General features: G+C 44.6%; 12 protein-coding genes and 1 long non-coding RNA gene across 15 annotated transcripts in view; 6 read left to right on the forward strand and 7 right to left on the reverse strand.

The window, feature by feature from the left end:
* Window positions 1-18,891, reverse strand: part of LOC117589916 (protein Skeletor, isoforms B/C) — a 19,245-nt gene extending 354 nt beyond the window's left edge. The window contains exons 1-6 of the mRNA XM_034282194.1: window positions 18,303-18,891; window positions 17,738-17,966; window positions 17,323-17,670; window positions 16,713-17,266; window positions 16,426-16,648; window positions 15,638-16,364 (exon numbers count right to left, since the gene is read on the reverse strand). Coding sequence (XP_034138085.1) covers window positions 15,710-16,364; window positions 16,426-16,648; window positions 16,713-17,266; window positions 17,323-17,670; window positions 17,738-17,966; window positions 18,303-18,468 — 2,175 coding nt within the window. The 5' untranslated portion in view covers window positions 18,469-18,891 and the 3' untranslated portion in view covers window positions 15,638-15,709. The remainder of the gene's footprint in view (window positions 1-15,637; window positions 16,365-16,425; window positions 16,649-16,712; window positions 17,267-17,322; window positions 17,671-17,737; window positions 17,967-18,302) is intronic.
* On the forward strand, window positions 302-2,198 carry LOC117589919 (carbonic anhydrase 15). Its single transcript, XM_034282198.1, has 4 exons — window positions 302-476; window positions 1,239-1,442; window positions 1,492-1,754; window positions 1,822-2,198. The coding sequence occupies exons 1-4, from the start codon at window positions 308-310 to the stop codon at window positions 2,167-2,169; spliced, it is 984 nt and encodes a 327-aa protein (XP_034138089.1). The 5' UTR covers window positions 302-307; the 3' UTR covers window positions 2,170-2,198.
* On the reverse strand, window positions 2,221-6,709 carry LOC117589915 (serine/arginine repetitive matrix protein 1). Of its 2 annotated transcripts, none has more exons than XM_034282192.1 (6): window positions 6,578-6,709; window positions 6,338-6,515; window positions 5,695-6,274; window positions 5,485-5,638; window positions 5,336-5,428; window positions 2,221-5,275 (listed from the first exon to the last, which is right to left on the reverse strand). In XM_034282192.1, exons 1-6 carry the CDS (start codon window positions 6,619-6,621, stop codon window positions 2,251-2,253), a joined length of 4,074 nt encoding a protein of 1,357 aa, XP_034138083.1. In that variant the 5' UTR covers window positions 6,622-6,709; the 3' UTR covers window positions 2,221-2,250. The 2 variants fall into 2 exon arrangements, with proteins under 2 accessions (XP_034138083.1, XP_034138084.1); XM_034282193.1 differs by having other exon boundaries at window positions 2,221-5,272; window positions 6,578-6,621.
* On the reverse strand, window positions 6,728-7,473 carry LOC117589922 (protein suppressor of variegation 3-7). The gene is made up of 2 exons (XM_034282205.1): window positions 7,295-7,473; window positions 6,728-7,238 (listed from the first exon to the last, which is right to left on the reverse strand). Exons 1-2 carry the CDS (start codon window positions 7,391-7,393, stop codon window positions 6,747-6,749), a joined length of 591 nt encoding a protein of 196 aa, XP_034138096.1. The 5' UTR covers window positions 7,394-7,473; the 3' UTR covers window positions 6,728-6,746.
* LOC117589921 (single-strand selective monofunctional uracil-DNA glycosylase) lies at window positions 8,488-9,964 on the reverse strand. The gene is made up of 2 exons (XM_034282204.1): window positions 9,624-9,964; window positions 8,488-9,565 (listed from the first exon to the last, which is right to left on the reverse strand). Exons 1-2 carry the CDS (start codon window positions 9,933-9,935, stop codon window positions 9,038-9,040), a joined length of 840 nt encoding a protein of 279 aa, XP_034138095.1. The 5' UTR covers window positions 9,936-9,964; the 3' UTR covers window positions 8,488-9,037.
* LOC117589924 (baculoviral IAP repeat-containing protein 5) lies at window positions 10,023-10,783 on the reverse strand. Its single transcript, XM_034282206.1, has 3 exons — window positions 10,547-10,783; window positions 10,304-10,483; window positions 10,023-10,238 (listed from the first exon to the last, which is right to left on the reverse strand). The coding sequence occupies exons 1-3, from the start codon at window positions 10,694-10,696 to the stop codon at window positions 10,107-10,109; spliced, it is 462 nt and encodes a 153-aa protein (XP_034138097.1). The 5' UTR covers window positions 10,697-10,783; the 3' UTR covers window positions 10,023-10,106.
* Window positions 11,177-14,385, forward strand: LOC117589917 (protein fem-1 homolog C). Its single transcript, XM_034282195.1, has 5 exons — window positions 11,177-11,746; window positions 11,923-12,245; window positions 12,391-13,565; window positions 13,625-13,753; window positions 13,816-14,385. Exons 1-5 carry the CDS (start codon window positions 11,616-11,618, stop codon window positions 14,038-14,040), a joined length of 1,983 nt encoding a protein of 660 aa, XP_034138086.1. The 5' UTR covers window positions 11,177-11,615; the 3' UTR covers window positions 14,041-14,385.
* A 1,485-nt stretch (window positions 18,892-20,376) lies between the features above and the next one.
* Window positions 20,377-30,252, reverse strand: LOC117589546 (protein phosphatase PP2A 55 kDa regulatory subunit). 2 transcript variants are annotated; one of them, XM_034281552.1, is made up of 6 exons: window positions 28,708-28,863; window positions 27,482-27,795; window positions 27,323-27,441; window positions 22,849-23,000; window positions 21,986-22,789; window positions 20,377-21,916 (listed from the first exon to the last, which is right to left on the reverse strand). In XM_034281552.1, the coding sequence occupies exons 3-6, from the start codon at window positions 27,327-27,329 to the stop codon at window positions 21,548-21,550; spliced, it is 1,332 nt and encodes a 443-aa protein (XP_034137443.1). In that variant the 5' UTR covers window positions 27,330-27,441; window positions 27,482-27,795; window positions 28,708-28,863; the 3' UTR covers window positions 20,377-21,547. The 2 variants fall into 2 exon arrangements, with proteins under 2 accessions (XP_034137443.1, XP_034137441.1); XM_034281550.1 differs by lacking the exons at window positions 27,323-27,441; window positions 27,482-27,795; window positions 28,708-28,863 and adding an exon at window positions 30,066-30,252.
* Window positions 30,253-31,649: 1,397 nt separating this feature from the next.
* Window positions 31,650-32,372, forward strand: LOC117589547. Its single transcript, XR_004574220.1, has 3 exons — window positions 31,650-31,762; window positions 31,883-31,977; window positions 32,032-32,372. It is a non-coding gene; the product is annotated as an uncharacterized LOC117589547 (long non-coding RNA).
* Window positions 32,373-35,544: 3,172 nt separating this feature from the next.
* LOC117589611 (tyrosine-protein phosphatase vhp-1) lies at window positions 35,545-50,001 on the forward strand. The gene is made up of 4 exons (XM_034281687.1): window positions 35,545-36,282; window positions 37,779-37,934; window positions 40,284-40,508; window positions 48,169-50,001. The coding sequence occupies exons 1-4, from the start codon at window positions 36,054-36,056 to the stop codon at window positions 49,032-49,034; spliced, it is 1,476 nt and encodes a 491-aa protein (XP_034137578.1). The 5' UTR covers window positions 35,545-36,053; the 3' UTR covers window positions 49,035-50,001.
* Window positions 50,002-50,487: 486 nt separating this feature from the next.
* LOC117589553 (ATP-dependent RNA helicase DBP2) lies at window positions 50,488-53,444 on the forward strand. The gene is made up of 4 exons (XM_034281564.1): window positions 50,488-51,432; window positions 51,493-52,001; window positions 52,060-52,695; window positions 52,752-53,444. Exons 1-4 carry the CDS (start codon window positions 50,671-50,673, stop codon window positions 53,083-53,085), a joined length of 2,241 nt encoding a protein of 746 aa, XP_034137455.1. The 5' UTR covers window positions 50,488-50,670; the 3' UTR covers window positions 53,086-53,444.
* Window positions 53,434-54,536, reverse strand: LOC117589554 (pre-mRNA-splicing factor ISY1 homolog). The gene is made up of 4 exons (XM_034281565.1): window positions 54,478-54,536; window positions 54,394-54,416; window positions 54,170-54,330; window positions 53,434-54,099 (listed from the first exon to the last, which is right to left on the reverse strand). Exons 1-4 carry the CDS (start codon window positions 54,478-54,480, stop codon window positions 53,465-53,467), a joined length of 822 nt encoding a protein of 273 aa, XP_034137456.1. The 5' UTR covers window positions 54,481-54,536; the 3' UTR covers window positions 53,434-53,464.
* A 1,398-nt stretch (window positions 54,537-55,934) lies between these two features.
* LOC117589555 (ADP-ribosylation factor-like protein 8) lies at window positions 55,935-58,345 on the forward strand. The gene is made up of 4 exons (XM_034281566.1): window positions 55,935-56,141; window positions 57,039-57,193; window positions 57,259-57,420; window positions 57,479-58,345. The coding sequence occupies exons 1-4, from the start codon at window positions 56,019-56,021 to the stop codon at window positions 57,597-57,599; spliced, it is 561 nt and encodes a 186-aa protein (XP_034137457.1). The 5' UTR covers window positions 55,935-56,018; the 3' UTR covers window positions 57,600-58,345.
* Window positions 58,346-64,863: the final 6,518 nt, after the last annotated feature.

The raw sequence follows: 64,863 nt of genomic DNA on the forward strand, positions 1-64,863 counted from the left end.
TATGGATTTTTAAATGGCATTTCTATACCCATTGATTTCTGCAGAATTTGATACTCCCATTTCCATCTTTCTATATTCATAATTATGGATTACATTTGCTGTGTTCCACACTACCCAGCTGTCTCATTATCTCAGTTGAACAAAATCTTTAGGTTACGGCACCAACTACCAGAGGTATATGGTATATGCACGTCGAGACGAGATAACCATCTCCTCGAGCGCTGCTACTGCTGCTCCGTCGAGCGTTTGACAATGTTGCTCTCAGGGGAAGCCCTTTTTGGTATAAAGGTTTTGGCCAACGCTGGCCATGGCTCAGTCTGCAGAGAAACGTGCGTGGATCTCTTTGGAGTGGCACGGATCGTGTCTTTCATCTTGTATTTTTCGGTGTGTGGCGATTGTGCGTGGGTGGAAAATGCATTTTCCTGCTTTTAATGACTTCTATCAGCGACTTTTGTTTCTGCTGCCGTTTGCCACAAGTGAGTATTGATGCATTGGAAATGGAATATGGAATAATCATTACGGATGTGTCTGCAAACCAACCAAGTGGAACCAAAGAATAGATATCTGCAAAAGATTTGCCGATTGTGCAATCGATCTCCTTGATATTGAGACGCCAGACATCGATCGATGCCGATCTACCAACCCCTTCCCCTTGATGGGCGCTGGAGCATAAGAGACATGACCATTTTTAGGCCTAGGCCTAGGCGATTGCGTAGCCCGCAGACAGTCTGGTTCAGTCTGGGAGAGGAATTTATGAGCCATCTCTACACACTCAACGCCCATATAACTGCCGGCGTCTCTGGCATCGTCTAATGGATAGCAAACAGTACAGTGGCTTGTAAATAATAACAATAATTAAATTTGCATGCACAATTGCTCCATGAAAGCCAATGAGCGCGTCAATCGCGGAGGCGGAGTAGATGTCGCAGTCTCAGTCGAACCCACCGTTGGGTTGTCATTGTTATAAGACCCACCGTAAAACAATGTAAAGAAACAACAAGGAATATCCACAGACTGCCCCCAAAATAAGGCAATTAAGCCACACTTAGAGGTAAATCAGAGACTGTTTGGTGAGGAAATGTTGAAGAGAGACTTCCTAATCGTTTGCCAAGTGACCAAGCCTATTGCCACAAGAAAGATTACCTAAATAATGGAAACAGTTGCAGATTACAGTGAAGATAAATGTAAAGATCAGATGATGATTATAATAACTATTACGGGGTCCATTTTCCTTTTAGATTTTGGCATTCAAGAGCGAAGCTTCGACTACAATGCCCCCATCGAATGGAAGGACGCGTTTCCCAATTGTGGCGGGGCAGAGCAGTCACCGATTGCCATCAGTAGGTACAAGGTAATACCCATTGGTCTGCCTCCCTTGCATTTCTATCGCTACGACGAGCCGTTCGATCAGCTCTTGAGCATACACAACAATGGGCATACAGGTAAGCAAATTGGTTATCCCAAAACACACTCTAAGATTGTTAATTTTAGTTCACTTTACCATTCCTACGACTATCTTCGGGGAGCGTCCCTATGTGACTGGCGGCTTGCTGCAGGACTTTTACGAGGCCAGGGACGTGCACTTCCACTGGGGCTCGCAGCAGAGCAAGGGCTCGGAGCATTTGCTAAATGGCCGGCGCTACGATCTGGAAATGCATATTGTGCATCACAACACCAAGTACATCAGCGACGAGGATGCGCGCAATAACAGCGACGGCCTGGCGGTGCTGGCAGTGCTCTTCAAGGTGGAGCGGGTAAGTACAGATCGAGCAGCTCCGTAAGAACACAAAAACCAATGCCAAAAACTTAATTTAACTGCAGACGGGACCCACCTTCTACCAGCCCGGACTCAATGAGATCTTTGCCTCGCTGCTGCACGTAGGAGACTTCAACAGCACTTATGCACCTCCGGTTCTGATGACACTTGGATCGCTGTTGAGCAATCTGGATGTGAGGAACTTTTACAGCTACAAGGGTTCGCTGACAACGCCGCCCTGCTCGCCCTCCGTGCTGTGGCACGTGTTTGCCGAGGTGCTGCCCATCTCCCACCAGGATCTGCCCAAATTCTGGCAGCTGCGGAACCGCCATGGCCGACCATTGCTCAACAATTTCCGGCCACTGCAGTCGCAGGAGTCGCGACAGATCTTCCATCGACGGCCCTGGTTATAGCTAACTAATTAAAGTTAATTTTATTTAAATTTAGACTTTATTTGGGCAGGGTTCGTTGGCATCATTCAGTTCGGTTCTGGTCTATTTATTGCGATTTCTGTAGCGAGCGACGAACGTGGCCAGCAACCCAATCTGTACGGCGCAGATGAGTTTGTTTAGTGCCGGGCAACGAGGGAGCAGCCCTAATGGCACCTGTAACTGTCGAGGATTGTGTACCGCCATGGACAGCTGCTTCACCTGGTTGCCAGTTCTCAGCGTGGTCTGGGTCTGAGTTTGTTTCAGGTTCAGCCAGATCGCTGGCATGGCCAGGGTATGGCACTCGCGATCTCGACCATCGAAGGGCGGGCGTGGTATGCGCACACGAGGATTGAGTGGAGGATTGAAGGGCGGCTTGACCACCACCGTGCGACGCAACTGTTGCCCCGTGGACCTGCGCCTCGCAAGGTCGTGCTCGAGACTGGTATCCATCGGTGGGTGGGACTGCAAGTCTGGCTCCTTGAGGAAGGGATTCTTGCCCTTGTAGCCCACTTTCTTTTCCTGATCTCTGCGCAGCATACTACGCAGCTTCTTGGTCATCTCGCCCGCCTTCAGCTGCTTTTGCTCCTTCGGTGATGCCTGGGCAGAAGGTTTCTCTATCGGTGGAGTGTGGTCTTCTTCAGGAAGTGGTTTATGCTCCTTCGTTGCGGTTCTTGGATCATTCACCAACTCATAAGCGCTCTCGCGTTGATTTTTCACTTCATTTGGTGGAGTCTCCACTTTCTTGGTGGTTTCTGGTTTGTATCTCTTCAAGAAATGCGACATCAACTTTTTCACTTCAAATGCTGGAGCCTCTGCCTTCTTTGTGCCCTGCTGGTCGCTTTGTGAGTGCGCCATTCTGTTTGCTGCTGGCGTATCAATGATTTCTTTCTGGCCACGCGCTGCTTTGAACCTTTCATCCGCTTGATGTGATGCTGGTGGCTGCTCAAGAGCGTCGCTTTGGATGGGCAAGTTCTTGCGGTGTGGCTGCTGTTCCTGGGGGGTCAGCGGCAGTGTCTGCGGCGATGGTGGTGGAATCGTACGCGGTGCAGCCTGAAACTGCGGCGAACCCTCTGCAATCTTCTGGCGTTTGGGCATGGGTGGAGGCGCCTTTGCCGGAGTTGGGTTTGGCCCCGGAACCGGGGTCTGCGGCTGTTGCGCATCACGTCTCTTCTGGGCAGTCACAGGATCGAGGGCCAGTGGCTTAGTCTCGCTGGATTCGTGGCTTTCGACGGAATTGCCAGAAGCCTCGAACCCTAGGTCTGCCTCTTCCGTATGTTTTTTGAATACTTCCTGCAGCTGCTTGTTGAGCTTTTTGAGCTTCTGCTGGTCACGATTCTCGTTCACGTAATACTCCGACAAGCGCTCATCCACTGGTTTGGCTTTGGTCTCCGGAGTTTCTTTGTTGTGCAGCCAATCCCATTCGTGACCCTTGCCATTCTTCTTGTCAAAGCTAAAATAGCGCAGGTTGGCCTCATCGGGGCTCTGGTGCGGTTTCTTCTGGCCACTTATTGCAGGCCGCTGAACATCGTTCTTTCTCTCTTCAGACAGTAACTCTCTTTTGTCCACATCTTTAGGCGCTTCCTCATCTACGGGGACCATCTCCTGTTTGCCTTCTCCCTCGTTCTCCTTCGGTATCCTGGTGGCTTCCGCCTGCTCTGCAAGCTCGTAATTCTCTTTCTGATGGTGCTCCAATTCACGTCTGATGAGCTCTTCAGCACTAAGATACAAATTCTCTTCGGTCTGTGAGTGTTTCGCTGTTCGTTCCTCCGCCTCCACTTGCTTCCACTTCTCAAAGTTTTCTTCCGTGAGGCTGTCTTGTTGCTGTTCCTTGGGTACCGACTTGTTTTCCTCCATGGTCTCTGATATTTCCTCATGCTCTTCCTGTTCCTGCTGTTTATCTTCTGCGTTAACCTGAAGATTCTTTAAAGGTTGAGGGGGCGACATGTACCTCCAGGTCTGCGTATAATCATTCCCACTCTCAGAGCCATCTATTCTGGATGGCCTGTCTTTCTTCGACTTTGACGTTAAAATTGACTCGAAGCGGTGCTTGTCCTCTAGACTGTCAAAAACAAATTGATGCTCGGAGCCAGTTGCTGAGGATTCTTTATGCTTGGGCACTTTCATGTTCACAGGATCCTCTTGCATTTGGTTTTTATCTTCAGGAGTACTGGAAATTGTTTCACTTTTTGGCTTTTCCTGCTGAGCGCTCGAAGTTTCAGCCTTTGTTGCCTTTTCGACATCAGTTTTGGGTCGCTCTCCAGCTGCCTCCGATGCATTTACATTTTTCTCAGACTCTGGTTTGTCATTTCCTTTACTCTTAGACGTTAAGGCCTCGATTTGTTGCCGTATTTGTTGAGTGTGCGAAAACGTTGGCTTCGTTAGTTTCTTAGGAAAACCTTCACTTTTCAGACTTTCGTCTTTGGCTTTGAAGGAAGCTGGCTCTGTATCAGTTTTACTTTGTTTTCCCGTCTTGGGCTTTATGTTCAGTGCCTGAAATTTATTGATGAACGGCCTAGGGTGATTCTCCACGGATTCCTTCGTCCCCGCAGCGTCCACTTTTGGCATATTAGAATCCTTGAATGGTGTTTCGGTGGTAGCTTTGTCGTCGCGCCCAATTATCATTGGTGGTGGCTGATCCCTTAGCCAGGTTTTGTCAACAGGCAACTTCTTCTCGGTTTTATCTGTCAATTTTTCAGCATCCGCATTCTCAGTACATCCGATGCCTTGGCAATCATCTGACCCCGATGTGGAGCCAACAATGCTTTCGTTTTCGCCTGAGCCCTGAGTACCGGAGGCATTTTTGGGTTCGTTGGAATCGTGGGACTCCAGCCAACCACTTATCTGTAGTTCCTTCGCCTCGTTTACTTGCCAGGGATCGATCGATGTCTGCTTTTTGGCTTTGCTTACATCATAAACCAGATGCCAGCTGCCATTCTCTTTCAATTCCCGAAAGCTTTTCTTTTTTTCTGCCTCAGCCAGGGCCTTGTCCAAGGCCGAAATAGGTTCGGGCGGAGTTTCCAATATTTTCTCGAGACTATCTTCCGTGGTGCTCTCATCCGTGAGGAATTGTGAAAAAGATAGGCTGCTGCTTGGGATAAGGAAAGATGAATATGCGTCCAGTCAACAAGTGTGGAGGTGCCTCGCCTACCTCAGGTCTGGGTGAGTCCGCAGGGTCTCCAGTATTGTCTCGGGTTCTACCTCGTTCTGGCAGATTCGGTGTATGGCCGTAAAGAGGGGAAATCTGTGGGTGTACATGATGGTTAGGTGTTCGATTAGGGGCCATTGCGGGCCACTTACTCATCCTGCATGTCCTCCTCCTCCAGAAAGGCGTTCAGCTCAGCGGCCACCAAGGGGCCGAGCAGTTTGCGGCCATTCAAGAGATTCGACTCAATCTCCTGAATGGTCTTTCCAGAAGTGATGAAACTTTTGGCAAAGGTGACATTCTTATCGACTAAAAAGAAGGAATGGATGGATTAGTGCTGGATCACGCTGTTTGGTTGTACCCACCATAGGTGGAGGCCACCGAGTTGGCCACGGCGCAGCTCTCAAAGAATGTGGACATTTTGGCAGTGGGATAGAAAGTCATTGTGAAACGCATCATCTCCTTGACACCCAGATGCAGGGCAGCCACTCGAGCATTTTCACCCAAATTCAGGCCATCAACGAAGCCCGCACCCAGCGCAATGATATCTTTCAGCGTGCCACACAGCTCCACGCCATCAACGTCGTCAATGGTAATCACCCGACAGTTGTCTGTTTGTAGCACCTCAGTCAGCAGTCGCGCATCATTCTCATCATTGCAACCAATTGTCAGCTCACAGAGCTTGCCCTGTGCCATTTCCATGGCGCTGTTGGCAGACATCAGCGAGTAGCACGGCATGTCCAACTGCTGGCTAATCAAATTCGAGTAGAGGTCGATTTCGCCATCGGAAACATGCGCCAGACCCTTGACCATGGACAGGGCGATGGCGTTCTTCTTCACCTTGCCGGCCAATATGTTGCAATACGATTTCACAAAGTGCTGTGGCGTGGCAAATATCATAATGTCGGCATTCTTGGCAGCCTCCAATAAATCATTTACGGCAATCTGCAAAGAAAACATTGATTAGGTTTTCCCTGCCCTGCAGCCACAGTAGCTCTCCTCGCTCACCAAATTCTCTGGCAGCCTAATGCCAGGCAGATACTTGATATTCTCGTGGCAATTGTTCATTACCTCTGACAGATATTTGCTGCGTACCAGCTCGTCATAGACATAGATGTGCGCACGGCTGTCGAAGCCCTCCAGCTGCTTAACATTGTTGCTCACAGTGGCTGCAATTGCCGCGCCCCTGAAATAAGAGTAGTTAAAGATTAGGTGGGTTATAGTTAAAGAATTATGGCCACCACTTACCAGCCCTCCGAGCCAATTATGCACACTTTCAGCTTTCCGACCATCTTCCCTTATGCTCAATAATTTCCGTATTTAAATTATATTTAAATACAATTCGAGACCAAAACGCGAACAAATGGTTGCCAACGGTAGCGAACGATTTTGAATTTATTATTGAATTTTGTAAGTCTTATTCTGAAGTGTGAAACATGGCTGAATGTTCAAGTACGTGTAACTCCCCACCTACTTTACGTGCACGGATGAGAGCTCTGGCTTGTGCCGCCTCGACTTTGGCTTCCTGCTCGGAAATGGCACGGATCTCGAACTCGGTGATTATCTGGGAAATGCGACTCTTGGCCTCGGCAGCCAGTTTTGGCGGCAGGCCCTTGACGCTAACGCAGGCACTTTCAAAGAACAAATCGTAGCTGTTGCGTTGCTCCACAGGAGCAGTAGGTTTACCAATTGAAGGTGGTATCGCTGCAGCAGCATAATCATTCTGTCCGCCATCTGGAGACACTTTCTGAAAGAAGGCCGCCAGTTCCTCACGGTTATGCGTTATGCTCTGTAAGAGTTCCTCGCGATTCTGTGGCCCTGGCTTCATGTACGGCAGCGCTTGGCGTTTCTTGGCCATGGCGAATCGTAAAATACGTGGCTGATGATTTCTTTGATTTGTTAATTCTGTCTGCAAGTAAACGAAGATTAGCTTTGTGGCTTTTTAAGAATTTTCTCTCAACAAACCTTTACATCGGCTTCTGCATCTTCTGAGTGTATGATTTCCTCGTTCTTTATTGTATTTATGTCGTATACATTTCCATGTATCTCGTGGTTATTCCACATTTGTTATGTATGGTTTCTTAGCGCCTTAAGCGGATATTTCCGCCAAGATTGCAATTTTGCTTGGAAGTCGCTCAAATCAGCAATTTGTTTACAAAAAGCCAGTGTGACTGACCTACACAAATATACCGAAATATACCTCTTCAATTTTAAAATATACCGTAGATGTACCGAGATATACCTTAACCACTAATAGGGAGAACAGACAGACAGACGTGGCTTAATCGACTAGGCTATTGATGCTGATCAAGAATATATATATATATATGTATATACTGTATAGTAATAGATCAAGAATATATATATATGTATATACTGTGATATAAATAGAATACATACATATATATATTACTACCACAATATATATATATTCAGATTTCAGTGCCATGCTGGGCATCAAATTTGAGTCAGTTGTCCAAATCTCGATTTGTCGATGGGAGTCGGAGGAAAATGTGCAAGTGTTAATGTGTGTGTACATGTGCAAGGCAGCCGCCTTGTAAGCAAACATGTCTCCATGTCCCGTTCCGTCAAAACTCCATGCTTGTTTACCCGTGAATATACTCTAATGGAAAATAATTGCAACGCAAAGTCAATTGCGGTAATTCATTATTTGTATACATATTCAGATGTTTAAATCCGTTACCCCTTTCATCCTAAATTATATAAAGCATATAAAGGTCACTCAAAATAAATGTATTTTGATATTGAGGGGCAAGCTTCTTCATAAAGTCTTGAGGGTTTTCATTTCGAATGGTATGTGAGATCAGAATAAAAAAAAAATGAGAAAAGAACCGAAGACGAGAACAGAAATTGGAAATTGTATGTATGTACATATATGTTTTTATATTTATCTGAAAAGATTTTTCTGTAAAAGATGGATATGGTAACAATGTTGATAATACGGCAGCAACGAAGTCGAGAAGCGACGGCGTTTCCATAATATATGCATACAATTTTGAATAAAGCAGTATAAAATCTGCATATAAAACAATTACAGCATACAATTACAATAACAACTTTTATTGGTATATTTATTTTTTCCAACCCCAAGGGTCCGGCCACCAATCCCCACCCCTCATTCTGCACATGTTGCGGCAGGTCAGGTTCATACGCCAAGCCCCGAAAACAAAATCAAATCATCAAAAATCATCCTTCGCACTTCAGAAAGTCAGCGCACCAACACATACATTACTTGCAGTGTCTGTGTGAATCAAGACAAAACCGGTTTGAAGCGCTAAACAATCATTGGCTATACGCACTTATACAAATGTACTGGGACTTCTGGCTGCGTGCTCTACACGCAGTTATACAAATGTAGCTGGGACTTCTAGCTGCGTGTTCTACACGGGCGCCTAGTCCTACACGGACTTCTAGCTGCGTGTTCTACACGCACTAATACATGTAGCTGCGACGTTGGCCATCAAATTAACAATGTACTATACTATTTGGTTAGTGCCTTAACCCACTATACTATTTGGTTAGTGGTTTAACACTGTGAGTTAGTATATGATCCTGTTCCTAATTTATTAGATTGTGAATATTTTGTACGGAATGTGCATATTTGTTGATACGAACTATGATATTTTATATCTTACATTTAATCGATGGATAATTGCACAAAATGCACATGCATTTTAAATGCGAAACCTACGCTTCGTTGCGCATGAAATGTACCAAGCCATGCTGCTCCAGAAACTCCTGCGCCTTCTCAGGCCAATTGGTGTTGTTCACAGAACGCGGACTCGGATGCGCCAAGCACAGCATGGACACCGTTTTGCAGTAGTCCGAGCGCTTCAATGCTTGATAGACATAATTGCCCACAGCCACCACAACCTGGGGCTTCACAATCAGCAACTGCTTCTCCAAGGCATCCAAGCATGCGTCACGGATCTTCTGCTTGTACGGACCCTTCAGCTCGGTCGGTGTTATGTTGCGGCCGGCAGCATCGAAGAAGGCCAGTGGACAAAAGTTATGGACAAAACATTGCTGTGAAAATATGTCTAGACCGCCGCCAGCCAACCGCAGAAACAGCTCCCACAAGCGCACCCCACTAATCTCCTCTTTAGTGCACTCTAAGCCCACAACCGGTCGCTTAGGATGGAGAACAGGCGGCCTCCCGACCTCTCCGGATAGCTCCATTAACTGGCTTACCGTACGCACATTGCCAAAGGGTATCTAAAATAGGATTTGGGTAAATTTCTCACGGAGCCAAGCACATCTGACCTGAACCTACTCCTGTTTGCACCATACCAGTGGGACCTGGGTTCATTCCTATGAACATGATGTGCTTCGGTGCATCCAGAAAACTGCGCAAATAAGCGCAGTGCAGGGATGACGCATACTCCACGGGATTGTATGTGCATTCAATTGTCGCAGGCGTATCAATGGTTGAGAGAACTTCATTCAAACTGCGCTCAATATCGTAAAACTTCTGCCACAGGGGTTTGGCAAACAGAGCAGATGTGGTGTCTGCGCCCATAAATGGTCTCTTCGGTTCCCCCTCTGACAGTCCCGCTGTCTGCTGGGCCAGCTTTCGCTTCAACATAACACTTTTTACGTTTTACAGTTTAAACGATGAGAGCGCGAGCTGACAACAAACCGAAATTATTGCCAGGGAGGAACAGATGATTTGTGCTTCAGGGCTGCCAACCTGATTTATTAAGTGATTTCTACATACAAAATTTAAAATTAAAAATACGCGAAGTTAATCCATGTGTTATTTATTTTTATGCGTAAACTCATCCAGCCTGTTCTCGTTATCCCTAATAAAGCTCTTCTTGAACGCTTTACAACTCTTCTCTATGCTGCTCTTGACCACAGTGCCCAGTATATCTAGAAATTGTGTGACCTGCGAAAGACGCCCAATGATCAAATGAGGAAAGGCTGCATGTGCGGCTGCTCCTGCGCACTTACCGTCAAATCCTTTTCCGCACATCCCAGCTTGACAAACTCGCATTGAGGTGCGTGCTTCAGATGCTCCTTCCAGGGATCGTCCTCGGACTCCCAGCCATCCAGGGTTTTGCTGCACACGAAGCATGTGGCCGTGTCATTCTCCCGCTTTGTGCCCGTCCAATAGAAGCCCGCCTCGGCCATCTGCATTGAAATGCGTTTAATTATTATCGCACTTAAAAACAAACCATTTTGTAAGCCGCTTGCCTTGGATATACTGCAGGATGACTGCTCGGGGAAGGGCCAGTCTTTAAAACTCTCCACACGATGTTGCTCCAACAAATTTAGCTGACGGAACATCTCCAGCTTGCCCGCATCCATTGCCCCCGTAGCATCAGTTACCGATGTAGCATCCATTTGCCCTCTTCTTTCACTTTTATGACACAAACAACACAAATACTTTTTTTACAAGCGACGCGCGTCGTTGTTGTTTTCAGTGACGGACTTATCGATAATGTACACCCTCAGAAATATACCGAATTATACTTTCTCATTTTCAAAATGTACCGCAAATATATCGATCGTTCATCGTTCATACCATTATTTTCATCGATTTTGGTATTATACTTACTATTACCAGCTAGTTGGGAGTCTCACAAGTGAATCTATAAATTTACCGGATTGATCAATAAATCTTTTACAAGATTATTTCCAGGATCCTCTTTAAAGAGCTAAGGTAATAATCGATATGTTTGGGCGATAAATTGAAATCGGCTGCGTTATATTTTGAAAATCGTTTCACTGTCAGATAACAGCACAGCCTACTGTTGTGTTAGGCCAGTATGTTAGAACAGCTGTTTCAGTTATTTTATGCTTGAAGTTGGCACACACACAAAAAGAAAAAACAACAATAATTAGTATAAATAATACAACACTAATCTAGTAAAAACAGTTATTAGATATTAACTTAAGACCACACTCAGTGCAATACGTGTCGTGCACTTTTCCAGTGCCAAAAGTGCTACCGCTCTACATTCTCGGAAGGTGCACACAATTGATTAGAAGAAAAAAAAAGAAAGTGCTAAAGCCCAGCCAGGCGAAAATCTACCGCAGTCACGGCCTTCGGTAGACGGGAACGCAACCTAGTTGACGCCAACGCCAACGAACACCGCCCCAGCCCGCCCGCTTCGCACGCGCCCGCTCAGTCCTGAACCAAAGTTAGTAGGTCAGTGTCGCGCCACGGCTGCAAAAGGCTCAAGGACAATCCAGGAAGCAAGTACGCGTACGCACAGAACGAGGGCAGCCACTAACATACCATCGGCGATGAGACGCGTCCATGGCTAACGAACGCAAGCAGTCCAGTCCCAAAGTGGAGCTGATCAAACTAAGCCACGACCTCATCGAAGAGTGCAAGCGCAGCCTAGAGTACTCCATTCTGTCCCGTCACCTTCGGCACGAGCTAGAAAAGTATGTATTGTGTATGTAGAAGTGCCCTGTAATCAATGTTTTGAATGTTGTTTGGCGTCGTTGAACCTGTCCGCCTTATCAACGACAAGCGAATCGTAGCCCCCAAACAATTTATGGCTGCACGTGCTGATCAGACTTCCCGTTCTCACGATTCCCATTTCGAATCTCATTCGCAGGCTTCCGCGCGACTCCCGACGCGAGGTGGTGAGGAGACAACGCAATGGATGCGCTCCTCTGTTCATTGCCAGCAGGCGAGGTGCTGTGGTCATTGCCGAATATCTGATAACCATCTGCGAGGCGGACATAGAGCAGCGTGGCCACTACGAGGTGCTCGAGGACAACAGCTTCCACTATGTGTCGCCCTTGTGGGCGGCCGTCGTCTCCAACAGACTGTCCATGGTCAAGTATCTGGTGCGCATCGGTTCCGACATAAACGCCCCATCCGATTCGGGCTCGACACCTGTTCGGAGCGCATGCTACATGACTCATACGGATATTGGTGAGGACTTGTTAATGGTTCATCTTCGCAGCTGCTTAGCTCCCACAATTCTATTCCATTTAGAGCTACCTTCCACTCATACATTTCCATATAATAACTGCCATCATATTAACTCACATAAAACCTTTGTAATTATTGCTTACAGTCAAGTTCCTGGTGGAGAATGGGGCCGATATCAAGAGGCCAAATGTGAATGGCGGCACCTGTCTCATCAATTCCGTGCAATCTGTCCAGCTCTGTTTGTACTTGGTGCGCAAGGGAGCCGACATTAATGCGAGGGACATACAGGACAAGACGGCGTTACACTATGCCATCCAAGAGCATCGATTGGATACCACCAAAATGTTGATCAAGCAGGGCGCTGATCCCTTTGCGACAAGTCGCTACGGGGACGATGCCTTGCGCACCGCCTGCCTCAAGGGAGCTCATCAGATATTCGACTATCTGAAGAAGGAATTGAATTATTCAGCACAGCGGCTGGCGGAGGCACACGAACTGATGGGCTCGACCTTTCTCGACGAGCACAACGAGTCGCGTGTGTGCATACTGCACTGGCGCATGGCACACCATATACGGGCCGCCTGCACGCCGTATATTGAGAAGAAGCCGGCCGTTCTGTTGCGCAGTGCGTACAACAATGCGGTGGAGTTTACCACACTAGAGGAGCTGGACAACATTGCCACCGACATGGATGCCATGCGCATTCAGAGTCTTTTGATCTGCGAGCGTATCCTGGGCCTGACCCACAAGGATATGCTCTTCCGATTGACTTTCAGGGGTGCCTCGTATGCGGACTCCTTGCAGTTCCAGCGCTGCGTTGATCTCTGGCGCTTTCTGCTCGAAGTGCGCGTCTCCAACTGGTCAATATTGCATTTCGAGACTTGCTTTGCCGCACAGGCGCTGGTCCGCCTTCTGCTCGACCTGCATGTGCAGAACGTCAGCCACATACGCACCGAAGCACGGCCACGTTTCGTCCAGGACGACAAGGTTCTGCCCAGGTTCGATGATGTTCTGGGTGTGTTCCGCACGCTCGCGGAGAGCGCTGTGCTTGTGAAGGCCTTGCTGAAGCAGCGACCAGTGTTTCGCAGGCAGCAGGAGAACTACGATCGCGTGATGCGCTGTCTGGCACATCTCATCTACTTGCTGATCAATACCGTCCCAACCCAGCCACAGAACAAGCTGATCTATCAGGCCATTCACGAAACGGTTGTCGTTGGCAATTTGAGGAGTGCCAGCACCGCGGACACCCTGCTCCACCTGTGCGCCTCGCGCTTGAATGTGATTAAAAGCGGCTACATAACCGACGATAACTTTGCCGATGTATGTATTCAACTCTTTAAGCAATCCACATTAATGCCACCCACTTCTCACCCTTTTAGAAGACTGTGTTTCCCAATGCGGAAGTTATCAAAGTGCTCATCGAGTGCGGCGTTGATGTAAACATTAAAAACGAAGCCAAATCTACACCCCTGCATGTGGCTTGTCAGCCGTACAACTTCAACAATGATGTGAGCCGTGAACTGCAGTTGTTAATTTTAAACTTTCTTACTATGTGAATTTCCCCCCACAGATTGTGAACCTGTTGCTCAAGTACGGGGCGGACATTGATCAGCCGAACCGTGCCGACAAGCGGCCCTACGACTTAATTGCCTCCAATCCCACCAGCACCATTCCACTGCTCAACTTTGTGACCCTGCAGTGCCTGGCGGCTACGACCATTAGCAAGCATAAGGTACCCTATCAGGGTCAGTTGCATCGACAGCTGGAACAGTTTGTGCGTAATCACGAACCATAATCAGAACCATAATCTTTGGCAAGCAATTGATTGTCAAGTTTTCAAGTCAAAATTGTTGTAGTTTCCCCCTCACCCCTCCACATAGTATATTCTTCGGAATGTCCAAATTTCACCAGTGTGTCCGTAAACTTTGTCTCACTCTATATTAAATATTTACAGATATTTACATAAACTTATTACATATATATCTACTGTTAAATCGGCTAAATGTAGACATAAGCAAAACTCTAAAGAAAACCACAAAAAGCAACCAAGAACTACACCAACCACATACAATGTAAAAAGCGAAAGAGCAGTGTTTAAACGATAAAAGTGATATATATATATATACATACATAAATACTATATAGAGATTGTATCTGAATCATTAATATTTTAGAGAACTTACAAGAACTGGTTGGATGGAAATGTTAAGCGATAAACAGATATGCATCAATACTTAACAGAATAATTCTCTGTGGCTGCTGTTTGATTAGATCCTAGAGAATGGGCATGCGAAAGTAACTCTAATAACGCCAATAAAGTTTATATATATATTATCTACATAGACATATGGCTGAGCTGAGACATATACACATACATATATATATATATATATATATATATATATATATACAACTAGAATAACTAATTGAACACTTGTTGAACCACTAAAATCGAAATCAATATATTAAATATTAAAATAATTCTAAGATGGCCAAACCACTCAACTCTTGGCCCGCTTTAGACCTCGTCTATGATATTTCCCTGATCTATTTGCTCGTCCCTTAACCCACTTACATATTTATGTATGTGTTTACACTATGATCCATGATTTTTAGATTTATTTATTATTGTATAGTTCGTGTGTGTTTGTTTGTATGTAAAAGTATTTTTATAACAATTTCTGTGAGATTTTCGTGTCGGGTCGGATCCGGGTCTCGATGTGGTTGAGTTTGGTTTGCACGGTAGTAAAAACGAATAATTATCTACTGAACTTTCGAGTAAAATGCAATTCTAATCAATAAATTGAATAGTTTACAGTTTACTGTCAATAAAATAAATGTGCGATTTTCTTTTTTGGATAAGGATTGGGCTTCAAAGGGAAAGTTAGACAACACAAGCATACTTCGTCCTACGTCCCAACGATTCACATTTATCTGTAGCTAATATTATTATCAGTTCTGGGCCGCTTATTGGAAGATTGCAATTTAATATCGACCTTAGTCATTAATGAGAAATATGTACATATAAAAATGATTTCATTGCCCCAAAACAAACAAATTAAAATTCAATAAAAACACTTTTCCATATTTCAATTATTGTCCCCATATTATTTTCTAAATATATGGAAATGCATCATTTACCAATGCTTCGGCCATTTCTTTCATATTTGTTTCAATTTCATAAATTGGATTAAACTTCTAAACGAATTTCTTTTTTTATTTCCGCTTAAAAATGAATGCAAAAAACAAGTTTGTTATCACATTGAAATAATTGATTTGATTTCGTCTAAAATAAAACACAGATTTGCATTTATTTACGTTTTAAATAGATAATATTATTATACACAAAATGGGTGAAGTGGCCTTCACTCCACAATCTCCAATCCACTCATTGTGGCAGATCAACTTAGAATAAATCCATAAATATGCACTTTAGTGGCCTAAACTACTTGAGAAAACAACAGTCAACATTTAGCCGGATGAGCCAGCAGCACAATTAAAGGCAGCAGCACACAGGCGACGGGCCACGACCACACGGTGAGCCTAGACTGGCCGCTGTGTCGCAGATTTGTGTAGCTGTCCACGATGTGGATCTTCCAGCCCATGTTGCCGTGCGTGAAGGAATTATAGTAGACCGTATCGGGCCAGGTAATGTTCGGAGTAATCTCCAGTAGTGCTGGGGCCTCGTCCACGCACTCGGTTATCAGGGTTCGATTGAACTTTTTAAATGTGGGAAAGTTGTCATCCAAGCGGCGATCGTAGTTGGGTGGATAGCTGGACAGGCAGAGGGGTCCCGCCGCCGTGGGCTTGGGCCGACCTCGACGGGTGAACTCTACACCGGCCAGCACACGGATTTCGCTTTGCTTGGCATCTGACAGCCGATCAAAGCCGCCCTGCGGATCGTCCGTTATCACCAATGGGTGATAGTGCTCCGGCGAGTGGGGATTGTTGCCGCCGCGCACCTTGAACGTGTACGTGAGGCCGCGCTTCAAATAGAGCTCGGGTATCATGTAGCCGTTGATGTACCAGGCCAGGCCGCTGGACACGTGACCGGTTAGCCCCTGATAGCCACGCAGACCGCCCGATGGACCAAGATAAGCATTGAAAGTACGCACAGTGCTGCAAGAAATGCGAATCATACAAGAGGACAATGAATTTCATGGCAAAGCATCCCACTTACGCATCTGTGATCCTTGTGCGCTCCCACAGCTGCACAGGCGTCTCCGTGCGCTTGGTGAAGGCAAAGCAATCGTTGACCGGCTCCGTGGTATTAAAATCAATCACAATGTCACTCTTCGGATAGTGTGTGTGAAAGGCCGGCTCGTTGTTCGAGTCCAACTGGCCAAAGGCCCACACGACATAGTTACTGCGATCCAAAAATATCTCCTTATCACCATCATCGGCTGCAGAGAGTATAAATTAGAAGTTAAATCGATGACAGCAGCAGAAGATCGCGTAGCCACTCACATGACTTGAGGATGCGCCTGAAACTGATGGTGTTGATGCCCTCCTTCCGGCTGTATGTGTTCAACTGGAAGCTGTCCAGACCGCCCACCACATCGTCCCGACACACGCCCTTGTTCTGGCCGAGCACCTGGACACAGGGTGCCAGCGAGGTGATGTTATAGTCCACGGTATAGCCCCGGATCTCATCGATGTAGGCCACTACAACATCGGCGCCAATCATTTTGCTGGAGACATCAGATCCAGAGATGCCAAAGGACATGTAATCGTTGGCAGCCACCTGGCCGGACAGCTGGAAGGTGATCTGCGGCCCAAACACCTCCCAGGACACCTGCAGATCCTTGTGCAGCTGCCGGCAATTGGGTAGCGAGAACTCAAAGGGCGTGACCTTCACCAGAGAGGGCGGCACATTCAGCCCGTCGTTGATGAGCACATGGCCAAAGTTCTCATTGTCGGCCACGTCGTAGATGCTGATCCAATCGATGTCGAAGATGGTTTTGTCGCCCGGCAACTCCAGTTCGATGGTCTCCTTGTTATACCTCCGTATGGGATCAAGACTGAAGCAAGGAATAAAATGAGATTAAGAATAAACAGAACCTTGTGTGGCACTTACTATCCACTCTCGTCGGGCATTTTGCTGCCTCTGCTCGATGGCTGTGCGCCCACTCCCGTCCAGAAGAAAGTCCGCTTGCCGAGGCCATCATAAGTGAAGTCCTTGATGCGTATGGTCTTGGAATCCAGGATCTCCATGCTGCTGCTGCTGACATTGTGGCTGCGCTTCGAGAAGGTTCCGCCCAGCTGCGGTCGTGGTGGCTCAAACTCCTCCGGTATGAAGACATCGCCAAAGTTGTTCTGGTTGTTCAGGTCATAGACGGCAAGCCATTTGATTTCCGTAATCTTCTTGCGATCGGGCAGACTAAGGGTAAAGTCCTTGTTGTGATAGCGATCTAAAATGTTGGTTCTAAGTTGCGAGAGAGTCAATTATAGCAGCAGGAAATATTGAGGGAGAGAACAACAATTTAACTTACTTGCCGTACTCGTCGGGCACTATAAAGCCCTGCGGCCCCGGCCGATTGCTGGCCCCCGACCAGAAGAACGTATCCGCTCCGTTGCCATCGTAATTAAAGCCCACTATGAGGAAGGTGTACTCGTTCACGGCATACACATCGCCGGACACCTGATGATGATACGAGTTCAGTTTTCCCAAGTATTTTCCACGGTACGGGCCATCTTCTTCGTCATCCTCGCTCTGGGCACCTGTGGATGAGATGAGAAGAAAATGTTAGCTAAGAGCCGGCCCTCAACGAAAGACTTTTGTCACAAACTCGTTTGTGGGTCTTTTGCCCCGTCTGACTAATGGGCCAGGCCGGGGGCGATTTGGCTTTTGAATTACTGCCACTAGGGCGGCGATACGGCGGCGCCCTCTCTCGGCCAGAGGCAGACCCAGCCAGACGGTAGACCAGTTTCTCTAGTTTTATACGAAAGTGAATTTGTTTTTGCCATGTCTCGAGCGTAACGCTTGTTGAAATTTCTCTTTCTTTTTGCATTTTTAACGTGATATTGCAATTAATCGTGCCGTTCCCCCCTACTTACGGGCACTGTGCGGACCAGCAGCAGCAAGGAAAAGCAGGAAAAGCGTCACAAAAGCCAGCTGTTGCTTCTGCAGTCGGCGTCCCTGTCCCTGTGTTCTGCTGGTGCAGCAGCGATCACAAAGAACGCCATCGTCGCTGGTGCTGCCGCCTTGGTTTCTCAATGTCATTTTGCTGCGGACTGGACCTCTCGGTCTCTCTCCCACTAGTACTCCCACTTCCTGCGCCACGTACTGCTGTCACTGTCTCGCGTTTATACCAATGTCTCTGTGCTTTCGCTCTTTCAGTCTCTACAGACTCCTAGCACACGCAGCAGCTGCAGCATTTTGCATGTTTTGCAGTTATCCAAGTATTGACCAAATGTTTAATCAATTTCTTTAAAGCCAAGTTATTTGGTTGAATTTGTTCCTGGGTTTATCTTAAGGTCGTTTCGACACTTGCATGCGTTTTCGCTGCTATGCTTTTGTTTTTCGTATTCGATAGGCCAAAACCGGTTTGAGTCGCAGATCCGGCGTCTTTTTGTTCACTTCTCTTCGCTTTTTTCATCTGTTGTTCAAATAAACCAAGCCGCGCCGTGTCTCTCAGTGGACTGAGCCGACTCCGTTGGGTCTGTCTTGGCGTGGCCGTTAATTTCGGATACGTTTTGTTTCTTCGTTTCTTTCGAAGTTCGAAGCTTTCATACGTTAAGAGAGCTTTACGCTCTCGCCGCTGCTCTCTCCCGATCGCTGTGTTGTGAACATGCGTGCCTTGCATTGGAATGGCCCACGCAGTTCATAACGGTACTGGCGGTATGTTGTATGGGAAAAAGCGAGGTGCACTCATAGTTTTCTGACTGGTTGTGAGACTTCCGATAGTAATGCAAGGGTATGCACAGCTTTGCCCACGTATCACTTCCCCGACTCATGCTTAGTATGGAAGATATGATTCTGATAATAGTACCCATTACATTATCCCAAGAAAAAACATACACACTTTTGGATTATTTTTGTCAATTTTCTTGCTTGCAAAACTAAATTGTATTCTTACGTTTCTTTTGTATCTGATCTTTATTTTGTATAGCAATTCAATTAATGTTTTGAAAACTAATCAATTGCATTTTGTTTTTTCTCTGCCGGTTTGCCATTTATTTATTTGTTGGACAGTCTACTAGACTGTTTTTGGATTTTATTTCATTTTATGAATGATTTTTAAGATTATCGTTTTCCTTTTTTATTGCGATTTTATTTACAAAAAGGCATTTATTGAAAGAATGTGCGTTGCATGAAAGAGAGAAAAACAAAATGGTAAAAAATTTGCAAACAAACAAAAAATATGACGTCGAAAAATGAATGTGTATACAAATTCTCAAATTCTGAGTTTTCAACCAATATTCTCACTGACTGTATTTCACAAACAAGTTGGTTGCTGTTTCACTTTTCATCTGATTTCGTACATGTCTATATATCCTAACCGCTCTCTGCTCTCTCTATTCTCTCCGTCCGGCATTTCTATCTCTTTCTCTTTGTCTTTGCTTTGTCCGTATAACTAGTTCATTGAAAATACAATATTACTTTTAAATATATATGTATACGTAATTATTCTCATAAGAAGCACAATTTATGGTTGTTGTTTTAGTTTTTATTTCATAATTTTATGCTTTTACATTCTCAATATTTTTGAACTTGCGCCGCCATTCAGAAAAATCTCGTTTAACATTTTTAGCGCATACTTTCTTCGTTTTATTTTTAACCTTTGCTTTCATTTATTGTTTGTTTATTTAATTGTTAACACTAGACACTAGATAACCTATAAAAAGTGGGTCACTTTATTTGCATTTCGTGATGAAAAAATAAAACTTTACAAAACAATAAACAGGCTGGAAAAAGTCTCGGAAAGAATGGTATATGGGAGATGTATGGGGGACATGGGGTAGGTAGGCAGGAAGGCAGGCTACATGTGAGAATCGGTCTTGGACGCACGCACGCATAGTCGAACTAAAAGTAGCAATACTTAGCTTAAAATGTAGCGTATAAAAATAGTTTTTCTTTTTGTTTTGTTTTTATGATCTTGCTTTCTCTTTTTAGATAGTTTTTTTTTTTAATTAAACGAATTGGTAGCACTAAATTTAGAGGTTAAACTTAGGCTGCCGTTTTGCTTTATAAATGTGTGTTGTATCGTTTATATCAACGCATTTTATTCATACTCTTACTTCTTCCTCACTGCCTCTATTCCTCTGGATTCTTCTTAGTGAATAAAAAGTGTGTTTATAAATGAGCATTTTGAATTGTTTGCTGTGCTTCGTCGCATGAGCGAGGAGCAGGCAATGACTGAGAGACAAACTCCAGAGCTATTCTGATGAGACACAAAACTTTGACATCATCTCTCTGATATTATTGTAGCATGGAATGAACTTGGTCGAAAGCGCATAAACAATCAGATATATATGTGTGGTTGTGTGTGTGTAGTATTTGTATATATGTGTGTGTATAGAAAAGAGCTAACAGGGTTCCTTGACTTGACTTTTTTTCGTTTTCATTTCTCCCTTAAACTTAACAAGCAAACAGAAAGAATATTACAGTATGCATTGCATTTCATCATCATAATCATAATCATCATAATCATTATCATTGTTTTTTTGTTGTTTATGTTTTTGTTGTATATTATTATTAATAATTTGTATTACAAATACTTGGGCGCTGGCTTCTCTAATTATACATAATTTTAGGGAAAATCATCTGTTCTTTTATCAGTAATCATGAAACTTTAGTGGTACCTCTTATTGTTGCCTTTTCAATTGCGCTACAAGAAATCAACTTTACGCTATTTATTTATAAATGTTATGTATAAAAAATTTGTTTCCGCTTCTTTCCTTCTCTCTCGAACTATCTCAACTTCATCATTTCTCTTAAGTTTTCTTTTTGTTCCACATTTGTTGCGGGCGCCTGAACAATGCGCAAAAAATGTACAAATCATTTGCTATGGCATTATGTTTTGTTTTTAAGATTTTGTTGGGGTACAGGTATGGAAGGGTTGGGGGGGGGGGGGGGGGGGGGGGGGGGGGGGCCTGAGAGAGGTATAATTTAACAAACAACAAATCATTTGAATTGAATGGGAAAACAATCGAATTAACATTAGAAATAAAATGAGGCGACTGCTGCAAGGGCAATGGCTCCTGCTGTGGCTGAGGCTCAGGCGTGTTTTTTGTTGTTGTTGTTGCTGCTGTTGTTGTGGGTGTGTGATTCTGGTGTATTCTGGTTCATAGAGTGTTGGCTAAAATTTATCCTGAAATATGAATAGATTGTTGGTCGCAGCCACAGCAATGATATTCTCTTCCGGATGCCAGGCGGTGTGAAGAATTTTCTTGTTAAAGTCGAGACAGTCCACGCTGATCTCGTCCTTCTTCCGTTTGCCGCCAGTGCAAACTTTTCGCGGCTTGAGCACCGTCTTGGGCTTAATAATGTCCCTGGAGGCCTCCAGCGTGACATCCTTTTTCGAGTTGCGATCAAAGACACGGAAAAAGTTATTATAGCTGCCAGTCATGATCGAGCTATCCTTGCCGTTCCAACAGCACTCGAACTTGTCGAAAATGCAATCGTTCTCATACAGCGAGCACAGCTTAGCGCGCAGGTATTCGTGGACCTAAAAAAAGAGAAACACATGGCAATAGTTAAGAGAAAGTCTAATCCGTAGCGCAATCCACACACTCACCGGATAGGTCTCAATCGGCTTCGTTTCCATATGCAAGTCCCACACCTTGATGCTCAGATAATCCCTGGATATCATATACCGCCCTGAATTGCTCAGCTTAACATCGCTGATGGAGCTGATTATCTCGCTGAAGAAACTGCGATTCGTTGGATTCTCGGGCTCCTCGAACTGTTTGCTGTGCCGGTCGCATAACGCCGCCGAACGCATATCACATAAACGTATTGTGCCCTTGGAGCTCGAGTAGACGAACACATTGCACTCCGTCGGATGGAATTCAGCTGCAGTGATCACCTCCGTGAGCTCTTCCATGTTGGTTGGCTTTATGTCGACAATGTTGTAGCTCTGATTGACCACCTCCAAGTGCCAGAGATTGATGCGCAAATCGTCGGCGGAGAGGAACGTCTCTTGATCGGAATTAACGCTAATTGAATTTATGTGATAGGTGTGTGCATTGGCGAAGGTGCGACGCGGCGAGGCCTCCACCATAAGCGGTATCTGCTTCACAGAAGGAACTCGTAAGGCGGTTACATTTTGGGGATCCCTGATCAGACCGTTCTCCTCTTTCGTGTTGTAGCCCTCAAAGGACTTGTCGCGCTCGCTGACCTTCCACAACTTGACCGTCTTGTCGTTGGTGGAAAGCAGAAAGTGCACGGGATTCTTCTGTTGCAGCCATCGGATTTTGTTGATCTTCTCCTCGATCTCCAGCGACTTGAGGTAATCGAATTCGGGCTCGTGCGATTGGAATGTCGAATAGACATTGTATTCGCCGCGTCGCGGATTGGCGGCTTTCGAGGCAGGATCACGCTGCAAATCGAAACAAAGTATCAGTATTTATATACGTAATTCAACCCGATTGCACTTACCTGAAAGATGACGACGCGACCGCCCTTGTCGCCGGTGGCCAGCAGCTCGCCATCGTGATTGAATTCCACGCAGGATATGATATCCGCATCTGTGACATCATCGTCCAAGGCGCCCTTAATCTGTGAGAAGCACCAGGACGCCTCTCCATTACCTGCAAAGAGAGAGCACAGCCAAATGATGATTATTGTAGATGACACTTTCGGTCTGTTCGAGTTCCCTTAGCTGAATGCAATTGGCCCTGCCCGACCCGAAGCTTTGGACTTGTTACATTTGATTTTCTTCTCATCGTCTCTCAAGCACTCTCTCGCACTCACACTCGAATGGTCGAATCAATAGCTGGTAGCTCTGGGAAGGACGACCTGATGACGATGACGGCGTCGTTGTCCTGTCTTGCTCAAATATTTGCTAATGACGACATTCCTGGCCTTCCACAACCCATCACCACACCAACATCCACTTGGATTCTCATCGTCGTCTGCTCCGATGATGGAACAGCGCACTTTAAAGCCCTTTAAGCTCTTGGCCAAATATTCTTTCCGTTTCGGTTTCAGTTTCTATTCTCCTTCCTCCCGTCTCTGTGTTTGCCAATTCCGGCCTGCCAGCACTACTTTTCGCGATTGCGGTACGTTGTGTAAACGATGACGTTGGACCACGTCCCCATTCCAATCCCCATCGCTGGGGGTATCTCTCTGACTTAAGCGTCCTCTCCACCGCCCACGCTTTCATATGGAACACATAAGAACATTAATTTTGAAAATGCTTTTCTGTCTTTATACCCTTGCAGAGGATGCCATAGTTTCAAGCAAACCTTAAAGAATATTGTCCTAGCCCTTCGTGATCCCTGATCTTCCGATTGTATTAAATTGAATACTTTGGTAATGAATGGAAGCCGATTTCCACTGGAGAATCCAACTTACTCTTAGATTGTAATTAATTACTCACACAAATCGATTTAAATGTTGTAATTTTATTTATTTAATACATTTAATTTCCTCAGCATTGACCGAAACAGGGTGCCCACTGTACGTGTTTTACTTCCTCTGTCTTTTTGTCTATGGTTTCCCTTCCTCTTTCCCCTTTTTGTGGCATCTGAATTTTGCCAATTTTTTCATCATTTCTAAATATTCATTTTTTGCTTTTGTTTGTTTGATTTTTGCGGCACTACTACTACAGTCACAGGCACAACGCCCTTGCCCCGCCCAGTCCCATGTGCTGTGACCTCATTATTGGGCTGGTTATTGGTTGTTGGCCTGTTGTTCGTTGGCTGCCGTTTCTCTGCTCTGGCTGCCATTGACTACGTCATGAGATGTGATTGACGAGGCGCAGCAATTGTGTGTGTGTGTTTCTGTCTGTCTTCTGTCTTTCCTTCTACTATGTTCGTTCTTTACCCGGCTTTACCCTTCCATAATAGGATCAAAGGCAGTCGGTTAATTAGTCAGTCATAACTCGGCCTATAATCTATTCTTAGATATTTAGAGAATACGATAGACCGAGAGACGACAGACCTGCCACACCAACACCACCGCCCACATCCACACTACAGTTTTCTAGTCATTGAACTCGACGAATATACTGCAGAACACTATTTAGCAAAGAAAGAAAGATATGCATCCAAAGTACTTTTCTCCCATTGATTATTAAGTCTCAATATTGTGATCATCCGAAAATCAATTACTGCATCTACAATCATTGAACATTTACCCCAATCGGATATTTAAAAAAAAAATGCATCCAGTACATCCCTACCTATCACACCCATAGTTTCTCAGTTCCCATCCATTTTCTGACTTCCATCAACCCAAAACGAATCTGTTTTGGTGCTGCAATGATATAATTGCTCCCCAAACGCGGTCGCATGGTTTCCCATGGCACACGAATAACAGAAAATAAATAAATCTTGGATAATTGCTGAAAAGTATATAGAAAAAATAGCAAAAAATCCGAAATTGCTCTCGCTAGTCGCTTGTCTATTTATTTTTTAGATGCTTGAGTACATACCGATGCAGATCCTATGTGTGTACGAGTATAAAGCTTATTGTACAACACATAAAGAGATAAGTAGATTTTCATGAGCGGGCGCAAAATGGAGCAAAATAATGAAACTCAAATATTGACACAATTATTTAACACAATCACGCGATGTCGCTGCTCTTTCTCGCTATTTCTCCTTTCTCTCTCTATCTCTCTCCAGGGCTCAGAGGCACCCGTGCTAGACAGCAGACGCATAAACCCGACCTAGAGAATGGCATTGCCACAGAGCTAGAGAATAGAAAAGTGAAATACATACGTAACAAAGGAATGAAGGTTCTACTTGAGAGAGAATCCTTTTTTTGGCAGCCAAACATTAGACAATATTCAAAGCTGGCTTTTAAAACATCAGAGAAATGGCTCCTTCTACATGACCGAATCAGTAGGCAATTTTGAATATTTTACCAAAAGGATTAATTAGGACAAAGGGACAAACAGAGGAGAAAAGAAAAGCAGCTGGAACATTAGGAACTGCTTACATTCCATTACATTACGACATTCAAGCAGTGCAGACAGCTGCCTTGGTGAAAATGTATTCAAAATTATTCAATTTAAATTATTAGAGTTGTCTCGGCACAAATTTTGACTTGTATTCTTAAATTTGAAAGCAATATAAGAAAATATCAACAAAAATCCTAATCAGCGAAATTCTAGTCAAATACGCATTTAGCTGGGTATGCGCAAGCAATGAATGCGGTTTTTTTACACTTCCCTGGTTGTCTCTCGAGCTAGAGCTACTCCAGTTAAGTTTTAACTTCGAAATACTCCTTTAAGACAGTTTATTTTCCTTTTCTGAAGACCAGCCCTACCCGACCACCCTTCATCTTTAAACATACATTCAATAACTACCCCAAGCATCCTTCTAGTAAATCGAATAGACTGAAACGAAGCAACAAACAACATAACATCATTAAATATAATGTTTTGCGCATCATGTGGCTTTTTAGAGGAGTACAAATTTACAAACATAATATTACAAATTGAGAACAGAACAAGAAAATAGTTTCCTGGTTGTCCACCCTTTCCCACCATTTCCCCACCATCGCCCTGCCAATTACCATATCCAATCTAATCTAAGGTACACATCAATCTGTCACCTTACCGTTCCGTTGTTGCGCTCCGTTGCCCTCTCATTTTCTTATCTTTGGCTGTTCGCTTCCCTGCCTCGTCTGGCCCCCTGATATGAATGAAACATCGAAAACTTGTGTAGTGTAGTATCCCTTAGTGACAATGTTTTACTAACTATTTACATGACACCCCAGTCCGAGTCGTCGCTGGCTACTTGTGCGTATCTTGCAGATACATTATTTAGACAAAACGAGCTTCGCACATCCAAAAGGAAATAACAAGAACAACAACACGAACAGCAAAAACAGATACGGCAGCATATGAAATTGGCAAAATAATTTTGCATACATCACATGCACCGCATCCACATCCACCATCCACATCCAGATATGGACACAAACGGAGAGCTCTGCGACGTCACGTCTGGGCAAAAATTTAGAGAGAATATGGCTGAAGGGGATACACGGTTGGGGGAGGTTGGCTGTCTTTGGTCCATTGCGGCAACGGCAACAGCAACAGCAACGACATCGTTGACTTTAGCTCAATTTACACAAGGCAAAACACGATCCAGATCCGAGCACTCACCATCTATTGACCCACCTCATTTGTACGCCGCATTCTCAATGCTTGTGCAATTGTTTGTTATTTAATTATAGTAGTTTTGTGTCTGTGCCTCAGGGAAGCGTGGGGTCCACGCTCACTTATATGTACGTTGTATATGTATTTCTCTGTGAACCGAACCAAAAAGTAAGCCTGTCCGCCAGAAGTATTTCTTTGACTTCGATCAAGGAAGGAAATAATAAAATGGCCACCGAATTTTATATACTCAGACATTTTGAAAACGATGCCTTTCACCCCTATTTATTAGTTCGATCTGGTCATGAGATGTTGAAGCATATTTAAGAAAGCGACAGACAGATAACATCACATCACCCCTCTCTGGAAGGGTAAACAAGTGTGCCTTACGACTGCTTTTCCTTAACGACTTGCAATTGTCGGGCGGGGGCGAGCATTTGTTTGAAAATTGAATGGGGAGGGGAAGCGTGGGTCCGAAACCGGGAAGGAGGTGTTCAGGGCAGGGCAGGGCAGGGCAGGCCTGTCAATTGCGTGTATTCCGCTCACGTAGCTAGCGGCATTTCGCTCAAGTGCAAAGATCAATGCTAGTCGATAGGGAAAAGTTGTTTTTAGCTCGACGGAACGCATTTGACCAGTTTGTTTACTTCACGGGGTATGGGAAGGAGAATTTGTTTATGTGCTGTTGCAAATTTAATGCCAAAATAAAAATGAAACGCGAGAACACACCGACGCACACAGAAACAACGACAGTTGGCAGCCCCATTAAGGCGGGCGGGAGAGCGAGAGGATGAATTCACTTACCGGCCATGACAGTTGAACAGTTTGCGTCGATAAAGCAGCGACGGCGGCGGCACAAGCAGCAGCAGCAACAACAACCACACACTAGCAGAAAGAAGGCCAAGGAGCCGCGCTCGCGCTGTCTTATTCGTACTCTCTTTGGCCTGAAACCGCTCTCTCAACTGTGCGTGTATGTGTGTTGTTGTTGTGTTGCCGTTTTTGTGTTTTGTGGAGGAGTTAAGCGCGGTTTCTTTTCGCTGTCGCCACAGGAGCTTTCTAACACTGCATGTACAACAAAAAAAAACGCCGACGAACAAATGAAAAGAAGAGGACGTTAAGCGCTCGTTGACTTTGCTTCCTTCGCAGTTTCCTTTTGTTTTTTGCTTCTCCGTTGGGGTATTCTTTGATTATACTTTGGTTTATATCAATGCATATATTTGTGGTTGCTTTTAACACACAACTTAAGCACGTAGAGACGACGACATGTGGGGAAGAAACTGCAAAGTAGGGGAATTTTTCTTTTGTATGACGACGAACACAACTACGAAGACGACGACGCAGCATAAGCAGCGGAAGGGGCAGCAGTATAACGTGCGTTTTTTGCGCGTGTGAATGTGTGTGTGTGCGAGCGAGCGAGAGAGTAGGAGTGCAGCCGGTGGTTGTGAGATGAGCACAAAAATTACTTCACACTGCCGCCTCGTTCTCCCGCTGTTCTAATAAACCGTGGCATTGTAAGCGCGATAATTATACACGGAATAATTGCTTAATAATTAAGATTACTTTTTATTTATTGCATTTGCCAAAACAAACACATACACACACACACAAACACACTATATCCGCAGTAGGCAGCACAGCACAGACATTCGCGTTTTTGCGTCGCTCGTTTTGTGCCTTTGTTTTATCGCGTTTTCTTCACCCGACCGAACAAATATATATAAAATCTAACCTTCAAAGCGTGCATAGGTACATGTATACGTATATATATATATATTCTGATTCCAGGCCTCAGAGCACTTTCTCACAGCTGCAGTGGCTTATGCATTTGACTGGCTTTCTGGTCCAAAAACCGCGTGACTGATACTTTGTTTAGCGGACGCGACACACACAATCAATATTCGATTCGATTTTAATGCATTTCACTTTATTTATTTTGGCTAACACGCAGCGATTCGGCACAAAGACACTATCACACCGTCCGTCCGTCCGGGGGCCGGGCGCGTCTGGGCGAACAATCAAATCAAAATCAAAAATGGCAAAGCTTGTGGCTGAAGCGAGATTCTGTGCTGCGGCCGCTGGTCCTCATGCTTCTTCTTCCGCTTTTTGCCGCCTCTTTTGCTGCACTGCTTCGTCGTTGCGTCGTAATGAGTGGATTTTTTGCAAAGCGGCTTCTATTTACGTTTACGCACTTTTAGACTATGTACACGGCTGAAATAACGCAATTGGATTGCCGATTCAAAACTGGAGCACTGTTTATAACCCTAGCTTAATATATGACTAATAGATTACGATAAATTCAACGCAAAAATGGAAGTAAAAAATTTTGTTGCAAATTTCGCACTTTAGTTCCCTAGCAGGGTGACCAGTGTGACCGCGGAATTTTCGATAAAATATACTGACAGACCCTCGGAAATATACCGAAATATATACTTTCATTTTCAAAACATACTGTAAATATACCGTAAATCTTAAATCATTTTCCTCGACTTTGATCTTCTCTTTAACATTACTAACTAGTTAGGACTCTCAGTTTAAAAAGTGTAGTTTTATTCGAATCATCATTCATTTTTCCACAAGATTGTCTGGTTTTCATGACTTGTCTTTATTATTATCAACCAAAAAAATAGCATTCAAAGTTTCGTTGGTGGGAATGGGATTTTACGTCGCTTGACAATTGCTGGCCAACCGATAGTATGGGCACTTGTGTACCCTTTTTCCAATAATAGGTATCACAATTCCCTTTTACCAGCTCCTTTTAAACATTAATAATGCTTTTAACCTTTTCACATGTTTTCTATGTATATATGTACTATCCAGATAGTATCTAGACTAGATACATTCTCAGTATATATAATCTGAACAATTTCGTTAAGAAGGCTCACCAACACAGATTGACATGTTTTTGCATTTATTGGAGCTAAAGATGTTTAAACTTTACTAAATCAAGGATATCCATTTTCCCAAAGGTATCATAGTGATGATCATTCCGTGCCCATGTTGGGGAACAATGCTGATTACTTTTCGGAGCATTTTGCTGCCTCATACAACGTGAGTGAGGATGGAATAACAACAGAGAGTGAAGAAGAAAGAAGTGAGGAGCACGGAGAAGAGAGAATCCTCAACGGATATTTGAAAAGCATGCGTATGGTAGTTCCGATACCCTATTTTCCCAAAGAGTATCAGAATGCCCCTAACCTGTGTATGCTAAATATGTATATATTGATACCAGTACATCGATATATATATATATATTTTCTTACTAACCAAAACATTTCCGTGGGTTATATCAATGGAGTACATATAACTGAAGATGTAACTGATTTGGCTTTACTTTCTTAGTTTCGACGACTGTTTGAAAAATATCGATAGCTCCGGAGCAATCTTCGAATTAGAGTTCCAGGCTACCATAAACGAACGGTGTGGCGGCGGTTCAGTGTGGGAAAATGGCCAATGATGAATGTTTGCAAACACAAAAATGAGTCTGTTAACGCATATGGAATGAATGCTGTTAAGATTTGTGGGGGAATATTTAAAATCGTAAACTTACTTTGCGGCTTCTTGGCTCCATTTATGTTGATGGCCGTGTTCAGCATATTCCCAATCTTTGTGATGCTCGACTGCCTCATAAAGGTGCGCGGCGGGATGGCGGGTGGAGGCTGTGCCTGTGGTTGTGGATCCGGCGGCTCCAGCACCGGACTCTGCCGGCCCCATCGGCCCATTTTCGTTCAAGTATCGGATACCCCCGAGATGCTGTAAATAAATTGAATGATCGAATCTATTAACATGTTTCTCACTGCTCAGCTGCATACACAGATTGTATAATGCATATTTGCCCAAGACTCTTGTCGGCGAGCCGGTGGCGTGGCACATGAGCGGGCTGCGTGTTTTCGAATTTGTCAGGCAATTAGCACCTGTCCAGCACATCTCATCTCGAGATCCCCACTCGCTGGGTGATTGTGGTGGGGTGGGTCTCTTGAGGTCTCTCAAACAAATGAATTGCGCAAATTGTTTAACTTAGAAATTACGGGTACGGTATGTTTTGTGCGAAAGAGAACAAAACATCTGTTTTCGGGTTGAATTCAATTTCGCCGTCTGCGTGCTTCATAAATTAAAGTTTTGCCCAGAACCTGAACGAGAGGTGTGTCTTGTCTGCAGCAGCGTTTTGTTTTTAGCAACTTTATCTATATAAGCCACATTTTATGACTGCCTATTCAATTTATTCCACACCGCACCATATTCTATGCCAACGGAACGGCCTAGACTGATAGAAGAATAAATAAAGAGTCGGCATTCCAATTAACAATTACACAAAAAAGCAATCCCATTTCGCTAATCTCCAGCTCAAATATTTAAATGGCGCGCGCAGAGTTTAACGGTGAACGTCAGAGTGGAAACTTTTGCAGTGCGAAAACAAAAAAAAACATTGTAAAAGAACAAAATGGCACAAATCTACAGTAAAATGTAATTTGGCATACGTCTACATATACGTATAGGTACATACATATGTGAATGTGTACGATTTTATTGCACACATTCTCATACATACCATACGGATATACGGTTACAATATGAAGACGAAATTCCCCCACGTCGCACTGTGGCCGTCATTAAAGGAGAAAGATTGTGCAATGGAGAGGGGAGGTGGTGTGCATAATGGAGAGATATGCAAAGTTAAGCACTTTCTTAACAAGATAGGTGCTGATTTGCAGCAGGTGTCAACAGAGGTGAAACAGAGGAGAAGGGTTATACCTCTTGTATTGTAAGATGTTAAAGATAAGGTCAGATAAATATCCTTTTTGGAACAGTGGATCTATACATGTAAATGATGTACCGTTTTTCGATGCTTTTCAAATCACCTGCTGTCGCGTTTAGCCAGTGCTTAATCGCTACGCAACAAGTAGAAGAGCCTGACCCCCCCTCGCACACATGTTTATATGTATGTACATGTATGACTAATAGCAAAGAAGAGAAAGAAGAGTAGTAGAGAGAGAGAGAGAGAGAGAGAGAGAGAGAGAGAGCAACGTGCAAAATAACAGCAACAACAGCCACAAAGGGAAAATGCAGAGAATTGTAATCCAATTAATGGGCTGCGTCTTCAATGTCTTCGTCTCCTCTTTGAAGAAACGTGAGTGCCAGCAGCGGGGCGAATAATGCATTAAGATCTTGGGGAAATTGGGAAATACAAATGTCATGGCAGACCGAAAAGGAAGAATCCAACAGAAAAGCATACTCTGCCCGCCGTTGGTAAATAAACGAACAAATGTTTTCCACAGAAATTACAGAATAACTACAAACACCCACCCACACGAACACACATTTTTTGGGAAAATAATGATATCAAGATTTGTTTTTGATTGTATGTAGTTTTTCTTTTACCATGTGGGAAGCGGAAGCGGGAAAAGAATCCCAAATAAACTCAAGAAAAACTGAATGTTTTGCATTGACGGCGCACACCGAAGGTGAGGGTAAATTCTGTACGCATGAACAGCAAAATATAAATAGAAGTCTTACAGTTGCAGAGCCACACAAGCACGTGCGACACGAGACCTATTCCCCCCATCTCCATCTCATCAGGTGCCCAGCCAGGTATAATGACGTTGTTCCTGCCAAATCTTTGATTATTTTTGGACATGTCAACCCTTCTCGTCTGTTCGCCTAATTTGCTTTTGATGCGGCAGAGTAGGAGGACTGGGGATTGGGATACGGTTCTATAGCTAGAACAGAACTGATTTATATTTAGCACTTCATACTGGCGGGCGCTTGCCAAACTGTCTGAAATATGTCCATCAAAGTGTTGACAGTTTGGCAGCAATTGGCGGTACGCAGAACAGATGCATTTGTTATTTACGGAAGAGTAGAGGGAGAGAGTGAGTGATTGAGTAAAATATAAACAAACACTCTGATTGCTACCATACGTACATACATACGTGCGCGTTTGTGTGTCTCCTCCGCCCCAAAACAATTCCAAGCAGATCGATGAGGACCGAATCCAATATTGTGCTTATCAAACTGTCAATTACGGGACTTCGTCCCGTATCAGACCCACCCCTTGAGATATGATGAAACTAATTAGCATACGGACAAACACCAATCCATCGTACACTACACTCATATTATTATTGGAGAACACAACATGACGGGACAGGCTCTGGCCAGAACAAATTACCCACCACTTATAAGGGGTAGGATTCGGTGGAGAGGCGGAAAAATGTAAGCGAGAGATTGCGCGTGCTTTAGCAATTTGTATTATTCGCTAATGCCAACAGCTTGGGCAAATATTTTGGCATAAAAGTCACCGAGTGACAAAATAGTAGCTATTAATTGTTTTTAAGCCGTCTAGGCCTCTCTACATGGCCAAGACAACTCAATAGTTGTTGCTTTTGTTGGAGTTCGGCTCGGATCGGTTCGGGTCGAAACAAAGCCGCCTCAAAATGCTGTTAACCTCAAAAACCGCCAAGAACGTCAACAACTGAAACTTGGTGATCTCGTGGTTACGTTACGGCACAGGGGGAGCGTATAATATGCGTTCTAAGTGTATATGTATAAGAGTTCAAGCAGATCAGGTGTTGCTGGCGATACTACCTATGACAGGCAGCAGTCACAGGAGTTGCCAGAGCATCTTTACCTTCTTGCCAAACGATAATAGCAAACAATCTTAGGAGACCTGATCGGAATAGATATTTATGGTGTGGTATTGAAACAGCTGTCTTGCCATATCCGAAAACGCGCGCAAATTTATAAACATTAGCACCATGCAGCAAACCGAAACCTTACCTCAGAAGCAGCAGTAGCGACAACAAGGGTTCCGGAATTAGCCAAAACCAAAAGTCAACGAGAAAAACACCTAATACTTTAATAACACAGTCTTTCGATATGTCATAATTTGTTTATGCATTAAGCTATTTTTAAAAGTTACTATTTATAAAATTCAAACTGTAATTTTGTTTGGTTTGTTTCTCTCTATCTCTCTGTCATGCACTCTCTTTCTCAGTCGGCAAGTGTCAGAATTGTAACGGTTCAATCTGCACTGACACTTCACTTCACTGTACTTTCTTTGATGTTGTGAGTTTTCTGTGTCGTCACACTGGCAGCAAACAGTAGCAACAGCCAGCGAAAGCGTACAAAGGCACTGTAAACTAATTTAAACTTAATTCAACGTTTCACACAAATGAAATAAAATAAGGAAACCGCAATAAGGCGAAACAGTCAACGCGGCGACGTTAAAAACGCGAATGCGCAGCCTATGATTTCTACAACTCACGCGCGCTGCTCCCCCAAAAGCTCTCGAGTCGCCACCTGCTCTCGCTCTCTCTGTGGGCTCTATCTCACTGTGTGTGACCGTGAGCCGGCGCTCGCTCTCCTTTGGGGAAGAAGATTTTTGTAAACAAAACCACGGCACACCACACACAAGGAGCATTGTTGTTTTTGTCGTTGTCTTCTTCTGATAAACGCTAATTTGCCTATTGATATTGTGTGTTTTTTCTGCCTCTGCACCAACATATGCTTGTGTGTGAGTGAGGAAGTGAGAGAATTCTGCCATACCCATTACTCGTGGAGTATGTTAGATGCCTGTCAATGGATGTTCCTACATATGCGTATTGTTTATCAGCACCTATGTAGTCATTTGTATACAATATGATCATTGCTGCCATGGCCCTTGTCAAGATAACTGAATATGAAATTATTTTGATAGGGATTTTTTTCAGCTTAATTACCTAGTCGCAATTATGACCGGTCTTTGTTTACCGACTAAATAAACAAAGGCTTGGAGCACCTAATTATCTCTGTATATTTTGGTCATTATGTTGATGTCCTTTTTGGTATTAGGTGTGCAACCTTGTGGTTGCTCCTAGAGCACAGACTCGGTCGCAGTGCGTCGAGAGCAGATTAGGCTTATCCAGCGGAACCGACAGCTTGCTGATAACTCAGGCATAGTCAAGGCTGTGTAAAGTCAAGGGGCGAACCAATGAGATCCCAGCTCCATCAGATGTATTTGCTGCTTGATCCTCGCGAAGGCAATCAGGAACCACAGAGTGTGCCTCAGCTCAGAATTTGCAAGGAGAAAATAGAAAAGCGATCAAACAAACGCACCGCAATACATCGCTGAACTTGTTATTTGAAATTTTTCTTTGTAGCTCCATCGATCTCTGTCTATATTTAAAATCACATGATCTTTCGTTTTAAGTTTGAACTTTATGACGTAAACAATCCAAGAAAAATTCAGCGTATGACAATATTTCAATATGGAAAGCTTCGAAACAATGTAAATTCAAGTTTTGATACGCAAATTGACTAGAACAGGTCTGTCTTTTTTAAGGTACACTCAACCAATTTAAGCTCAGCCCTTAGCACCCAGGATATAATTTGTTTAGTCTGTTCCTTAGTTTTTTAAATCCAAATTTCGCAGGGTATGTATTCGAAGGTAAATATTCAAATTTGTTATGTTTACGTTATACATATTCACAATTGAAAAGGTGTGTTTCGGTATTTTGAGGGTCGTGCGGCTTATTCCAGGTCACACTGTTAGAGTAAGAAATTGTGAATGATCTTACTCTGCTCATATTTGAAACGCAAAACTGAGTAGAGAAGTAGAGGAAATGCTGAGTAATTGGACTTGATTTACTTTTTGAATTTGTTTGGAATTAGCTCATTGGTTGAAAGTTGAAAAGACACATAAGGTCGTAAAATCGGTGTTTAAGGTATTTATTATTTAAAGTATTTATTTTCGGTATCGAATTCAAAGTATCTGGCGCGCTAACATCCAATAGGAAGAAGTCAACTTAAATGCTAATGTTAATGCTTAACCAACACTATCCTTGTGTCTCTATGCAAGGAAAACGGCTTTGCACAAATGCCGAGGAATTCAAACTCTCTGGGTGATTTTCAAATCTTTTCTACAAACAATATATTGACGGTATATTAAAGTTACAATTTTAAAATGAAATGGTATATTTTGGTATATTTTTGAGGGTCGTGTGGTATGTTTAATCAATTAGCGCACGGTCCCATTGTGTTCATTCACACTACACGCGTCGCCGTCGACAGAATCCGTAATCTATATTTCTACCGTTAAATCGAGTTTTGGACGTTGAAACGAACGAACGTGTGTCGTTTGTCGGTGGAGAGAACTTGATATAATTTGGGATTGCCTGGTTCTGTAACTAGTGAAAGAGCATCCCATCATATCCAGCAATCAACAAAAAAAAAACAAAGCAAAAACCCGCCCGTAATTGTCCAATCAAACCCAGCAAGAATAAAAACAACAACAACAACTTTGGTTAATGAGACAAATGTGCGCGCGTGAATAGGCCTGAGACAGCGCGCTACAAGTGGAAATACAAGTCGAGTTGCAACACAGCATAACTAACTAACGGGAAGTGGCTGCCACTCACTCAACAAGTGTCTCCTCCGCCTGGGATTATCTAATACCCAATACGCACCCCACCAATAATAACAGATTATATAGTACCAAAGAGCTGGGAATAAATATTAAATTTAAAACAGTTTTACGTGAGTGTTTTGTGTGTGTGCCTGCATGTGTGTGAATCGAGCAACGAACAGCACCAACAACAACAACAAGAGCGTCAGCAGCAGCAGCAACAACACTACGGCAACGTCAACAACACGCAACTGCTGCGAGTGCGACGGAGACAGCAACAGCGTGAGTCATAAAAGTGAAATGAAAATGCGGATAAAGCGAGAAGCGCCGTGTCTTCTGTTATTTATGCCAATCCAAAACACCAACAACAACAATCGCATTGGTGGTAAGTAAAAAACGAGCACAAGTACAATATCATTTATATTAAGATTACACTTGAACCAATCTGAATAGGATAGCGTGAGAGAGAGGGAGGGAGAAAGAGAGACTAATCTCTTAAGCATTTTACCGCTGTTTACTTTGCGCTTGACTGTGTCGACGGTTAGACGATGGACAGGGGGGTGTAGATGGGTAGTAGGTGTGGAGGGGACCCTCGTAAGCGTCAGTGCTGCCTTCTCCATTTCAGAAAGCAAAAAAAAAAGCGACTGTCGAGAGTCGGTTTCTACTTCATACGTGACTCACAATTCGCGTGTCTCTCAAAAATAAAAGCAAAAGAAGCGTTTCGCTCGCTGGCTTTTAACTCTGGCTCTGGGCTGGCTGGGCTGGTTAAAAAAAAGAAATACAAATACAAAAAAATGTAAAGCAAAGCAGGTTTCTGCGTCGGCCTGGCAACGCTCTGGCCGCGGCGACAGAAAACCCGCTTTGAAACGACCTTTCGAGTACGAATTCAGCGGCACAACAACAGCAACAACAGTAACAACAGCGCAGCAGCAGGCGAAGAAGAGGAAAAAGAAGCAGGAGAATGAGAAAACAGCAACAGCCTCAGCAACAACTTTGAAACGAAGTTTGTGGAGCCCAGCGCGAGAGGAAGACATACCAAGATAGGTATAGAGGGAGAGTTGAATATGTGTGTGCAGTGGCGGCAAACCCAAAAGGGTGTCATGGGGGGTTTAATACGAATTTTGGGAACGTAGCTCAATTTAGTAATCTAATTTAAAAAAATATCAATTAAACGGTAGGTTCTGGCTAAGCCCCTCTTTCGTATACCAGCCGCCTCTGGGCGCGTGTTTTAGTGGTTGCGTGTGTGTGTGTGTGCAGTGCATTGGCATGCAATTTTACTTGTTTTACTAGCCGCAAACAACAACCACAACTACAGTGCCAGCCAACACAACATTTCCTGCTGCCCGCAGTGAAAATATTGTTGTTTTTTTCAAGCTATTTTGGCTTTTGAGGTCGCCTGGGCTGATAACAGCAATTTTGTGCCTCAATAGTAATAGTTGTAGAACGAGCAGCCAGCATAAAAAGACAAAATGTCTATGCTCCGCCAGCAAAATACAGCTGATAAAGTCTGCCACGCCAACCCTCCCTTCCAGAGCTCTCTCGAATAGAGCGGAAGATAGGCAATGCGTTCTCAAATTCCGTTTCTGTTTCTGTCCATTCACGCCGATAAGCGAAATTGGAAAAGTTGGGGTCTCTGCATTCGACGCTAATCAAGCAAGCACACTCCGAGCTGCCGAAATAAGTGTCTTACGTCAGTGCTGGCAAGCAGTGAGCAAGCAGTCAAAATACTCTGCGGTTTATTCGACTCCGACTGGGACTTGGCGCGACAAGTTTTTCGCGCTATCCCCTAAATGCTGACATCATTTGGTATAAAATTAAGCAAATTACTGAAACAACCGACAATAAACATTTTGTAAATCTGCAATCTTTTCTCTCTTGCAGCTAATCAGAAGGACTATCCCAACAAGCGGTCCAGGGAGAATCTGGCATGTGACGAGCAACAGCAAGTGACATCGACGACGTCATCGTCCACGGCAATGAATGGCGGCGGACGGACACCGCCACTGATGCGCAGCTGCTCCAGCCCAGCGGTCTATGGTAAGTAGCGGAAACTGTCTCCGAAATGAACCCGCAGTGAACCAGCTCTGGCTCACTTTTCTATCAAGAGCGGAACTGATTGCTCAATCTCTCTCGGTTCTTATTTACTTGCATATTTGCATGCAGTGCAATAGCGCATTTGTGCTTTTCATTGCTTTTTATTTCCTACTCGGCCAAAGCTTAGACTTGATCTCTCTTCCTATCACTATCACCCATCCCCCGGCTCCCTTCCCAGCAGCTGCTATCTATCAACATGGCGATAAATTGTCTGAAACTGTCATACAATCTTTCCGCCATTCCCCCTTACCCACCGACTCTTTGTCCGCACTCTGTTGCTCTCGCTAAGCGTTGCTTAACATAAAAAAAACGAAACAATTTTGTTTTTGTTTTGGCACGTGCTGTGAGATAAACATGACAAAACGCGGGCTCTCTCACTCTACTCTCCCTTGGCATCTGTTATTCGCGTTACCTTTTATTTTTGCACGTTATGAAATCGCTCGTACATACATTTGTACATATGTAGTATATGAGAAGTATGCAAGCAGTAAAACACATGCAAAACAATATTCACAACAGTGAAATTTTCAATGTCAAACTCTCGGACATTACTCATTTACCCTGCTCCGGGTCTGGTTCTGCGTTTGACCAGGGTTGGGTGGGGGTAGTCCGCTTGTGTGTGTCTGCCTCTTTCTCTCCTTCTTTCTCACCTGACAGGCTTGTGATCGCATCACACTGTTGTTTCCTTGTTTCTCGCATAGTGACAGAGGGAGAGAGAGAGAATGAGTGCTTACGCACAACTGTAATGAGTATAGCGCACCCTTTCGCCTCCTCGCACCCTGCCGCTGTTCCTAAACTTGACTTTTCGCGATTTTGTTGTCATGCATTTACAATTTGTGTTTACGATTGAGTCACTGGGAAAATATTTATGAAATCTGTTAATTGCATTTGGACTATGTACGCAATGGCTTTACTACGAGTAATCAGTGGTGCGGTGGCGCTGGCGTAAATGCCATGACAATCATCTTTACGTGCTAAAGTTTTCCCCCGTCCTGCACCGTGTGTTCTCGAGGCGATGACTAATGCATGTGATTTCCGTGTGACCCACAAAGTGCAGGCACCCGAAAAAGGCGGCCATGGGTTGCCATGACTCCTCGGTGCTGCTATCAATTAACACGCGAGCGTATGACAAATAATCGATGAATTAGCTGGTTGGTGCCCGGGGTGTGGAGGTATCGCAGGGGGCAGAGTACATAATAGGCAAAACCGCAGGGCATATGCTGGCCTGGCTCTGGGCCTACAGATACACTAGTTGGACAGTGTACAATTATAGACGCGATGGAAGATAGCAGACCGAAGGCCGAAATACTCTTTAGAGAACAGAGTGAACAGAAATAAAGTACACTTTTCCCTATTTTACTACTTCCTGTTAACACTAATTAATTGTCTAAAGCTTAAGCCTCGAGATACATATCGATAAAGCGGAAAACTAGTTTTTCTGAGAAAAAATTGACGGGGACATGACTTCCTTCAGCATCGGGCGAGTCACAATTGCCTTCTTCTCAGGCATGGCAATCTTCTGGGAAAAGTTGTAATGCCTGCAGCTAGGGTATAAAAACAATTGTGCGCCTCATTGAAAGTGCTACGAACTCGACGACGACTGCCGCAACGTCAAACGGCAACCCACCCCTCCTTCTCAACTCCCTCCTCCTGTTTCGCCCACAGGCAAAGAGCTGCCAATAAAACTGAACCGAACTGAAATGTGCCTGGGAATGGGGTATGGGAAATAGGACGGGGGTGGGGACTTGGACTGGGACTGGGACGGTGCCTGTGTGGCACGGTGACTCATGCAACATCAACCAGCAGACGAAACGAAACAAAACAAATCGAAACAGACGGATGAAGGAGAAGAAAAATAAACAATTTGTTGTAGAAAATTTAGACGTTATATACAAAACTGAATCGCACAACAATAGATACACAAAACAGGGCCAGGCCATGTCGGGGCAGACCATCATCAACGTCATTATCATGTACAGCTCAATGATCACTGATGATCATTTCTGGGTGTGTGTGTGTATGGTGTGGCTCTTTTGTTGCATGACATCGCAAATTGGCAAACTTCCATAGAGCAGCAAGCATAGCGCTACCCTATCTATCCTATCGCATCCCGAACCAGAGAGAACCCCACAGACAATTAGCCCCAGCCAAACAATGAAAACTTTGTATACCCCCAATCGAGAATTTCGAATTGAAGAACTTTTCCATTATGTACTAATAAAAACTAATGATCCCTGTTCTGTCTCTCTCTCTCTCTTCCCCCCTCTTTCTTTATCTCCATCTCTCTTTCAGACATTGAAACACATCCCGCCTCGCCAGTCTTCCCACATCTATTGCTGGGCAATGGCCGCGACGCCGTAGATCCGAGCAGCGTGGGCGCCAACTGTGTGCTAAACGTTACCTGCCAAAGTCCCAGCGAGAGTCATCTGCAGGGCCTCAAGTATATGCAAATACCTGCCAGCGATACGCCCCATCAGAATATCAAGCAATACTTCCAGGAGGCCTACGATTTCATTGGTAAGTGTTATTTTGTTGCAAATCATATACGATTCGGTGCAAAATATCAAATCAGATTAGATTATGGCTAAACGATATACATACAGAGCTCAAATATTAGCTCTAGATTAGGGCAATATTATTTCAAGAGTATTCTATCTTGTTTTCGTTTTAAGCACACGACTCTCTGAAAAATCGGTGCTCCAAAAAATCGTCTAAGAATACCGAGTTACGCTTAGTCATCATCTACGGCGATTTGCGATTGGCGATTGCCAAACGTGACTTGTTATTGGATGCCTTGCGGGCCTGCTTGGCTCATTTCGATGGGCCCCCAGAGTCTCGCAGAGGTTGGGGAGGGCTTATTTGTAGTTTTTTGCATAACGGCTTAGTCTGGCTTCCACTTCCCTTTTCTTTTTGGCCTGTGGAAAATTCGTTATTGACTTTTTCTGTGTGTGTGTCTGTATTGTTTGTGTGTTTTGTGCTGCTTTCAGCAAATTTCCATCCGTACATGCATACATATATGTACTTTTGTTAATTTTAAATGAAAATAATAATAATACACACAATGTCTTCAGAAAGAGATGGAAGAGAAAAGAAACAGATATAGAGAGAAGAGCAGGGGCAGAGCGATTTAGCCATGGAATATACTGCTGACGTCAATCGCATTTTTCCATTTCCATTTTCTCTGGCTAAAGTTGTTCATCAACGTATTTTTATATTGTATTTTTGTTGTTCTTATTGTTTGACCAGCTAATGTCTCGGCACGTGCGAGCACGAGCTTTGTAGTTCTTATAGATGTTATATTGTGTCTCTGATTTAAGCAGTGCAAATATTTTATTTAAAACAAGCGTGGGCGGTGGCGGCTACTACGACTGATTGATGGCGACCGACCCCCAACTCTTGAACAGAGGCAATTATTGTTGCTTTGCTGAATAGTAGAATAGTCTGTTTAGTTGTCATTGCAAAATGGCATTGAAACCCTTTTCGGATCGGAGCTACCCCACTTTTACAATGCCCCTACACGCGTGCACACACACACAAATCTGCATAGAAATCATGGCGTATGTGTGTCCATGCCTAATTACGGTGTGGGCAAGAAGCAGAGCAGACCTGAGACGAGACGACCAATGCTCCTTTTCCTTCACTTTTCCATGGCATTCGTGTTGCCTTCCTTTGCTCTCCTTCGTCGTTGGCATCGTCGCATTGTTGTTGCTGTTGCGTGTTGGCGTTGGCAGACAGCATGGCGGCGGCAACGTTGTCGTCGTAGTTGTGTCGTTGCCCATTGCCGTTACTGTGTTCCGACTTCGGGCTTCGGCTGCTATGACGTTGCTGCCCCCTCCTGCGTTTGAACTTTCTTGGGCTTTGCTTTTACTTTGCCTTTGCATAATGGGAGAGCAGAGATTTTCTTGGATAATGGAAATTTTATGGTGATTACCAGCAACAAAAACAACAACATACAGGATAGCCAACCGCAAACGTCCTTTCTGATAAGGGTTGTCCTTTCTGTTGCCGCTTGTCTTTGGTTTTCGGGGCCGAACTGTAAACGTATTTTTGGCCACCACTGTGCCGACATCGCATGACTCATCGTCGCTCGTTCACAATGCAATGTGGAACAGCCGCCATACAAACATACAAAGAGAGTGAGAGAGAGAGAGGCAGAGGCAGTGGCAGCGTCTCGGGGCACACGCTCCTTGTGTAGTATTCACCCATCCGCATCGATTTTTCTTTCGTCTTATTGTTGCTATTTATTGCGCCGCCAAAACGGCACTTCACCCCCGCCAGTCAGCTGCCCGCCATCGTGTTTGGCCTCTCCTCTGGCCTCTGCTCTTTGGCATATGTTCTATTTTTATAAACATTTCTGTTCCTGTTTATGAGTCATCATCGTCATCGTTTCGCTTTTGGGTTATCCTTGTGCGTGGCCTCGACTGTTCTCGTTGCTGGTGCGGATGTCAGGTGCGTGAGCAGCAACAGCTGCTGCTGCTGCTTCGCTCTCTTCACTTCATTTCTTTTGTTGTTGCTGCTGTAGACAGCTCCTGCTCTCATCCTCTTCTTTGTTGTTGCTGTCTGGATCAGTCATAATGCTTGCTGTTAGCATCCCCCCCGGTATCCATTTCCCGCTTCGCCGTCCAACCACCCACCACCCACATACACCACCTCAACTCCTCACCTCACCCTGTTAAACATGCTCAAGTATTATTTTTATAAATGCCCCTTCTCCCTCTTTCTCACACTCGCTCGCACTCACACTGCCCAACCAAACACACATTAGTACTCAGGCACGAAGTAACAGAAGAAGAGGAGAATATATACTGTACTGAGTGCATGAGTCATGATTTCAGTTCTGCCGCTGTCGCCGTTGCCGTCGCTGCTGCTGCGCCGTGTTTGCTGGTGGCTTTTGCGCATTCGTTTTTTGGCCTGCCGTCGTCACCTTATGCTTATTATTATTATTATATTTTATGTCGTTTTTTTCTGTTTATGATTGTTCGTACAACTTATGATTTCTTATTGTCCGTCTCCTCCATTCATTATAACAGCACTTGGTGTGCTGCACACTTTTATGGAAAGGGGATTGGAATAGAAGTAGAGTAGGAGGGGAGGGGTGGACAGAGGAAGGCCCGCTATGTGAAGCAAAGCTTGAAATGAGCTCAACGTTGGCAGCGACGCTAGCAGAGCCAACGCCAAAGCCGAGGCTCATTAGGCGACGGCTGAGTTCGAGGGCCGACGCGACGACAGTATGGGTATTGTCGGGTCGGCCGAGCAATGCTAATGCTAATGTCATTATGCTATGTCATTATGCTATGTCATTAACATGAATGATAAAGAGGCAGCCAGTGGCCACTTGGCCTAGAAAGCAATCAATGCTTCAATTGTCAGGAAATTGAACGGTAACAGCACTTGGTGTTCTCACGCCAAGGATTCGTGGAACATTATCGAAAAGTTTTGTTTCCCTTTCTCCCTAGCACTTTCTCGATTATTCAACATCCTTGCAGGCAAAAAAATTCTTATCTAGTGGGGCCTATCGCCAACTGGTCTGTATAGACTCTGACTGTACCTATTATTTGTGCGGCCAAGTTATCGGGCCATCAACTTATCAGCCAACAGAGGCCTCTTTGGCAAACTAACCTAATCTATACGTAGACACTGGCCCAGCTAAGTAAACTTGGAATGGAGCCCCCTCAACGAGTCATTTAGTGATAGCATACGTGCATATGTATGTACAAACATACAAACATACATACATAGATGTGTAAATAAGTATTGGAGTATGTTGGAGTATAACAGACGGCCGGGACGGGGACAGTTGATTAGATAAAAGTTTGCATGAGCACAGTGGGCTTTCGTTCGAATAATTGGAGTAATTTGGTTCCCTTTACTAATTGTAAACTCCAAACGGTCCCAACCAGAAGCAATGCTTGTAAATACCGTACTCGCTCGCACTCCAACAATCCTGCAAGAGGCATTCATGAGTAATCGAAAATCCGTTGGCAACTACAACAACCAAAAAAAAGAAGCAGTGCGGGCCCCGGCCTCGAGGTGACATTTTTGTTGGCCCCCCGAGCACACATAATTTCAATATTCGTCAGCTGGCTATTTATAAAGTGCAGAAACAAGCAAAATAAACCGAAAAAATCTTCGCACAGGAATTCGAAATTTGCGTTTCGGTGTTGTGCCGGGCGCACGGATTGTTTAGGGACGGGGCGAGCCGGATGACAGAGGAGAGAAGAATTGCGCACAAATTATAAAACACTTAATCATTTTACAGGGTCCGCCCAGGCCCAGGCCCAAGCAGAGGCCGTGCCCACGCCCACGCTTCCGCAGTGCCCCCATCTCGCTCGCCCTCATTGCCGCCTCCCCCTTTCTTTTGGCTGAGACATTTGCGCCCGCGCAGTTTATTTTCTTGGTATTTTTTGTTTTTTGCGCGCAATTTGTTTATGAAACATTTATATTGTTGTTGCGCAGGCTCTTTATGAATCACGAGACTCGAGGAGAGACCCCAAGAGATGTGCCCCTCCAGTACACTCCACTCACTCATTGGAGTGAGTTGAAGGCGACTTCAAAGTGCAGGCCAGGCCAGGCTGATCTGAGCCGAGCTTTTGTTGTTTCCGTATGACTCGACACGTCAAAGTCGAGCTTCGGCAAGTTGAAGGTCAAGTTGTATATGTCCATCCCCCTCTTACTCTCTGCCACCGTTTGAGCGTGGAAACATGTGTGCGTGAGTGGAGTGTGTATGATGATGATGATGATGATTCATGAGGCTGCCTTATCGACATTTGGGTATCCTGGCACCTGCCGCTCTCAAAATCCGGCACTCCGGCACAAGTTCTCCGAATCGGCGACGGAGACGAGAACTCAGACTTGGGCATGAGTAAGAGGGCATTCTTAATGATAAACAGTCTCCGAAAGTAATTAAATATTTCAACATGAACAAAAACTACTTGTTGCTGGACAAACACACTCACTTACTCACACTCACATTGTATCATGTTCCATGTTTCAGTTTGAGTTTCTCTGTTTTCAATTCTGATTCTGTTGTCGTTTCTGGCCATGACTCAGAGAGGAGTTGCGCAGGAGGAGCAACTACTCACTCCGAGTGACCCCTGGACTTAATCATCGAACAAAAGTGAAATGATACATTGGGATTGGGATGGGGAGAATGAGAACAAGACAGAGACATAGTCATCTCATCATCATCTCAGTTGTGTCTCGAGAAAGACAGGGACAGAGCGAGAGATGTAAGGCATCCCGTCTGTCAGACATTTGTCTGCCACTTGGCCCACTTCTGAGGCATCAGCCATGACGCACCACCGCCCAACGGCCCACAAAATAAAACAAAGAAAAAGAGGACCGAAGATGCAGATGCCTTTGCAGATTGATTATTCAGTTATACCGTAGACTTTGCTATGCATTTGAAATACCCTTAGGAAAGGGTATAATAGACCTACTGCACTTAATCATCAGCAGGCGGTATAGAGGGTGGGGACTACCCAATGTTGGCATTACGCATCGGAACGGCGGCAATCAGCATCAGCGTGCCCCGAAATGGAGTCACGACGACGCATCGTCAGACAGCAGCGGCACAACAGTAGCCCTATGAATGTCCATTGCCCCATTATAGGCATGCCAGAGAGAGGTACAATATGGAGACACGACTGGGGATCACTCATCGCCGGACTATGCGGCGCCCGGTGTACAGTGGGCTTACTCATAAGTGTCGCCCGCTTGCTTGCTAGCCATTGATTAGTAATCCCCATCCAGTACTGAGCACAGTCAGACGCATAAACATATGACAGACAGTCAGTCAACCATTACCTAAGCCCGGTTTCCCGATAATCCCATGGATTGCTTTTGCACAGCTTTCGAGTTCCGCTTAGGCAGTAAACAAACCAAAAACCCTACAAATATGCAAAAGCAAAAACAAACAAACGAACAAACCGTCCATAATTTTCCTTAATTCCCAAATGAGTAACCAGGGATTCGATTCCGTTAAAGCTGTCGAAATCAACAATAAACATACTACACAAACGAAACTTGGGAAGAACACTCTCGGATGAGAGATCAATCAATTAACTAGAAGAGAGAGCTGGTTTCTATTGAGTGGGAAACTAAGCTTGGGAACAGCTTTTTTGGATGGCAAGAGATCAATCAGTTAGAGCCATAATTAAAACAAATTAAATCAAAAATCAAACTTTTTTGTCTGCCCATTCCCGAATAACTCCGAAGTGACCTAAAGAATGGAAAAAGCTTCTAAAAGCTCCTTAAAGCTACTGTTTACGTTGCTTCTCCTTTCGCCTCCTTCTTCAACTAGAAAGCAACTCAAGAGAGACATGAAAGATTACAGTTGTATTATCCTACCGCTCTCTTCTTGTTGCAAAACTTCTAGGCGGACTTCTCTCTCCTTTAAACACCCATCCATCTCCCCCTCTCATCTACTTCTTAGCCTTTTTCTAGCCACATGTGAGTCATGCATATGTGTGTGCGGCCGGGCGGCGCGCTTTATGCGCGATTTTAACTGTCTGCGCGACGGGGTCATTAACTATGAGGATTTATGAGCGCCGTGCGACTCGGCCGATGACGGGAACGGCGGACGGTGACCAATTGTCTGCCATTGTACGCTTAATGACCATCTCTCTCTATCTATCTCTATTTCTCTGTGGCTCACTCTTAGATCGGAGTGGCTATTTTTGGCTACTCCATGTGAGATCCCCCTCTGTGGGAAGGCCCCCTGCCCATGAGACCTGACTCTCTTAGCCAATTATCCGTTTCGGGGAATATGACGTACATTTCGGGTGCTCTACTACCTGGGGTATTGCTTATCGGTACATATTATTTATTTATGATGGATTTTCCCATTCTGTTGCTTTATATTTGCCATATCATTGTCGCCCCTGATACGAGGTAACTCGATTTGATTTCACTTGACTCGGCCGCGGCCTAGGAATGGCAATGGGGATACTCGAAATTTGTGAAATCGTTGTCGTTGTCGTTGTCGTTACCATTGCCGCCTTATCGGTGTCTACTTTGCACCCATTCATTGATAAATCAAATACATTGATATCGCCACCCACTTCAGATGGAAACAACCTCCTCTCAAGGGGTTTTTAGAGTGACATTATTGCAATTCTGGTACGAGTGTTGCCAGCTTTATCGCTGATATCACCTCACCGTCATTGCCCAAAGAATGGAGGGGCGTGTGTTTCTGGGCAGGAGACAAGCGCCTACTGCCTGCCTGGTGACTAATTGACTGACGGCTAGCTGCAGGAAGGCAGGCTCTGCTTTGCTCCGTTATCGGGCGTAAATGTTTGGAAATCAGACAAGTGCTGGGACGTCTGTTTGCATTATGAGTAACCATCGATTAGGAAATGCGCCCCACAACACCACACCGCACTCCGCACTCCACACACCCACCCACCTCACCCCACCCCAAATCACACCACAGAAAACTTCACATCTGTATGCGTGTGCGCTTTGTGATTAGATTGCGATTATATTTTTTTTCGGGTGGTGGCTACACTTTACCGTTTTGTGATGAGCCTTCGAAAAAAAAGTACGCCGTATGCCGCATGCTGCTCCATGGATTCTTCTTTTCTTCTTCCTCTGCCGCTGCCGCTGGGGTTGCGTCTTCCTCTTACTCTGCTTCTGCTTATCTTTCCCAAAAATAACAACGTAAATTATGAGTTAATGTGCCCACGTGCATGTGTATGTGTGTGTGTTTGCGCGTGTGTGCGGGGTATAAAAATGTTCTGTCAATAAGCCTCGGCAGCAGCAGCAGCGCTGTTCGCGACGGTTGCGATGACTCATCCAACAAAATTCACACAGCAGCAGCAGCTAGAGAGTGGGAGAGGGAACGAGCGAGCCAAAGCAAGCAGTTTTTGTGTGTGCACACCACTACAAGTGCAGGCATTATCGACAGCCAGCCAGCCACCAATATCAACAGCGAGCGGGAGAGCGAGAGCAGCAACTCATCAATGCTTTGACAGCCAGCCACGGCACAAAAAGTTTCTCTCTGTCTCTCTTTGTATGTGTGTGTGCGCTTTCGATAGAATAGGGAAGGGGTTGGCTGGGGGAGGAGGAGAGCCGAGCAATCATTTCCATTGATTCCAGATTGTTTTATGCAAATCATCAGCGCTTTATCAATTACTAACCGAACCCCCCCTCTCTCTCTCTCTTTGTTCCATTGCAGAAGAGGCACGCAAAACGGGTTCCCGCGTCCTGTTGCACTGCCATGCGGGCATCTCGCGCAGCGCCACCATCGCCATTGCCTACGTCATGCGGCACAAGGCGCTCTCGCTGCTGGAGGCCTACAAGCTGGTGAAAGTGGCACGACCCATCATCTCCCCCAACCTAAACTTCATGGGGCAGCTGCTGGAGCTGGAGCAGAGCCTGCGCAAGAGCGGCATATTGGCACCCGCGTCGCCGCACAGCGCCCCCACATCAGCCGGATCCACGGCGGGATCTCCGGTATCCCATTCTAGTCAACTGGTGGAGCAGCCCGAGCAGGAGCGGGAAGAGGAAGAAGGGCTGCATCGGCAGCGCAAGTCCAAGTCCGACAGCGAGGCCATGGACGAGGATGTCTACGACTATGACGACGTGGACAGTGGTTCCGGTAGCTTTGCGGGCAGCAACTGCTCCTCGCGGCTCACCTCACCGCCCATTACGCCGGACGATGAGGCGCCGAGCACCTCGGCCGCGGCCACCGTCTCCGAACTGGACTCACCCTGCTCCTCCACTAGCAGCGGTATTTGCTCCCTGCTGTCCACAGCCTCCGCCTGCTCCGCATCGTCGTCATCCGCCGCATCACCGACGCGGCAGCTGGCCCTCTTCAAGCGCAACTCCCCCGCCAAGCTGCGGCTCAATCTTGAGTCCAGCTATGCGCCCGCGCCGGCTGCTATACCAAAATCCATATCCTGCGTATCCGTTAACTTTGCCACACGGCATCCCCCAGCCCCAGCAACTCCCAGCTGTGAGGCGCTGCCACAGCAGCAGCTACTTATGCAGGATGCTCCCAAGAACAAAAATAATCTGGCGGTGCCGGCGTCAAGGGACTGAGACCCGAAGCCGGATCGCCACCAAGCAGCTGTGAATAAACTGAAATTTATATGTATACATTCGGGTGATGCAAATCGGCTATTTCTATATACCAACATCAGTACGGACGTGGATCGGACAGCAGAACTGCGTCACGTCACCTGGAGACTGGAACGTGTAAATTTTTGAATTTGAATTGTACATACACCGTACCTAAGGGATGTCTGCTCCTGGACCAGACGGAATACCAATTGGATTGTCCGATCGAAGACCTCATCTGACGTCGATTGATACTGTTAAGAGCTTTTGTAAATGTTTTTTCAAAACACCACAAACCCAACCCCAACCCCAACCCAACAACAAACAAACTATAAAATCCAAAAGAACCAACTGGAATTGATGGGCAGGGGGATCTGCTGCTGCTGCTCTTGTGCAGAAACTATCATCAGTTGTTCAAGAGAAAATGAAAACCTCGTATATGTTAACTTAGCTTAATTTATATCATAAAAAGCTCCACGTAGACTTTAAGCGAATCTTAACTCTATCTATACACACACACACACACATACAATATATAAACTACATATATTACAAATTCACGTAGAACAATGAGAATTGGAACCCATATTTCTGCTACCTTGCCACACAGACCCCAAAGCGCGTAATCTTCCCAAACAACCAAAAATACCCCCACTTGGCTGGCCATATTCACAAGCGAGAAAAATCGTATCAAAACTGTTAGAAGTTTTATCAAACAGCTATAGCCACAACACACACCTACACCCACACATACATATTTAATGAATTCTTAAAGTGAGGAAAGTTTTGTGTTTGTGTTTTTTAGTTTTAGTTATTTATATAAACCACGAGCGTGAGATGAATGCAGTTTGATTGATTTGTATTAGGTCGTAAGTCTAATAGGCTAAGGCACACCCGAAAAGTGTGGTAACCGTGTGTTAAGTAAACGGAAATTATAAACACAACCAAACAGTGCTGCTTTTCCTTTTTTTGAATTCAAGCCGAACCGCCAAAATGTCATGCCAGTGTTGGTCTTTGTATGTTTACGGAGAACTTGAGCGGAACACGATGGGACGAAGATCAGATACAGGGTGTATATTGGAGGAGGGCGAAAGTGGCATGCACGCCGATAATGTGCAAATTGTAAAGTCTCTACTTATATCTTTAGAATGGTGTTTTAAAGCAAAGTTGTGCTACTTTTAAAATAAAAAGCCAAGCTCCGCCTATCGCACAGAAGTATTGATAAATTTAAAAACTAAGCCTGTGAGTCGATTAGTAGAATTAGCTATCGGTATATGTGATATAACGAAGTGAAACCAGATATCCCAAAAAAATATGTTGTCAACAAAAACATATATCGATATATTGATATCATCCCTACATCTGACAAGATCAAGCACGGCGGAATGTTTGATTTTCGTTTTTAAGTGGTTAGATATAAACTAACTGGAACACAGCCTTCGATAGCCAGATCGATAGCCACCGCCTCCGCCGCTTTGTCGCCATTTTCCTCGCATACACATACAAGTTTACCGTTTAACGCTGCATCAGCAGAAAAGTTCAGCAAATTTTCTCATATTTCACGTGTTGGCTAGGCGCTGGTTTTTCTCTCAAAATAAAACGAAGAGCAGTTTCAGAAATGTCAGATCTAGACTGGGACGAGCCAGATCAGGCTCCTATTTATAATATGCCTAACCGTGATAATAGAGGTTTCAAGTACGAGCGCAATGTGAGACGCGACGAAAACTCGCGTGGTCAGCGCGGCGGCTACGGCGAACGAAATAGGGACAACCATGACGATTATGGTCAGGGACGCCGCGATCGCGGTGATAATGGTGGCGGTGGGTTTGTAAAAAGCGCAGAGTACGCCCTCTCGGAAGTGATCAACATTGGCGCAGACATGATTGGTCGCATCATTGGTCGCGCGGGCTCCAATGTAACGCGCATCCAAACAGATTTCAATGTGCGGGTCAACGTGGATAAAAGCGATTTAACTGTAAAGATCTTGGGCAATATCCAGCGGAACGTCAGCGATGCCGCAAATTACATTCGAAATCAGATATCAAGCGATTCTGGCAATCGCGACAGAGGCTCCCATGGTCGAGGCGATGGAGTTGCATCCAGCTATGGAGGAGGCGGTGGAGCCAGCCATGGAGGAGGAGGAGGATCTAGCTATGGCGCAGGAGGTGGTTCCAGTTATGGAGCCCGAGGTAGTTCCAGTTATGGTGCAGGAGGTAGTTCCAGTTATGGCGCAGGAGGTAGCTCCAGCTATGGCGCAGGTGGTGGAAGTGGATCCGGCTATGGTCGGTATCGCAGCGAAGCTAGCAGCCATGACGATGCCTCTAATCAAGATGGCGACTTGACTGGCTCCATTGATTGGGCAGGCCTGAACAAAGCCTCTGTAAGTCACACACCCATAAATCATATCTAAACCCAATTAAAAGACATCAAATACCTACAGGAACAAGCTGCAGCAGCGCGTTGGGCCAAACTGCCTCAATTGACAAAGAACTTTTACAGGGAGGCTCCCGAGGTGGCGAAGCTAAGCGATGAGGAAGTGCAACGCATACGAGCGGAGAACAACAATACGACAGTTTCCCTTGTGTTTGAGCCGAAGGAGGGCGAAGCTGTGCCACCCATACCGAATCCAGTATGGAAATTCGAGCAATGCTTTGCCGAATATCCCGATTTGTTGGGCGAAATCGAGAAGCAGGGCTTCCCCAAGCCCTCGCCCATTCAGTCGCAGGCGTGGCCCATTTTGCTGAAGGGTCATGATATGATTGGCATTGCCCAGACGGGCACAGGCAAGACGCTGGCCTTCCTGCTGCCCGGCATGATACACACCGAATATCAAAGCATTCCCAGGGGTCAGCGTGGCGGCGCCAATGTCCTCGTGCTGGCGCCCACTCGCGAGTTGGCGCTCCAGATTGAAATGGAGGTGAAGAAGTATTCCTTCCGCGACATGAGGGCGTAAGTTTGCAGGAATTTTGAGTGAGATTTTGTGACCGTTTTTGACTTATTCTTTCAGGGTTTGCATTTATGGAGGCGGAAGTCGTCGAAATCAGATCTCAGATGTGGAGCGCGGAGCGGAGATTATCATCTGTACTCCCGGGCGTCTCAACGATTTGGTTCAGGCAAACGTCATAGACGTGAGCAGCATCACTTATCTGGTATTGGACGAAGCGGATCGTATGCTGGACATGGGTTTCGAGCCACAGATTCGCAAGGTCTTGATGGACATTCGTCCCGATCGCCAGACCATTATGACATCGGCCACCTGGCCGCCTGGCGTGCGCCGTCTCGCTCAAAGCTACATGAACAATCCCATTCAGGTGTCCGTTGGTTCCCTCGATCTGGCAGCCACACACTCGGTGAAGCAGGTCATTGAGCTGCTGGAGGATGAGTCCGAGAAGTACAGCATCATCAAGACCTTTGTCAAGAATATGACAAACACCGACAAGATAATCGTTTTTTGCGGCCGCAAGGCACGCGCCGACGATCTGTCCAGTGACTTGACCCTGGACGGATTCATGACCCAGTGCATACATGGCAGTCGCGATCAGAGTGACCGCGAACAGGCCATTGCCGACATTAAGTCGGGCGTGGTGCGTATTCTCATAGCCACCGATGTGGCATCTCGTGGCCTGGATATCGAGGATATTAGGTAAGAAATGAAACAGTTTGGAATCTGCTTTTACTACTTCGTTTGCATCTTTGCAGTCATGTGATCAACTATGATTTCCCACGCAACATCGAGGAGTATGTTCATCGTGTGGGACGTACGGGACGCGCTGGGCGTACCGGCACCTCCATTAGCTTCATCACACGTTCGGATTGGGGCATGGCCCAAGAGCTTATTAACATTTTGCAGGAGGCTGACCAGGAAGTGCCAGCGCAGCTTCACAACATGGCCCGGCGTTTCAAAGCCATGAAGGAGCGACGTGCTGCAGAAGGTGGCGCCGGAGGTGGACGAGGCGGCTATGGTGGGGGTGGTGGTCGCAGTGGCGGTGGAGGACGCGGCGGCGGCGGTCGCTTCGATCGTTTTGAGTTTTGAATTAACCAAAATAAGCACAAAATTTCTAGTTTTAAGCAACACATTCTGTAAAGCACGCCACTGAGCTGCTGGAAGAAGCTCCTTTGTCAAGAAAATGACAACGATCAAAGTGATGATCGGTTCAAATACGTTTTAAAATTTGGTGTTTCAGCCAAATCAACTATTCAAATTTCGGAGCAGACAATTCAATCAACCGATGAATATGCTCTCCCAGCTAAGCAAAAATCTAGCTTTAAGCGACTACAGCACTTTGAGAAATGCCTTGAAATTAAGTTTGAATGTACTTAAGGCCAAATTCCTTATGCCCAGCGGTATCTTTGTTACCCTTCGATATTAAAGTTTCACTAAAAATTAGAAAATTTGTCAGTTTATTTGAAACCTAATTGGCACCGCCGGCATATTTCTCGAGCAGTTCCTGTTTGCGCTTGCGTAGTAGCGCCTCCTGCACATCCTGCTGCGTCGGCACGGGCACATGGGCGGTGAACTTCGGCGCCAGCAGGCCATGTGGATCTTCCACGGCTGCCCTGGCCTTGGCATCCTCGGCAGCCTCGCGAGCAGGACCAGAAAGTGGATAGATCTCTTCTTCCTCCTCCTCGTCGTCGACTATGCGTCCATCGCGAGCCATTTTCTCGCGCCACTCCTGCACTGCCTTCTGCAGGGCTGCGCGCTCGATTCGCTCCTCCAGCGGAATGAGAACTCCATCTTCATCATCGCGATAGCCATAGTACTCGGCATCCACGTCCTTCATTAGTTCAGCGCGGGATTTGCGAGGAGGTGGCGGTGGATCCTGCTCGAAGAGTTCTCGCACGCCGGGTAAATCCTTGGCGGCACCAAAGTATTTGTAGCCACGATTGCCTGGCACCTCGCGACCCTCCGCATCAAACATTTTCGGTCCATAGCGCCGGTAGTGTGGGCCGCCGAGCGATGAAATCTGATTCTCCCAATGACGCTTCTCGCGCAGCAGCTTGTTTATCTCATCGTTCAGATCACGTATGCGGAATTCGCCCAGACCGGCTGAAAAGGGGAAGAAAAGATAATGTTATAAATGGCCTCGATTTTATCTGATGAAAATCTAATTAAATACCATTCTGTATTTGTGCCACTTTCTTGGATATTTCACGTATAATCTCCAAGCGGAACTTCTCGCATCTGGGTAGATCGCCACATTCTGAGGCCAGGTACGGGCGGCGTTCCTTTTCGCCGGATTCCACTTCCTTGGCGGCCCGCCAACGTGCCAATGTGGTCCTGCCGGAGTAGCGCCAAGAAACGTTGAAAATCGATTTAACTCACTTTAATGATCATACTTACATTGCTTTCTCCGCATTTCTCGCCTAAAAGTACACAGTTTATACACATTTTATTAGAATTTCATTAAATAAATCGCCGACTTACCATTTTGTTTACTTTCTTGTTTTTCCGCTTTTGCCATTCACAACGGATCAGCTGTAAGTCGACGTTACATTCGATAGTTTTAGTGCTACAATATTAATTCTATATTTTAATTAATTTCCTCTATGAGAAATTGTTTGTTCAACGGTACATGTCTATTAAATGTATATTTGCTTGAAGCACCACGAAATGGAAAAGTAAGTAAAAAACAATTGAGAAATTGAGAATTGACTTGTCGGTATGTTTCCGTATTTTTGTATGTGTTGTAAAACGTTAAAAGAACAAATCGATAGGCAAAATAGGCGGTATATTTTATAGATAAATTCGCGATCACACTGACGCTAACAGTGGTCTTTTAACGGTTGGCAACATAATATGTATGGGCCAGCAACATGCTGCAGCATTGTTCCCCAACATTTGGAGCGGAATAAGCAACATTTAGTACCCCTAGTGGGATGGATATCCTGGAATTGAGGTAATGTTGGAAATCTCGGATTTATATAAAATTTTGCAGATTATATTTATAGATATAGATGTATACATATGTATATACAAAGAGAGCATATAAAAAGGTTAAAAACATGTCAGGCTGAGATAAAGTCATTATTAATGTTTGAGAGCCGCTTTGAAAATTATTTTTTAATATTAATTTATGGAAATAGGATATGCAAATGTCCATACTATACTATACCTACTGGTTGACAAGCAAAAAATTGCTCCACTCACGTAACGTATTATGCTATTTTTGTTGGTTGACCTTTTAAGTTTTAAACTTAATTTGTGAACATTCCAACAAAACGAAGTCGTGAAAACTAACGAATCTTGTGGAGAATTGATTGATCAACTGGAAAAAATTATAGTTTTGGCGAGCATACTCTTAACTAGCTAGTAATATCAAACAGAACATTAAAATAGAGGAAAATGATTTAAGATTTATACTATATTTTGAAAATGAAGTATATTTCGGTATACTTCCGAGGGTCTGTTATCGATAAGACCACTGCTGAATTGAGAATTTGTAAATTATAAAAAATAAATAAATTATCAACCTCTACGCCAGGTAAGTATTGGAGCAAAGCTGTAACAAGTTACATATTACGACGTGGCGATTTCCCCCTTGTAAAGGCGGGTGGCCAAATAATTCCCCTCTACCTAAGGGTAAAGCGGTAACTTAAAACCTCAAAAAAAAAAAAAAAAAAATAAATTATCAATCAAAAGGGCTGGTACCTCAAGCGTAACTGCTAAGCCTGAGATGATCGATCTCAACAAGCTTAGTCCGGACCAGCTGATGCAGATCAAGCAGGATTTAAACCTATTAATATGAATTAGAACATCAAAATCGAAGAAAACGATTTAAGATCTACGTTATATTTAAAGTATGTTTTGAAAATGCAACGGTATATTTCGGTATATTTTTTCGAGGGTCAGTCGGTATATTCTATCGATAGTTCCGCGGTCACACTGCACGCCAACGCCATTTACGTTTTGGAAACCTTTTTTTGCCAAAAGAATTCGAATAATAAGCCTAATAAAACAGTGCGAATATGTTGGCACTTATAAACAGAATCCTCGACTGGTTCAAGAGCATCTTCTGGAAAGAGGAGATGGAACTGACGCTGGTGGGACTGCAGTTCTCGGGGAAGACAACGTTCGTCAATGTTATTGCAGTGAGTATTTTGCATATGGGTGTGTTTCAGTGTGTGTCATTTTCGCAAATGTGTGTGTGAGGGGGTAGCTTGAGTGCTGCCGTTGTGTCGTAGGATGAGCCGCCAAGGGGCAGAGAAAGCCGGGGACTATGACAATTCCATCAAATAATACAAATGAAATTAACCCCGCGACTGACAAAAGAATCGCACAGAGAGCGAGAGAGAAAGACAGAGAGAGAAAGAGCAAACGCTCCCGGACGAGTGAGCAATCACCATGAACTTGGGCCCCAGGTCTCGCTATTTGGTTATTGATTGCCTTTGTTTCTTCGCTGGCCACCTTATCGGCCAGTTTCTTCGTTTGTTCACCATTGCATTAATTATTAACGCTGTGCTAACTGTTTTATTTTAGCGCTACTTTTTATGTTCGCTCGTAATCAATAAACGTTATACGCATGTTCGAAACAATGACGCATTATCAGCGTCCAGAAACCAGCTGACCCCTGCCCATTGTATCGGCAGCCCACTCTGCCACCTACTTACTGCACAATCTCCTCTCTCACTCTCCATTTGCGTGCTGATAAGTCGCGATCCAGATTCAAATATCAGCTGCAAAATGCATTGAAAGCCCCGTTGAGAGTCAGCTGCTCTCTCGGGGAGGAGGAGGAGCTATGAGTCATGTAAATGTACCCGCATGCAATAAGCTTAGGTCTGGTATGTGCTGGGAGTTTTCCACTGCTTATCATGAGCAAATTTATGAACATTTAAGATCTGTTCCAGTAGCTGTCGCGGCCGCCACTTATGGAAAACCATAGCACGCTTTAAGGCATTCTAGTAAAATATATATTTAAATGGTAGAAATTTGATTACAACTCCATGTATAAGTTATTCCTATTAATTAACTTATTTCTTCCCTTGCAGTCCGGCCAATTTGCTGAGGATATGATACCCACAGTGGGCTTCAACATGCGAAAAATAACCCGAGGCAATGTTACCATCAAGGTCTGGGATATTGGCGGCCAGCCCCGTTTCCGTTCCATGTGGGAGCGGTATTGTCGCGGTGTCAATGCAATTGTGTAAGCTAATCAACCTTCTAATTGGATAATGGACACAAATTAACTAAATGTTACGTAATTGACAGCTATATGGTGGATGCGGCTGATCTGGATAAGCTGGAGGCCTCGAGGAACGAGCTGCACTCGCTGTTGGACAAGCCGCAGCTGGCCGGCATTCCAGTGCTCGTGTTGGGCAACAAACGTGATCTTCCAGGAGCGCTCGACGAGACTGGCCTCATTGAGCGAATGTAAGTGAAGGCACATATAGGATAGGATCCTAAATTCATGTATGAAATTTCATTGTAGGAATCTATCGAGCATACAGGACCGTGAAATATGCTGTTATAGTATTTCGTGTAAGGAAAAGGACAACATTGACATAACGCTGCAGTGGTTAATTCAACATTCGAAAAGCCAAAGTCGTTAGATACCTAAACTAACAACCCACACAAACACAAACACAAACAAACACCCACTACCCACACAAAACACAAACACACACACACACATAAACATAGGCCCTGTATCTCACACGGAACAACTATATATATATACACAAATCTATATAGTAATGATTTGCAGCGTGATGAAGAGAATGAGAAATGATTTGGAGTAGTGAATCGAAGAAGAAAGCTAAACTTACACACAGTACTAAGCTATGCCTTGATGATCTAACTTTTTTTGTACGAATGTCTGCATACACATATACATGTCCTTGTAATTGTCCTTCTTACACTGTGTTTTTCCTGTAGGAATTCTAGGGTGTACAGTCGCGACAGAGTCTGTCTCGGTGCTTGTTTGTCTCGAAAATCGAATGATGTGTAAACGAACTCTGTGTAAATCGTTAGTACTGTTAGTTAATCCACAAGCAAACACACTAGAAACACACACACGCATAAACTATGTACTTCATGCTGGCTTGATCGAGCGCAACTCTCTTCAATCCCTCAATCGCCATGTGCCTATCGCTGGCGTCTCTACCGATTTCGTTGTCTGTGTCCACTTTTAGTTAGACTTATGTTTAGCGTTTATTGGTGTGATTATATAAATATTATTATTATTTTTTATAATTTTTATATAAAAAATATAACTTTACATTTCGCTTATTATTTATGAACTGAATTTTTGCTTAGCGAAAAAAACAAAAACAAAAGGAAAACTACAACTGAAACAGAAAAGAAGTAAATAACAGAGGATAAACTAAAATTATTATTAAAGCGTTTTAAACTAAATATAAACCTAAATGTACGTGAAATCAACTAAAGTATGAAAAGTCATAGCTAAAGAAATTCGAATGCTGTAGCCACCATCTGAAAAGAAAGTTCATTGTAAGATATGCAAAATGGAAAAAAAGAAATAAATTGTTGAGTTTTACTAGTAGCAGCAGTCAAACCCAAATCCAAATCCAACACTGAAACCAAATCGAAAGTCCTTAAGCCTTGTCACGCTTCTTTTGTATACTCATTAACATTCACCTAGCTAATTACGATAATTTATATGAAACAGTTATGCAAATTATAAGCTACTCGTACAATAACCAAATTGAATAATGAAACAAACGAAAAAAAACCAAACTGGAAGCGAGCAAGGCATACATAACAACAACAACAAGAAAAACAAACAAAACAGAAAAAAACCAATAAAGACAAATTATAAAAACATTAGAAAACCCATGAAAAATCTCATAAATTACACAAAACCAGTGAAATCAAATCGAATATTCCAAACACCGGTTCGAATATAATTTATAGAGAACAAGAGACAAGTGGTTGGTTGGCCACCCAAACGGAGCAATTGATAGATGCGCCCAGCCCTATGAACGCATAAATATTGGTAAGGAGAACAGAGCACAGAGCAGCAGCATAACAAGGAGGAGTGCGAGCCCTTAGCTAATTAGAAATTCTGTGTGCAGAATCAAGGCACTAGCTACCGGAGACTAGCACCAGTCTGTGTGTGCGTGTGAGTGTGTGCGTGTGGCAGAGGGACATGGAGAGTGGCAGGAGGCAAAACGTTCCTGGAATACGTGTCAAGCACGAGCCGAGCCGAGTCGTCTCTGAGTCATAATCAAATATTCTCATGCCTCGTCCCGGGCTTCCTGCTTCCTTTTGGCCATCCCTCCCAGTCACTGGTTGCCTCTGAGGAAAGTTTGTTGCCTGAGTCTTTTGTTTGTGGTGTCACTTCATATTTCAAATTGCGTTAATTACACTTTTAAATGCTGGAAATTAACATTGCCCCCCGATAAGATAAGCATCTCTGTGCGCGGCCATTTGCCACAAGCCAAACATTCGGCTCGGCTATAACTCGAAGCGAATCCCCCAAAAAAGAAACCAAAACTAACGACGTGCTCGTAAAAAACTAAATTAAATACAAGTATAAATGCTAAAGTCGCTAATACGACTGTGAGATACCCGCTAAACGGTTTATTGTTGCTTATGCAGAAAGTTCAGTTTAACTTTATCAAATTATGATGGTTGTTTGGGGGAGATTGGAAAGAAATTAAGAGCAGGCAACGTCGAAGGAGTTTCTTTTCAATAAATTAACGAAGGCAGTATACCCCTTTAAACCTTAAGTTTTGGTGTATAAAGAGACATACAAGATTTTTGAGTTTTATATGAATCTATTACAGTGTGTTCTAAGTAGCTCTAACTAAGGCTTAGAGTCTAAGCAAATGAAAGAAAATTTCTTAAAAAGGTCAACAGTTTGGTGTTTTCTCCCACCTGTTTGGCAATGTAAAGAAATCCTTCCAAAAACGTTCTTTGATTTCCCGCAATCGATCGATAATATCAAATTTATTTTCACTCTTATTTCAAGTTTGTTTTACAGTAATGTTACGCAGTGTATGTCTGTAAATATAATATTCTTGTGGCTGGTGCGGCGCCGCAGGGGCTTAGTTCTTTCTGCTTAATTTTCAGCGATTTGTGCGACTTGTGCTGATTATATAATGACATATAAAACATGCCCAAACAACATTTAAATTTTTATACTTTTTGTTTCTTGTGTTCATATGGTTGTATTTTTCGCAAGCCACATTAAGCCAAAACCATTCATTTGTATGCGCCACAGCTGCCATCATCGTGACTGCTTTGATGAAAAGCCGTCACAAAATGCTACAAAAAATCAGAGACAACAAAAAAAAATGGTGAAAAGAATGAGCGAACAATAAATAAAAACTAGGCGGGGTGTTGACCATAAATATATGAAGAGATAACTTATAATTTATTGATTGAACTGCAAAAAGGGAAAACGTAGGACACGAGAGCTAATAGGTTGGGAAACTCTATAGATCCTTTTACAAGATCTATACTTTCATCTCTATTTTTGTACATTTCCCCAACCCCTTTATCGCTCTTTCCGCTCTAACCAAATTATGCTTAAATATATTTTAATTGAAAGCCCCCACAATGGGGACTGCACGAGGCCACCAAAAGTGTGTCTGGCCCCCAAACATGCTGTGCCACCTGAAAAGTTCCTGGAAATGTAGCAAAAACAACAAGCAAATAAAACAAAAACAAGGAGAAACGAGCAGAGAAAGACCCCAACCAGAAACAATAACTGGGGATAGTAGCTCTGGAGCAGGCATAAAGTTCAAACCTTAACAAGATGAAACAAAAGGCTTTCTGGCCAAATGCTCTGCCGCGTACTCGCCAGACTCGTGGGCAACAGTTTTCATGCTTGGCTGTTACCCCCCGGTCTCTCTCTCTCTCCATCGTTTCTCTGCCAGCACTGTCAGTAGCAGGATGCCATGGAGACGAAGACAGGAACAGCAACACAGACGAAGACGGAGTCAGAGGCAGCGACAGCGACGAAGCTCGAGACGACGACAACTTGGCTGACAACAAGGCGAATGCAAATAAGTTCTGTCTCCGCTCATTTCTGCTGAATTTGCTCAGCTCCAACTGCTGATTTCCACCTTCACCTTCGCGTGCAGTCTGTCTTGATCCTGGTCCTGGTCTTGGTCTTTGTGTTTGGCTTGATTTATCTGGCATTTTATTGGCCAGCGCCATTTGCTTTCAGTGCTCGGTGCTGTGTCGCTGCCTAGACCATAATTTACGCATCTTTGCCACCTTTTTTTGGCCCTGCACTGGACTAATAAAGTTCTCTCAGGTGTGAACAGCTCCGCCGCAGTTGAGTCTGCGGCTGTGGCTGAGGTCGGGGCACAGCTTAATTGATGACAACATCTTGGAATTTTCGCTGGTATTCCAGCAACTGAAGTTGTCTGGTTGTTGCCTGTCCGCAGACTCCTTCTTGGGACTTGAGGCCCAGCTGTTGTCGTCTTTGGCTAACTGAAATCAGTTAAATAATGAAACATTTGCACGATACTGGGGGGAATCGGAATCGGAATCGTATCGAGCGCGGGCCTGAGCCTGTGCCCGTGCAGCATCCAGGCAACAGCAGCAACAACAATCAGCACAATCCACAGTTGTATGGTGCTACATATCGTACAAGATTTCCGGGAATTGAAAACTGCTAAAAATCGTGTTTGATTTTATACGTTTGCTGTTGCTGCTGCTGCTGCTGTCCCCTCCTTATGCATGCAACCGCGAAACCAGCGCGGAGAAGTAGTGTGGTGTGGCATGGGGCATGGGCCAGGAGATACCTGCAGCAGCAGCAGCAGCAGCAGCATCTACGATACGCGTCGTGGTTCAACATGCAATCGCAACAAACGAAAGCAGCTTGTTAACTAATTAAAACCAAAATATATGCAAATCAAAGGCCACAAAGCAGATACCCCAAAAACCCAGAAGCAGAAACCCAGAAGTTACCCTGAAAAGGAGTCTCCAATCCCCCCGATTCGGAGCTACCGTTTTGGATTCTGCTCTGCTCCATTCTGTTTTGTTCTTTTTTTTTCGGGGGCAATTAAGTGAGTCGAAGAAGTCTGCCATAACTAAATAGCACAAAGAGCATTGTGCAAAAATTAATTGCAACATTTTGAGCAGGCACCCACAACCAACGACCGACCGACCGACCGACCGACCGGACCGCACCCCTTGCTGATCCTGCAATCAATTCCGAATGGATTTCAAGCGAAGCAATCGAATGCGGATTTACGAGTTGCCTGCCCTGCATTTTGCCTTTTCGAGTCGGCCATTTGGCCCATTGTCGAGTGTCCCCCAGGGCTGCCTGCAGGCCTGATGATGGTGGGTGACCAGACCCATCTCCATCCTCATCGTCGTCGTCGTGGTATTGTGTCTTCTGCTTAGGTGCGGACATATGTAAAACAAGCCATGAAACAACCAGCAGAGAGCAGAGAGCAGCATCAGTCGCATTCGGATTCGGAAGTGAAATTTATTTTGCATATTCGCCCCAAAAGCCATTGTCTTTTTTCGGTCCAGGAGGGATCTCTGCACTCTCTGTGGGGTCACCGGCAAGTGCCTGCTCCTGGGAAACTTTTAGCTCTTCGCATATATCAGGGAGGGAAGACCAGACCAAACCAGACCCGACCAGAGCAGAGGACAACCCTCTCGATTGTCACTGGGAAATTATCCAATTTTGTGGTTTGCATTCAAATTGAGCAGCAGCGGCTGTCAATTTACAAAAGGCCCAGAAGGCACCGAGTAGCACAGAGAAGCTATTGGTGGAAGCGAGGACAGCAGACAGAAGGCAGAAGACAGACGACAGAAGACACAGACCCAGAGCCAGACGAGTAGCTGTCATGTTGATGAATGCAATTGGCAATTGCCCTCAGCTCTCGGTGTGGTCCCTCGGCTTAGCCTGGCTCTGGCCTGTGTGTGGGGATAGGGATAGGAATTGGGTATGGAGACCATCAAAATCATAATCGCGATCTCTGCTCGATCCCGATTTCGAACCCTTTTATTACTCGCTTCCGGATATCCACAGCCATAAAATGCACTGCCAACGCCGCGTCGTTTATTAATTGCATCAAGATCAGGCGCGACAGCCGACCAGCCAGCCGATCAGCCTCAAGCCCAAAACGAAACAGAATTTTGATAAGAAATTTCACTAATGAGTATTTACCTTTTGGGAGTAACTCTGTTGGGATTGGGCAATGGTTTTCCTCGTTGTTTTTGGGGGTAGGGTTAAACGAGCGTTAAGTTTAACGGGGCGTATGCTTAATGCTAGATTAATATCGCAAATTTCATGTGCGCTGAACTTAACGGCTGATCGCTCATAAAATTAATCAAGCTGCTTTAGGCTACTTTAATGTTTTGCAGCATTTTACATGCGCGATGCCCTTCCATTTCGGTAACGGGTATGAGTGGATTTTTGGTGTGAAAGGGAAGAAATAATATTACATTGGGAAGATAGCTTTTAGGTATAGTTAATCTTATGCTAGAGAAGTGATTAAACATTCAATAAAACCCATCAGGCACGGCTGTCTGTACCAAAAGTTTCCTCAACCCTTAAATAAATTAATTTTAGATTGAAGCTTTACATCCCTTAAGCCCCAACTCAAAATCGTATTACTCTCTGCAAAAATAGAGCATTAAACATTCGGCTTTGATGGTCTCTTTAGGCTTGTTTCAAATTGCTGTTAATATTTTCACATACTCATACTTTGGTGGGATTTCCTTTCCCTTTGCTGGGGATACACGCTCGCGGTTAACAAATTGCTTTTGTTATCGCCGATTTCGATGCAGAGCGAGTTGAATGCACTCTGCTGCGACTCTGCCACTCCACTCTTTGGCCACCGCACACTCGAGGACTCTGTGTGCAACTCCTTGGCTGGCCCAACTCACGTACAGAGTACGAGTCAAGTTGGGCGGTCGCTCAGTCGCTTGGTCGTTGCTTGAGCCATTTGTTACATTATAATATAATATAATAAATTTCTCCGCAGCTAGACAAACAGAAGAGTTGAGTAGAAGACAAATAAATAATGCATTTGGCCATAAATATCCTGGTTGTCGCCTGATTGACGCCTGACGTTTGTCATGGGCCGGCAATTTGCATTGGGTTCATTGGAAAATGTCAATTTTAATTGAATTTGCACTGACGAAAGGCTTTTGGCCACAGCCAACTCCGATTTATGTCTTCTCAGCGTTTCGTAATAAACATGTCAGACCCAATCCCCCAATCCGAACTCCCAATCCACAATCCCAAATCCCAGTCTCCGTACTCAGCCTCAGTTTCGATCTGTGTCTGCGAGCCAACTTTGGACCAACTAATTTGAGCGCTAGCTGGGAACAGTTTTCTCAGACACACACACACACACACTCACACACTCACACACACACACCGATACAGATGAACAGGATCACAGGTGGGGTTGGGGGAAAACAAAACCTGCTTTGGAGCCAAGTGTTGGAGGCTGCTGTGGCTGCTGCAACTTGTCCCCTCGCCAGGCACCACTTGCACCAATCCCAGACGCTAGCTTAATGCCATAATTTATGCGCACGACTCGCTTTGGGTTTGTGGCTCCGCCTTTGGGCCAATCAGCAGCGGTGACTGCTGTGACCATGTCTAGGGCTGACTAGCAATATCCGCAACTAGCAGCTAAACATAAACATATATCCGCAGAGATTGAACATGAATCAAAGTGGTGATAACAATTTATTATTTAACAAATAAAAGAATTTAATTTGGAGCTCATCAGCAGCTGCCTTTGCTGCAGACTCTTCTTTATGGAAAAATAAAGTGAAAATCCGAAAAGTTGCGACCACTCCGCATTGGAGTGGTTTAAGTTCTAAAGAAAGTTCAGTATCATTGCCTTTTTTATCTGCAGAGTGTTCACC

The sequence above is a fragment of the Drosophila guanche genome, unplaced genomic scaffold (assembly GCF_900245975.1).
Source record: "Drosophila guanche unplaced genomic scaffold, DGUA_6, whole genome shotgun sequence".
Classification (NCBI taxonomy): Eukaryota; Metazoa; Arthropoda; class Insecta; order Diptera; family Drosophilidae; genus Drosophila; species Drosophila guanche.

What these genes read in the sequence shown, in the direction of transcription:
- LOC117589555 (XM_034281566.1), top strand. Translation starts at nt 56,019, where the DNA reads ATGTTGGCACTTATAAACAGAATCCTCGACTGGTTCAAGAGCATCTTC. An exon ending in CGTTCGTCAATGTTATTGCA is followed by an intron (nt 56,142 to 57,038) that starts GTGAGTATTTTG and finishes CTTCCCTTGCAG; the next exon opens with TCCGGCCAATTTGCTGAGGA. An exon ending in ACTGGCCTCATTGAGCGAAT is followed by an intron (nt 57,421 to 57,478) that starts GTAAGTGAAGGC and finishes ATTTCATTGTAG; the next exon opens with GAATCTATCGAGCATACAGG.
- LOC117589921 (XM_034282204.1), bottom strand. Translation starts at nt 9,935, where the DNA reads ATGTTGAAGCGAAAGCTGGCCCAGCAGACAGCGGGACTGTCAGAGGGG. An exon ending in CTGGTATGGTGCAAACAGGA is followed by an intron (nt 9,566 to 9,623) that starts GTAGGTTCAGGT and finishes ATCCTATTTTAG; the next exon opens with ATACCCTTTGGCAATGTGCG.
- LOC117589924 (XM_034282206.1), bottom strand. Translation starts at nt 10,696, where the DNA reads ATGGATGCTACATCGGTAACTGATGCTACGGGGGCAATGGATGCGGGC. An exon ending in CATCCTGCAGTATATCCAAG is followed by an intron (nt 10,484 to 10,546) that starts GCAAGCGGCTTA and finishes ATTTCAATGCAG; the next exon opens with ATGGCCGAGGCGGGCTTCTA. An exon ending in GTGCGGAAAAGGATTTGACG is followed by an intron (nt 10,239 to 10,303) that starts GTAAGTGCGCAG and finishes CGTCTTTCGCAG; the next exon opens with GTCACACAATTTCTAGATAT.
- LOC117589915 (XM_034282192.1), bottom strand. Translation starts at nt 6,621, where the DNA reads ATGGTCGGAAAGCTGAAAGTGTGCATAATTGGCTCGGAGGGCTG. An exon ending in ATAATTGGCTCGGAGGGCTG is followed by an intron (nt 6,516 to 6,577) that starts GTAAGTGGTGGC and finishes CTCTTATTTCAG; the next exon opens with GGGCGCGGCAATTGCAGCCA. An exon ending in CGGACTCACCCAGACCTGAG is followed by an intron (nt 5,276 to 5,335) that starts GTAGGCGAGGCA and finishes CCTTATCCCAAG; the next exon opens with CAGCAGCCTATCTTTTTCAC.
- LOC117589611 (XM_034281687.1), top strand. Translation starts at nt 36,054, where the DNA reads ATGTGTGTGAATCGAGCAACGAACAGCACCAACAACAACAACAAGAGC. An exon ending in CAACAACAATCGCATTGGTG is followed by an intron (nt 36,283 to 37,778) that starts GTAAGTAAAAAA and finishes TCTCTCTTGCAG; the next exon opens with CTAATCAGAAGGACTATCCC. An exon ending in CTCCAGCCCAGCGGTCTATG is followed by an intron (nt 37,935 to 40,283) that starts GTAAGTAGCGGA and finishes TCTCTCTTTCAG; the next exon opens with ACATTGAAACACATCCCGCC.
- LOC117589919 (XM_034282198.1), top strand. Translation starts at nt 308, where the DNA reads ATGGCTCAGTCTGCAGAGAAACGTGCGTGGATCTCTTTGGAGTGGCAC. An exon ending in TCTGCTGCCGTTTGCCACAA is followed by an intron (nt 477 to 1,238) that starts GTGAGTATTGAT and finishes TTTTCCTTTTAG; the next exon opens with ATTTTGGCATTCAAGAGCGA. An exon ending in TGCTCTTCAAGGTGGAGCGG is followed by an intron (nt 1,755 to 1,821) that starts GTAAGTACAGAT and finishes ATTTAACTGCAG; the next exon opens with ACGGGACCCACCTTCTACCA.
- LOC117589554 (XM_034281565.1), bottom strand. An exon ending in AGAAATGCGGAGAAAGCAAT is followed by an intron (nt 54,331 to 54,393) that starts GTAAGTATGATC and finishes CTACTCCGGCAG; the next exon opens with GACCACATTGGCACGTTGGC. An exon ending in AGTGGCACAAATACAGAATG is followed by an intron (nt 54,100 to 54,169) that starts GTATTTAATTAG and finishes TCCCCTTTTCAG; the next exon opens with CCGGTCTGGGCGAATTCCGC.
- LOC117589553 (XM_034281564.1), top strand. Translation starts at nt 50,671, where the DNA reads ATGTCAGATCTAGACTGGGACGAGCCAGATCAGGCTCCTATTTATAAT. An exon ending in TCCTTCCGCGACATGAGGGC is followed by an intron (nt 52,002 to 52,059) that starts GTAAGTTTGCAG and finishes TTATTCTTTCAG; the next exon opens with GGTTTGCATTTATGGAGGCG. An exon ending in CTGGATATCGAGGATATTAG is followed by an intron (nt 52,696 to 52,751) that starts GTAAGAAATGAA and finishes GCATCTTTGCAG; the next exon opens with TCATGTGATCAACTATGATT.
- LOC117589917 (XM_034282195.1), top strand. Translation starts at nt 11,616, where the DNA reads ATGGCTAACGAACGCAAGCAGTCCAGTCCCAAAGTGGAGCTGATCAAA. An exon ending in CATGACTCATACGGATATTG is followed by an intron (nt 12,246 to 12,390) that starts GTGAGGACTTGT and finishes TATTGCTTACAG; the next exon opens with TCAAGTTCCTGGTGGAGAAT. An exon ending in CCGACGATAACTTTGCCGAT is followed by an intron (nt 13,566 to 13,624) that starts GTATGTATTCAA and finishes TCACCCTTTTAG; the next exon opens with AAGACTGTGTTTCCCAATGC.
- LOC117589546 (XM_034281550.1), bottom strand. Translation starts at nt 30,237, where the DNA reads ATGGGCCGATGGGGCCGGCAGAGTCCGGTGCTGGAGCCGCCGGATCCA. An exon ending in GTCGCGTCGTCATCTTTCAG is followed by an intron (nt 22,790 to 22,848) that starts GTAAGTGCAATC and finishes TTCGATTTGCAG; the next exon opens with CGTGATCCTGCCTCGAAAGC. An exon ending in AGCCGATTGAGACCTATCCG is followed by an intron (nt 21,917 to 21,985) that starts GTGAGTGTGTGG and finishes CTCTTTTTTTAG; the next exon opens with GTCCACGAATACCTGCGCGC.
- LOC117589922 (XM_034282205.1), bottom strand. Translation starts at nt 7,393, where the DNA reads ATGTGGAATAACCACGAGATACATGGAAATGTATACGACATAAATACA. An exon ending in ATGCAGAAGCCGATGTAAAG is followed by an intron (nt 7,239 to 7,294) that starts GTTTGTTGAGAG and finishes GTTTACTTGCAG; the next exon opens with ACAGAATTAACAAATCAAAG.